At 36.4% G+C, this 72089-nt stretch overlaps 2 protein-coding genes across 2 annotated transcripts; both read left to right on the plus strand.

The window, feature by feature from the left end:
* The first annotated feature begins 13632 nt into the window (after positions 1-13632).
* LOC149840239 (uncharacterized) lies at positions 13633-30668 on the plus strand. The gene is given in 2 exon segments (XM_090005030.1): positions 13633-14173; positions 30283-30668. Coding segments are annotated over 2 exon segments (927 nt in total).
* A 1256-nt stretch (positions 30669-31924) lies between these two features.
* LOC149840240 (uncharacterized) lies at positions 31925-34339 on the plus strand. The gene is made up of 3 exons (XM_090005031.1): positions 31925-32010; positions 32221-32786; positions 34230-34339. Exons 1-3 carry the CDS (start codon positions 31925-31927, stop codon positions 34337-34339), a joined length of 762 nt encoding a protein of 253 aa, XP_089861157.1.
* Positions 34340-72089: the final 37750 nt, after the last annotated feature.

Consider the following 72089-nt stretch of genomic DNA (forward strand, 5'->3'; position numbering starts at 1 on the left):
TAATAATTTAATCAAACAGAAGGTAAAGGTTTGTTTTATCGTTAAAACATCTGATTATTAGTTCCCTTTTATGTAATCAGCTGGCATTTCTTTTGTGATTCAATTTCTGTTTAGATTTGTGTGCCTCGATTTCCTTGTTGAGTAGCCTACACTCTCATGCCATTCGTCATCCATCTCCCATGTAATGACCTATTAACCTGCAACAGAGTTAAATACAATTCGTGAAAAGGAGGGTCTGTACATCAATATCTTGCAAGGCCCCAATATTTGTAATAGTATGCTCATAGCATATTCCACCGTGCTGGATTGAATGTCTGAGTTTACAGAAGAGTCCCAATTTCGGTCGATTTTCATCAAGGATCTCGACCTACTGAAGGAATGTGTCGCCCTGTTATGAAATTGCCTGAGCACATTCAGACTCGAATCATCTAAGCAGAACTCCAGCCTCCTCTTTGCTGTTCGAAGTCAACAAAAAAAGAAGAGAGAGAGGATATAATGTTGTGTTCAGAGGTTATTTCCTGTCCAGAATTGATAATAAGGCTCTCCGAGAATATCAATGGGTAGTCAAATCAATGCTATATCACGGTGTTGGCATTTTGTGCAATTTTCGTAGGAGATATTTAAAAGTATATCAAACTTCTTTATTCTAATATGTTATGACTATTTGCTCCATCTGCACTTTCATGTCTCTGTTATCTGTTTTACCGACTTAATGTATTGCCTGTTTTCTTTTGGTTTCTTTATTATTATTATTATTTTTTTTTAATCATGATTTTGCCATCCGATATATCTCTGCCATTAGTATCCAGGTAATAAGCCATTAGACACCAACATCTACCCATCAGCTGCATTCCTCCACAACCCCCCGCACCTCGCACTCATGTGCTTCACACTATTCCATCTCCAGCCATGTTTTTGTCAATTCCCTGCACATGCATTATACACAGTATTGCTGCAATCACAGCGACATCATCATCTGTCAACTGATGCATGAATCCCATGATGATCCTAAGGATTTGGCAGCTTACCCTTCATTATGCATCTATCTCATAGCTGGTCATTTTCAGCAAACTCCCTTACAGTACATCCTGCACGCACACAGGGAATCATCTTCAGCCCTCATCAGCACCACTATTATAATATGCATGCATATCTAGTTCCAGTATTAGGCACAGCATATGCCTGTCAACTATTAGCCATCTCTTGCATTCGGTCTGATATTTTTCATTATTCCAATACATTGATTATTAGCAAGCCCATCATCATTTAGTGCATAAAAATACACTCTGGTTTGTGCTCTCCCACCAAGTCAAGACTTTGTATATATATATTTTAAATTATTTCCTAATCGAGTTTAAGGCATCACATCCACTTTCCCATGTATCCCTTATACACCTATTAGGAGTTTTCATTTTATGTTATTGATTATATGCTAACCATGCTCTCCCTTTTGCAAGAAACGTATAGAAATGCTCATTTCTAATTTAAAATTCTTGTGCTCTTAAAATTCAATTTCATGTATTGTAATAGTTAGATTTTAATGAGAATTTACATTTCCTGCTTTAGGTAGAATGAATGAGCATTGTAAATATCATGAATTACTTGTTTTCATGCATTTTTTCCTTTATTTCTCAAATTTTCACAATGGTGAAACACGAATGGCACGTGCACCATTTTGTAAGAGGTAATTGATACTAAGTTGATAATCCACATCAATGGCCATAGTCAGGGTGTGGACAAAACTTAGCATTTTTATCTTTTACAAAATAACACTAGATCCACACTCGATCCATTTTCAAAGTTCATCATATTTTTCTAAAATATTTTCTCCTTTTATTAGAATTTAACTTAAAATTAACTCAAAATATATACCAATGGCCATAGTCAGGGTATATTGAGGGTTAATTTCATTTTAAATTCTATAAAAGCACCAAAAGAGTATTTTATCCTTCATTTGAATTTAGATATGACTATTATATAATACATTCAATGACCATAGTCAGGAGTGTATTATATTATTAATCTTATTTAAATTCATTTGAAGAATGAAATATAATTTTCAAATTCAATTTCAACTTATTCAAATTCATTCATCATATAGGATAGAAATGCATCATATTTTTAAAATTTCCTTTTCAAAAATTCCAAGTGATTCTTCTTCTTCTTATTCAAATCCAATTCTATCTCATTTCAAGATTCAAAAATTCAATTTCAAAGTCCAATTTGACTTTGAAATTCCAAAATCATTTTATATTCAAACTTCAAATCTCCAACTCAATTCAAAATTCAATTTCAAAGTTCAATTTAACTTTGAAGTTATCTTTTGATTTTAAAATCAAGTTCACCTCCTTTATCTTCAATCAAGGTTTGGATTTGAATCTCAAAACTTAAATTTTGGGTTTCTAAAAACCCAGATTCATCTTTAAAGGTCCTATTTGGACTTTTCATGACCCAAATCCAAAGTTAAATTCTAGTCTCAAACTTGGATCCAGATTTCCAAGTATCAACTCAATTCCCCTTTTTGGATCTCAGATTTCAAGATCCAATTCTATCTTAGAATCCAGAATCCAACCTTATTTTGGATCTCAAATTTCAGATCCAAATACCATCTTGTATTCCAAGTCTTAAATCCAATTCCCTTCAAAAAAATTCCAAATCCAAAATTCCATTTAAATTCCAGTTCTTAAAGCCAATTCCATTTTATTCAAACCAAGTCCCTGTTTCGGATCCTAAAAATCAACTCAAAACTCTATCCAGAACTTGGATTCGGATTTCATCTTGAAAATCCAACTTTTACAAATCTCATTTCTCAATTCCTTTTTCCCATATTCCCTTCTAAAATCAAAACTTCAAAAGTGGAATTCAATTCCATTCCAAATATTCATCCAAGTTCAAACATCTAAATTCAAAGTCCATTTATGACTTTGAAAATTTCCTTCATTCTCTTTTATTTCAAGACTTCAAGATCAATTTCCAAATACCAGATTTATTTTCCCAAGCTCCTGATTATTCTAAAAACTTAGAACTTTAATCTTAAGTTCTAAGTTAGAAAACATTTTCTTCACTTTATCAGATGCACTTGGGATTTCTTTAAAACATTTTTTTCAAAAAGAGCATACATCTTTGCATTTGCACAAGCATGATTCATTGTGCATTTTAGACTTAGGATAAATACTTAGATAAATTCTTAGCAAAGCAAAAGGCATTAATTCGACCCTTGGTTCGATTACCCCTGGTAAAGGCGCCAGAAACGGTCGAACCTCGTACCGACGAGCGGATCCCGTCTCCCAATTTTCCCGCAAATATTTCAAAAACGGAGGCGAGTTATTTCAAAATATTTTCAAAATTAAGGTCAAGTGAGACCCGCAAAAGAGTTCCTCTTCTCTTCTCTTCTCTCTTTCTTTCCGTCTTTTATCTTTTTCCCTTTAAAAAGGAGGAAAATAAGAGGTTGGAAAGGAAAAGAGAAGGAAGAAAGAGAATATTACAAGAGAAAAATTTTTGCGATGATCACAACGGACTTAAACAAGCACCAAGAGCGTGGTATGAAAGAGTGTGAAATTTTCTAGAACAATCTGGTTTTTCCATTGGTCGGGTAGACTCCACTTTATTTATTAAAAATCTTAATTCAGATATTCTTAATGTGCAAATTTATGTTGATGACATAATATTTGGTTCTACTAATGATTTTCTTTGTAAAGAATTTGCTAAAGCTATGCAGGAAGAGTTTGAAATGAGCTTGATGGGCGAATTAAACTACTTCCTTGGACTTCAAATAAAGCAAACTGAAGAAGGAATCTTCATCAATCAGGCTAAGTATACAAAAGAACTTCTCAAGAGATTTGGGTTGGACTCATCGAAATCAAGAAGAAATCCTATGAGTACAACTACTTCTCTTGATAAAGATGAAAATGGTAAAAATGTAGATACTAAGCTCTACAGAGGTATGATCGGATCTCTATTATACTTAACTGCTAGTCGACCTAATATAATGTTTAGTGTTTGTATGTGTGCAAGATTTCAAGCTAATCCAAAAGAATCTCATTTAACTGCAGTAAAACAAATTCTTTGTTATTTGAAAGATACTTCAGATTTTGGTTTGTTTTACCCAAAATCATCTTCCTTTGATTTAGCTTCATATAGTGATGCAGATTTTGCAGGAAGTAAATCTGATCACAAGAGTACTAGCGGAACTTGTCATTTCTTAGGAAATTCCTTAGTCTCTTGGTTTAGTAAAAAGCAAAATTCAGTGTCACTCTCAACAACAAAAGCCAAATATATAGCGGCTAGTTTAGCGTGTTCACAAGTACTATGGATGAAACAAACCTTAAAAGATTTTGGTTTGAATTACTCTACAACAAATATTTATTGTGATAACACTAGTGTTATAAATCTTTCGAAAAATCATGTTCAACACTCAAGAACTAAGCATATTGAAGTTAGACATCATTTCTTAAGAGATCATGTGTTAAAAGGAGACATTTCGTTAAATTTTATTTCCACTAATGAACAACATGTTGATATCTTCACTAAACCACTTAAAAATGAAGATTTTATGAGAATTAGGAGAGAACTAGGCATTTGCTCATTTTTAGATTTTTAAAATGTTGATTTTTTGAACAAAAACTCAAAATCGCACCTTATTAGTCGACTGATGAAATTCTAGTCGACTGATGCTTTAAATTTTTTTTTTAGAATGAGTCACACCTTATTAGTCGACCGATAAAATTTTAGTCGACTATTTTTTTTTTTTAATTTCAACTGAAGGGACCCGATACCCCTTGGATTTTTTTTAACACCCGATTTTTTTTAAAAAAGGGCACCGTTTCATTTTTTTTTTTTACGCACCTTTTCGTTTTTCTTAAACGAAACCCTTTGAAAAATGAAACCCTGTCTCTCTCTCTCTCCCCTCTCTCTTCCGAAAAACCCTCGGAGTGTCGTTCAAACCTCTTCTCGTCGGGATCCTCTTGCCGTGACCAGTGCATCTTCAGTCCTCGCCGGAATTTGTGGCAGCCTCCTCTCACCTGCCGTAATCCACCACGGACTCCTCCTCGTCTCTTCCCTCTTGCCAAAAATCTGTGGCGAATCGACATCCCTTTTTCAGTGGGTTGTTACTGTTGATTATTTTGGCCACTACCAACGAATTTGAAGGCACATCGTTCACTTTGCACAAAGTGTTTTTGTTGCACGATGACGGATATCTTTCTCCCGCCAGACGTCATTTGGAAGCCGACATCAACACCATCTTCAACTGTTCTTCTCAACAACTGTGTTGATCAATCACTCTCTGCAACTATGAATTTTTAGGTGAATCTGTTTCAACCATGCCTCGTCAGAAGACTGCAGCCGCAAAAGGTTCTCCTCCTCCTACACCTCTAGCAAGACATGGATTTCCTGTCAGATTACTCTGAAATCCTCTTTTATATGATACTTTTGGATCAATTTCTGCACTTCCTATTTTACCAGGCCGAAATGTCCTCTTTCACATGTTTTCTCGTTACAAAATCAGAGAATTATTTCTAGGTATTTCACATCTTTTTGATGCCTGTGCAAACCCCCTTCATTATCCTTTTCTGATCCACTTGTTTTACACAAATTTACAAATTGATCATGAAACTGGAGTTCTTTCCTCTCTTGTTCACGATGTTGAAATTGAGTTTGATTCTAAACTGCTTGGACAAATCCTAGAAATTTCACCTTCAGATACTCTTTTCAATACTATTGAACTTAATGATGAAAGAATTTTTGAACAAATTCTTCTTCCCGGTGCACCTCATTGTCCTCCTTTTAAAAATACCAATCTTCAAACTCGTGCACGCATTGTTGGACGAATCCTTGCCCATAATGTATTACCTAAAACTAGTTCTTTTGATTACTATTCCACAGATCTATCTATGACTCTTTATGTCTTATTTGGAAATATTTCTGTAAATTGGGCCAACGTGTATTTTACTAATTTGTGGAAACAAAAACCATTTCTTCCTTATGGATGTCTTCTTACTCGTATTTTTAGACATTTCAAAGTTCCCTTAACTAATGAAAAATATATTGAGCAAAAGGAGTTTTTTGATCAAACTATTTTTAAACAAATGAAAATCAAATATCTGCCTCCTTTAAACTTTGATCAAACTAAACCATCTGAACCATCAATTTCTAAACCCTCACCATCTTCTGTGACATATTCATCTTAAGCAAAATGAAAGAAATTTTCTACTAGTCAAGACAATGATGAAGTTTTGCAGCGACTGGAAGCTTTGGAGCTGCATCAACACACTTTTCGTGAAGATGTGACTCAACAACTTTCTTCGATTCAGAAAGATATTACTGCAATCAAGGAGTTGCTCAACTCACTTTTCTGATCTTTGTTTTCTATCTTTACTGAACTTTGATACTTTATGGGTTGTAATATTTTGAACTTGAATTTAGATTTTGCTTATGCTATTTCTGCCCTTACTCTTTTTTATTATGACAAAGGGGGAGAAAAAGGAGAAAAAGATAGAATTTGGTAGACACATGCATGAAAATTGCAGGAGAAAAAGTTAGACCTTGCATGAGAAATGAGAAATTAAGAGAAAAAGATAGAAATTGAATATTGCATTATGACATGGAAATTACATCATGAGAAAGCATTGAAAATTGTATTTATGAAAAAGTTTTAAAAATGCATGAAGTAATGATGGAAATGCAAACCAATCAATATGTGATATATGTGCTTTGAATGTACTAACTTTTAATGTTGTGCAGCATATTGATAGGGGGAGTAAAATCTCCATCTATGCATCAAAATGCTTCATCTTTGATTAAGTTTGTCATCATCAAAAAGGGAGAGATTGTTACGACAATGAAGCCGTACATGATACTTAAAGTACAAAGTTTTGATGATGAGCAAGTGAATCAACTGCATTTCAGCTAAGGCAATGAAGAAATGTGACAAACATTGAAGAATTCGATGAAGAATCTTTGAAGACTAGTGTGCAAATGTTAAAATTCATTTAAAGTCTTAGATTCTTGTAAGAGCCCTACTTAGAGTGCATATTTCAGTTGCATTTTAGCTAAAAAGTCTTTAGAAAAACTTTTCTACAAGAACCCTTCATGAAAATGTTTTTAGAAAACTCTTTTCTTAAATTTTCGTGTTTATTAGTCAACCAATAGACTCACCAGTCGACTAACCCTTTCGCGCCATATTTTCTAAGCAAAATATCATTTTTATCAAAATTAGTCGACCGAAGGTTTTATTAGTCGACCGGACAGAATGTCTGTTTTCTGGAAATTTTAGCAGCAGTCGACTAATGACTTTATCAGTCGACTGGATAGAACATGTGTTTTCTAAGAATTTAGCAGCAGTTGACTAATGCTTTTATCAGTCGACTAACTTTTTCTCTAGTCAACTAAGTTTCAAAACTTTAGATTTTCAAACGGCTCGATTAACAGATCAGTCGACCGACGATAACTGTCAGTCTACTAATAGCTAATTATTAGTCGACTAACTACTGTTCCAGTGGACTAATTTTGCCGTTTTTCCTAAAACTTTGAAAAGGCGTGTCTTTTCATTTTTCAAACATTTTGATTATTCAAAATGGATTGTTTTGACACCCTTTCATACCCTCAACGTATGAAATGTTTCAACTATAAACATGAGTGCATTCTATACTCAAAATCACTGCAATTCAATCAATTTGAATCAATTACTCTTTGCTTCTCACTCATATTCATTTTCTCACTCACGTGATATTTTTCACTTCAGTTTTTCGCTCAAATTCCTTTGAGAGACAATGAATTCATGAGTTGAGTATTTCAACAACCTCAAAATCCAATTGCATCTCATTTGCATTCATAAGAAGGGCTCATAGGTTGTTTGTAAGTTGTTACTTATTTCATTTTTCTGTAAAAGGAAGGACTCCTTGGTTTAAAGGAGTTGTTTGCTTTCAGTAGGTTTGTTACTGAAAGTGGGACCGGATTTGGTCTGTATAATCTTGTAGTTACACAAGGTTGATAGTGGAAATCTCAAGTGGGTTTTGCTTGGGGACTGGATGTTGGTCGGGAAAGACCGAACCAGGATAAATTATTGTGTTCTTTGTGTGTTTGCTTTGCGCATTGCAAAATCTGTCAAAATTCCGCAGACAATTTTTCAAAGCACTATTCACCCCCCCTCCCTCTAGTGCTCATTGCCTCGATCCTACTGCACTTTCATATATTGTTGAACTTCCAGAAGCGACTCTACACTGCAGTTACCAACATCATCCCAGTAAACAGGCGATCTACATGGCCTTTTATAGAGTGCAAATGCTCGCATAATAATTATTGTTATATGCGAACTCAATGAGAATCACATGACTATCCTAATCGCCTCTCCAATCTAAAGTGCATGCCCGAAGCATATCCTCGAGGGTCTGAATGGTCCTCTCAGGCTGACCATGAGTCTGAGGGTGAAATGTTGTGCTAAACTTCAACCTCGTACCCAAAGTTTGCTGAAACTAACCCAAAAAACATGAGGTAAAACGAGTATCATGATCAGATATAATCAATATAGGCATGCTATGCAAACAAACTACATCCTTAATATATAGATCTGCAAGACTCTTAGGAGTTTGAGTCACACGAATAGGCAAGAAATGCACTGAATTGGTCAATCTATCAACGATTACCCAAATGGCATCGTATTGACGATGAGTCTTGGGTAGTTCCACAACAAAATCCATAGTGATCTTTTCTACTCACTTACTTCTGAGCCTTAAGAGATAGAACAACATGATATCCTAGAGAAGGTCTAAACACATGATAAACAATCTCGAGACAAACAGGTTGTGATAGGACCATTATTCCCTTACGACAACGAATAACAACATAGTACTCATAGAGCCAAACCATGCCCAGAATGACATCAAACACATTCATATCAAGTACAATAAGATTAACAAGCAGACTCTGCCCACTCAACTCAACTGACACATGAGGTAAATAATAAACACATATACAATCATCACCTAAAGGATTACTAACATCAAACACATGCTTCAAATATTCTATAGGCAACTGTAACTGACTAGAAAAATGAGCGACAATAAAAAAATGTGTAGCTCCACTATCGAATAATAGTAGAGCGACTCGACGCACAACCAAAATACTACCTTGGATCAAATTAATGTCCCGCTGGACATTCCCAGATTCTGCAAAGACACAACTTGTTGCCTTCTGTTGCTCTCCCTGATACTGAGGTTGCATCCCTTTCGCTACCTGCCCAGCTGCTCTCTTCTCATCGTTTTGCTTCTTAAAGCAGTTCTTAATAAAATGTTCACCCCTGCCACAGTAATGGCAAGTGGTTGAAGTTACGAGGCACGTCTTGCCCACATGAATATGAGAGAACCTACCACACCTCTCATCACTAACAAGATGCCTATGAGTCTGTTGATGCTAGTGATGTCCTTTAGCTCCCTCAAATGGCTTCTTTGCAGGTGGTGTGAATCTCAATTTACCATGAATTTTTTTCTTCTGATGAAACTGTCCACTTTTAGACTGATGCCCCACTGCTCTGTTCTGGACCTTTGAATTGGTAACCCAATCCTCCTAAGCACAGTAGCCACCTCAATGGCCTTAGCGGGGGTCTCAGATCCCCTGATAAGTACCTTGGTTCAAAGTGCAGACTTTAAACCTTGCGTAAACTTCGCTGCTCTCTCTTCATAGTGACGTATATGTGAGGGCAAAAAATGCTCTAACTCCCTAAATTTAGATATGTAATATGGCAAGGACATAGCTCCCTGTTGGAGCTTCAAAAATTCCTGCATCTTCTTGGCTTTCTCATGCTTTGGGAAGTAGGCCTCAAAAAATACTTCCATGAACTACACCCAAGTTACGGATTTGCTCTCGAACTTCACTTGGTGGACTGTCTGCCACCACTGCAAGGCTTGTTCCTTCAATCGATAGGTGGCAAAATCCACCTTTCGATCCTCGAGAACACGAAGAACATGGAAGATCCTTTCTATCTCCGTAATCTAGTTCTCAGTTGCAATAGGGTCTACCCTGCCTCTGAACTCTAGAGAATCCATGTGCATAAACTTTTTATATCCGACCTCTCCATCGGTACCCTCACAACGATCTGCCAAATTTTGTAAATTGGCCCCCATGGCATCCGTAGCTGTTGACTGCCTCTATACCACCCCAACCACGGTGGACAAAGTGTCCATGAGGTTGTTAACTCGCCCTTCTCAAGCCATCTCGACAGACAAACAACCATACACAACATAATAATGAGTCCTAGCATATTTCTAGGTTTTTCAGTAAACATCACATGTTTTCACAATATATATAACAACATAACATGGAAGTGCATCTCAACAACAATTACATAACAGATATCATACCTGCGAAGGTGGTTTTGCTCGCGACTTGAGCTCACTCTTACCCATGCTCTGATACCAACTGTAACATCCCTAAAAAATCTAGCCTTTTAAAACTTTTCCAAAACCCCAAATTTTTAGAAAAATTTAAATTTTTGTATTTATATAAATAATTCACATGGTTTCCAAAAGTAATATGCCAACAAGTTCATTTATGGCCACATTTCAACCATTCCAAATACTAGACGGCCCAACTGAGCATAAGCACGAGTGTATATTAGCCTCCCAGTATCAGATCTAGTACAAAATCATCCATAGACACAACTTGATTGAGACTATAACTCTAAGGGCTTCTCCCATGAGAAAAAGGAAATGCAGAAGACAAAATGTATAAAGATTTAAGATAATTGAGGAGTTACGTAAAAATTTAAAGTTCTAAATCATATGTAAGAACATAACAGAAATGAAATGACAAAATTTAAAAATATTCTCATTCTAAAGTATTACACTTCTTTAAATGTAAAGATTCAGATAAAAAGTAAAATTTACACAAGTTTTAACTGTCTCAAAACTTTTGCATGATCCCTCCAAGAATCGTACTAAGAGTAGAGCCTTCAGCCACACAACAACTCGCGCTTCGCTTTAATACTCCATAGGTTATATGTAAATATTGTGAAGCGTCAACCACATGCCCGTAGGAAATCAAAACTAAACTTAAAGAATGCAATTCAAGTTGAAATGATGCAATCAAGTGAAATTCCCATCATTTTAGAAATGAGAGTCAAGAGAATCCACATCATAATAAGAACATAATATTTAATCACATAAACCAATATTCATTGCATGGCATTCATAATCACACCACTTATGCATGAAAACTCAAAATCATTCTCATTTTAATTCATGGTATTCAATTTCATAATCATTCATATACATGATAATCATTTACATAAATGAATGAAGCTAACAGTTTATAGCATACTCTAAAGTAAAGTAAAATTCCAATTTATCATGCAATGACATTATTCACTTTCTTTTTGCTCAAAAGAAAATATGCTCATGTCCAACTTATGGCTAAGGCAAGCATTATTTCAATTATAAATTCACATGTCATTTATTAGAATATTTATGCACTTTGCAATTCAAATATCATAATAGAACATGTTCTATATTGACCCTTCTTGTATGCCTTGCACACACAAGCACCTCACGTGCATCAACCAAGCCATTGGCTTGTAACAACATGTCAAATCATGTGACCAAGCATAAACATGTTTTTTTCATTCACATGTGACAAAATTCATATGTAATAATTATGCAAACTTAAAAGTCTCTACATGATAATTATCCATATGGAAGCAGTTACCTAAAAATCTAATTAATTGTTTCTCTTGTTATTCAAACTCATCTAGTACAAAAGAGGGTATAGATATCCAAAAACAACCATAGGAGTATTCATTATTATATGTATTTTTTATTTCCCTCCTATGGCTTAACCGGGTCTTTCCTGAGCAATTCAACCCTGCAGTGCAGAAGTTGAGAGAAGGGACACATGGTCCTAGGTCTTAGCCTATGTAAAACCAAAATCATCGACAAAAAGTCGGGCATGCATCTGTAACTTTGCAAAACTGTGGTACTACCACATAGGACTCGCTGGTAGACCTGTCCCCTAACCTACGTGAGACGGAGACAGGAGACGCCTTTAGCCCACGAAGTACATGTCCCACGAGGCTTGTACCATCCTTCCCTCTCCCAAGAAGAGACGAGATCGGAACAGATCCAACCATCTTAGTGAGCTCAGCCTTTCTAGCACCTCAAATGGACCCATGGTCCAGAGTTATCTTCATTATTAAGTCATAAGTCAGAGCCAAGCATTATATACTCACAAGATAACCCTCGCATGCCCTCATGATTGAATTCAAAAGTCTATGCCACTTGCATAACTTAAACTTACAAGCTCTCATGCATGATATCAAAGTCTATGCCAATTGCATAATTCAAATTTATATGCTCTCATGCATGATATCAAAATCTATTCACTTTCATACATGACCCTATCATGCCATGATTTACTATACATGCTCACATGCATGATTCACTTTTTCGCATGATTGCATACATGGTTTAATCTCAATCATGCTTAACATAAAATGAATCACATGAACTATTATGTATGCATAGATAACTCAATATTTTCATGTGTAAAGCCATCACATCATGTTTGCACCTATTTCAAGGATGTTTAGAAAGAAGAAATCACATTTATAAACACGATACATTTATTTTAAGCATATTTCTATGATACAATTTCACATGGAAGGCATAATCAATTCAAAAATAACTTCATGCAAGCATGAATACAGTCACGTCAAACATGGCAATACATTCAATCATTCATTGCACAATAATGTTAAACATGTACCTGCAACAAACATACTCTAATATTCTGCTAACTACAACAATGACTAGCATGGTCTCCAAACTACAAAAATAAGAGCACTTCTATTCCCATACATTCAAATCATGCTCAACATGATCTCCAAACTCCAGTAAAACAGTCTTAGATATCCACAACTAAGTGAGTTCATGAGCAGGAGAGTGTTGCAATCAAGAAAGTAATTAACCTGTGGTGTGCTTGCACCACTTACTTACCACAGGTATTTACCCGAGTTGCATGCTTTTGCATTTGCATTCTTTCTTTTTTTCTTTTTCTTTTTTATGGGGGTATATCATCGGGGTGTCATCGGGTCTGGTTCAGGCCCGACCCCCAAAACATGAGAAAATTGAAAAAAAAAAGAACTTAGTAAAAAAAATGCAACAAAACTGATTTAAAAGTTTAAACTAGGACTTTTATGATAAAATGGGTCGAATAAGAAAAAAAATACGATAATAAAAGATTTAATTTAATTAAAGGTTAATAATCCAATTTTAAACAACATTTTGATTTTAAAGTTGATGTTCTATTAAATTACAACAATTTTTTTTTAAATTAACTTTTATGAATAAAGTACCTTTTTTACAAAATCATTCCAAGAACCATCAAAATGTATCTTGTTAAGTTTCACACACCTCAAAAATGCCTAAATGGTTTTGTAACTTCTTAAAATGATTAAATTGAATATTTTAATAATATTTTATTTACATAAATTTTTAAAATGACCATTTACCCTTCTTTGTCAGAAAGATAAAAATTAAGCATATAAACACACAAAATCGACAACAAAATATAAAAACACAAATTTTAACTCGAAATGAGTCAATTTATTTATTTATTTTCTTTTAAAAAGTTATAAGCTTTACAATGAAGGAGGTGGTGAAGATGGAGGCAGTCAAGTGGTTGGACATAGGGATCATTTATCCCATCTTCGATAGTCAGGTGGTGAGCCCCACCCAAGTTATCCTCAAGAAGTCTGGGCTCACCATTGTGCTGAATGAGATGAGAGAGAGCATCCCCTTGAGGACTACCATGGGGTGGAGAGTATGCATTGATTATAGAAAGTTTAACAATGCAATGTGGAAGGATCATTTTTCGCTGCCGTTCATCGACCAAATTTTGGAGAGACTCACATGCTAGCATTAATTTTGTTTCCTGGATAGTTATTTGGGATACAATCAGGTGGTTGTTCACCCTCAGGACCAAGAGAAGACGATGTTCACCTGCCCATATAGCACCTTTGCATTTAAGAGAATGTCGTTCTGGCTCTGCAATGCCCCCACAACATGTCAGCAGTGCATGATGGCGATCTTTCCTCATGTGATTGATGATGTCCATGAGATTTTCATGGATGACTATTATCATCACAAAATTTTTCCCTCTCTCTATGAGAGAGAGAAACGATTCTGCGAGTCAAACTCGACCAAAATTTTGAAAATGGTTTTTGAAAATTACTCACCTTTATTTTTGAAATTTGCGGGTAAATTCTGTAGAATGAGATCCGCCTGTCGGTACGAGATTCAATTGTTCCTGACGCCTTTACCAGGGGTAATTGAACCAAAGATCAAGAAGTATGCTTTGACTAAGTCCAATTATCTAAATTATGCCCTTTTTCTTAAAATGCACAGAGAATCAGGCATGTGCTATGAAGTTTTGAAAAGATGCACATTTTGAATAATATGATGTTTGCTTGGAATATTGACATATGCTTGAAAAAATGCTTGAAAAATACTTGGGAAAAGTGATGATTCTAGGAAAATCATGAATTTTATTGGAAATCAGAAATTGCATTGGAAAATAACTTTTGAAGGGAAAATTGATTCTCAAGGAAATTGGAACCATGAGAAAATCAATTTTTGAGATTTGAACTGCTTTTTCTGAGAAAATTGATTTCTAAAGAGGATTTGAGAATTCTGAGAAAACCAGTTTCAGAGATATTTCAAAGATTTTGAGAAAATCGATTTGTGAACTTTGAAAATAAAATTAAGAATGTTAAAACATTGAAAAATCATGATTTGAACTTGGGAAATGATTGAAATATCATTTGAAAACTCAGAATTTTTGAGAAAATCCTTTTCTGAAAAAGGCTTAGAAAATCTTAAGAAAATTGATTTCTCTTAAATGGAATTAGAAAATGAGTTGCAAATTGAATGAAATGAATGAATATAGATTTGAAAGACATTTTCTGAGGAATTGAGAAAACCATTTGAGTTTTTGAGAAATGCAGTGCATTTTTGAAGTTAGCCTAAGAGTGTAGGCTGAATGTGGCTAATACGAAGATTACAAATTTGGGTTTCATTTGTATTCTGACTATGGCCTTAAATACGAATTCCACTGAGTTTGTCAACTCCCTAAGAGCTTGTGCATGTGCCATTTGTGTCAACCATAGTGGATTTGAAAAATATGCATGAATCATATATCAGATATTAAAATTATGAAAGCAAACTATATGCAATGCATCCTATTCTAAGCAAAAAATGTAACTCTTATTCCAAATTTACAACTTGATATTACATTGAATTGAAATAAAAGAAAAATAAATGAAGTCTTCTTCCTGAATATCCCTGTAAAACTAGAAAATGGGGTTAGCACAAAAATGTAGGTTTATCTGGATTTATCCAAAAATATTGGAAAATTATCGGATATTATCCAGATGTAAACCCTGATTCATACCTCCCTAATATAAACATAAGAAATAAATGATGAAAATTCAAAGAATAAGACTTGGAAATTCAAAATTAGAGTCAAAATGACCAAAATGCCCCTGATAACAACACTATGACTTTGAAATCAGGGTTTTTTCATAAAGATATTTTGTAAAAATGAGATTTTGAAATTCAAATAATGATAAATCAAACACAAGATGATATGATATAAGACCCATGATATTTCAGAGATAATTTAAATTGAAATATGTTCCAGTGTTGGTAATTTCTTGTTTCATCGCGAGAATTTCTCGTAATTATGAATATATAGCTATACGAGGTGCTGAATCACATAATTTTGCTTTACGAAGCGATTAAGAACAAACCATAATGAATTAAGACCCGATATTCTTAGATTATATTTATTATATATCTAATTAGATACCCCGAATTTCGAACCTAAACAAGGAAAATACCTCGTTATTGCATGTAATTTGGCGAAAAAGGGTATATCGATAAAAAATGAGTCGTAACGAGGACAAAATTCGTTGGATTTTAAAATCTAAATAAATGATTTTAAAACTTAGGTCTTAATTCATGAAATGAAAGTTTAAAGTATAGCATTTAAACTATTAAAAACCTAACTTTTCAATAAGAAAGCAATTAGGGTTTTAATTAAGTAAATTGAAATTTTTACAAAACCCAAGTGGGGCATTTTCAAAAATTTCTAAAAGAAGCTTGTTTTGGGGAATTTTTGTAAAATGGTTAGCATGGTAACAACCTCAGCCCATGCTACCTTGATTTAAAATAAAATCAAATTTCAAAAAAATACCCCTTATAAAGGGTTTTTTGAAAAGTTTGGAAAAAATCCAACTTAAGGTTGGTTTTTGGAAAATAGAGAAGTTGTTGGCATAGGCCAACGACTTCTAGGCTGGCTTGGGTGCCCCTTAGGGGGTAGCCCATGCAGCATTTATTACTATTTCAAAAAAAAAATAATCAATTCAAAAAAATAAGAAAAGTCGATTTTGAGAGGGCTTGCTACTTTTGACAAGTCAAAAGACAACCCCCCCTAAATCAAGGAGTGATTTAGGGGAGGGTTGGTGGGGGTGGTTGGAGCCAGCCCTTGACCTAGGCTTGAGAGGTAGGGGGGGAGGAGGGGGGGAGATGGAGGATCCTCCATCTCTCCCTCCATGCTTCCCATCCCTCTTTGGTCCCTCTCTATAAAACCAAGAGAAAGAGAGGAGAGAGAAAGATCATATCTTTCTCCTCCCCTCTCTTTTTTCCCCCATCTTCCATCTTTCATCTTCTTTTCTTTCCTTGTGATGTGTGTGTGAGTGTTGCACAACCCCTAGCTGGAAGAGGAAGGACTTCATCCCTCAAGGTGAGTGACCTTTCCATTATTTTATTTTTTCTTTAAAAGCCTAAGTTGCAAGCATTGAGTTTCAAGATCGGTTTGCACTTGTAAGGTGCAAAATGATTCGTAATGGCTTCAAGCCATGGATGTGCTGAGTGGAAACTCTGTGTTTCCTTTCTTTTCCTTCGTTTTTGCTCCATGGATATTATATCATGATTTTTTTTATGCTGCTTATAAGTGCATGGCCATTTTTGCTACTCGTGGTGGAAACGCCCTTAGTCGGGCTGGTCTTGTTGGCAGCCAGGCTGAGCACCTTTGCAGCTAGCCCAGACCTGCATTTTTGCTTCGTTTTGGGCCCCATGGTCCTATTGGAGGTTGCTGCAACCTCTTCAGCAAGCCCCCGAACTGACCAAGGGTCGGTCAGTCTGGGACCCTCCATTCGCCTCCTTTTGCATTTTGAGCACGCCGCCACCGCAGCCCCAGCTGGGCTGCTGCTTGTAATCATCACAAAATTTTTGCTCTCTTGTATTTCTCTCTCTTCTTTCTCTTTTCCTTTCTAGCCTCTATTTTCCCTTTTTGAAGGGGAAAATAAAAGATAGAAAATAAGAGTGAAGAGAAAAGAAAAGAAAGAGAGAGAAGCTATTTTGCGAAGGTCTCACTTGACATTAATTTTTGAAAAGATTTAAAAGATTACTCGCCTCCATTTTGAAATATTTACGAGAAAATGGGAGACGGGGCTTGCTCGTCGGTACGAGGTTCGACCGTTGCTGGCGCCTTTACCAGAGGTAATCGAACCAAGGATCGAATTTATGCCTTTTTGCTTTGCCTTAATATTGTCTAAGAATTTATTTTGAATCCAGAGAATGCATAAAGAATCATGCTTGTGTAAATGCAAAAGATGTATGCTCTTTTGAGAAGAATTTTGAAAATTTTATTCAAGTGATTTTGAAATTATGAAGGATATGATGATGAAGAAAAAGGTTTTTGAAAGTTGAAGATGGACTTGGAAAAGTTAGATTCTTCTAACCTTAAGATTTAGAATAGATCTTGAGTTTTGAAATAATCAAAGCTGAGATGAACCTGAATTTGAAGAAGGGAGTTTAGGAAATAAGAATTGAAAGTTGAATATGAACTTCAAAATGGATCTAGAATTGAGAGTCAAGATGAAATTTAAAGATAGAGTGGACTTCTAGACTTAAAATTTGAAATCAGAGTGAAAGGTGGAAGAAATCTTGATGGGATTTGGAATTTAGAATTGGGTGTGAAAACTCGAATCCACAATGAAATTGGATTTAGAATCCAGGATGAGATTTGAAAAGTAAAATTTGAATCTAAAATCTAGAATCCTGGATGGAGTTGGATCCGAAGTCTGGAATCCAAGATGGAGTTGAATCTGGAATCTAGAATCCTAAAGGGGAGTTGGATCCGAATTATGGATTTTGAATATGCATTTGGATTTCAAGATCTAAATTGGATTTGAATTGGGATCTTTAAAATATCCAAGTTGAAAATATCAGATTTTGAGAAATCTGGAATTGAATTTGAGAATCCATATTGAATCTGAAGTAGATTTGAGAAATTTCCATGGAATTTGAAGATAGGATTGGATTTCGGAAATCTAGATGAAACCTGGAATTGGATCTGTGAGATCTAGATTGACTTTGAAATTTGAAAGGAAGGACAGAAAATGAAACTTGAATCAGGACATGAATCTGAAAATTGCAAAGTTAAATTGAATTTTGAAATTCTGATCTAAAATATTGAATTGCAATTGAATTTGAATTTTGAAGATGAATTTGGAATTTCAAAGTTTGAATTGAACTTTGAAATTCGACTTGAATGGGAAATTGAGCTTTTGAATGTAAAAATGAATTTGAAATTTCAAAGTCAAATTGGACTTTGAAATTGAAATTTGAATTTTTAAAATGAGATAGAATTGAGAAAAGGAATTTGAATTTATAAATAAGAATTGATTTAAGAAATGAAGAAGGTTTTTGAAGAATTATATCAAAATCACTTGAATTTTGAAAAAGAATTTTGAAAATATGATGAATTCTATCCTAAATAATGAAATGAATTAAAGAATTTTGAAATTAAATTTGAAAGGCATATTTCATTCTTTAAGTGAATTAAAATAAGACTATGGTCATTGAATGTATTATATAGTAATCATATTTAAATTCAAGTGAAGAATAAAACATATTTTTGTGCCTTTATAGGGTTTGAAATGAAATTAACTCTCAATATATCCTGACTATGGCCATTGATATATATTTTGAGTTAATTTTAGGTCAAACTCTGATGAAGGAGGAAAATATTTAGAAAGATATGATGATTTTGAAAGAGATCCAGTGTGGATCCAGTGTTATTCCATAAAATGTGAAAATCTTAAGCATTGTCTACATTTTGACTATGGCCATCAATGTGGGTCATTTGCTTAGGATTAATCACCTCCTATTAGGATAGAGCATATGCCATTCGTGTTCCCATTGGTGGATTTTTGAAATGAAAGAGGAGAATGATAGAAAACAGATAATTCATGGTATTTACATGCTCATCCATTCTAATCTAAGCTAGAAATATAAACTTCTCATTATCATCTAGCTATTATAATTTTGAGATTGAAATAAAAATTACAACTTCTAAGCTAAGGAAAGAAATAACATTTTCCCATACATTTCCTGCAAAAAGACAAAGTTAGCATAAAGCAAAATATCATCATGGAAGGATATTTAAAGGGTCAAATTGGAACTAAAATGAATATATTGATGAAAGGAGGTATATGTGACATACTCAACATATGTGGCAAAAATGAATTCAAAGTGTACATGAGATATATATGTGGCAAAATGAATTCAAAGTGTACATGAGATGTATTGGGTTAATGAGAGAAGGCATATTGCAAAGCACATGTGATGCCTAAGTGATATCATAACATCTTTATAACATGATGACTGAATTGGATATGTCAAGATGTTAATGAAGATACCTTATCAAATCCAAGATAGGTTGAATGATGTGGCAGGTTCGCAATATGGGGAATTTGTGCTGCTAAGCACAATCCTATAGTCTTCAATTAACTAAGTGGACGAGTGGGAACTAATGGAGAAGCCACCCAACCGATATCATGTGGGTAAATATTGCAAAAGATATACGCTGAGGGATGATTTTAGGTAGAGAAATTGTTGTAGAAAATGATGGCAGTGAAAGATAACTAACAAACAAATGCTGGACAACATAAGTGTTGTAAGTGAACAGTACCTCTGTGAATGCCTAAGAGTAAAATTATGGCAGTGCCTGAGTGTAGTGTTATGGAATCTGGAAACTACAAAGGTGCAATCACTGGGAAATGGTGACATCAGGGGTGGTTATAGGGAGGTGCGAGCCATGTTGGAGGTTTAAATGTTGTGCACAAGGGTGTAATGGCGTGGGTAATATGCTGCTACAGGGTGTAGTGGAGTATAGATGTTGTGTCAGTGTGCTGCAAGAGATATGCATCAGTTGTGCACAAGACATGGCCATGAGGTGAAGTGCAATAGAAGGGTTTAGTAGGTGGAAAAGTGTGACCGTAAAGAAAGAGTGATGCTAGGTGTTGTAGTGTGATGCCAATGGTTGATGATATGGGTACATTAACAGAAAATATGCTGTCAACAGGTGGTTCGAAAGAAGCTGAGATGGTCATGGCTGTGAATAGATATCACATGGGCCTACAGTGCTGGAAAGTACTGTGTAACAAAGGCTGAAAGAAAATGGTGATGAGGGTTCTGAGTGACAACAGTGGCAAGGGTTGGTGGCCTATAGTTATGCACATCATGCTACAGGTAAATATTGTGGCGTGGGAAGCAACATAGTAACTGGGTGGTTACTTATGTTGTGCAAGTAAGTGTGATGAACAGTGCGGTTTGTAAAAAAAGGTGTTAACAACAGGTACGTGGTGGCATATGCTTGTGAAGAGAATGAAGTGGGAGTGATTGAGTGTTAGGTAGCAGGTGGGAGGTGCTGAATATGGACATATAACAGTGCATAAGGTGCTACCTGTGGAAGATTGAATATAGTGTGCTGGATTTGGTGAAGGTGCTGAAATACAAAGGTATGGCTAATGTATAAGTGCAGTAAATGTGCAATGAACAGAAGTTTACAGGTGGTGATGTAATGCATATCAAATAAAAAAAGAAAAAAACCTAAGCAAAACATATTTTACAATGAAGCAGAACTTGGTTTTAATACCTCAATGTATCTAACAATAAAACCAGAAATTTGGGTTTTTTTTTTTTAGTTGGTATAGGCTTAGAAGGAGCTTGTTGCATAGTAGGAGAGGCGAAATTAACTTCTAAAGTACAAGTATAAGGTGGGTCAGCAACACTAGCATCAAATGGTTGATTGACACCCTCTTCTGTAGAACCTCCATTATCAACAACTTGCAGAGAGATTTCTGGATGCTATTAAGTCTGTGGATTCAATCAGTCTTGATAAACCATCCTCATATGTGTCTCTAGGGAAATTCAGCATCATTGAGCTAAGGCCATCAAGGCAAGCCCTTACATCTCTTCTATCCACCTTCATGCGAAGTAAATCACGAATCATAATTCAAAGAGAATTTGAAAACTCCATGAGCTCACTTTGGGAAACAAAAATGAACCATCTACAGCATTCGAAATTACTACTACATCATTAAGTCTTGGAGCATAGTAACTGATTCTGGTGAGCCGATTTTCTTTATAACCCCACAGAAGGTTTTAAGGAGATATCCCCATTTTATCTTCTATTGCCACAATTTCCTTCACCTGATATCGATGGTGGGGAAAGTATTCCCCTCATTCTCCAAATAGGTTCACGACATTGAAGAGTGGAGTGCCTTGAATATCCAAATGTAGGCTTACAGTTCGTAGCTGAGATGCTTGTACTGGAAACTGCTGTTGCAAATGATGAATCACCATGTACGAGGCTTGAGGGTGCTATACAGGGATAGTGCGGTGATGGAGGGAGCCGTAAATGGACGCAGGTGCTCAAGATAGGATTACAAGCACGTAGATGCCAAATCCCCAAGTGATATAACAATTTCACCATATTTTAATCACCAAAGTAAAGCCAGAAGAAAAGAAATACTCAAACGAGAATAGAAACACTTCATTCATATTACTGGATTACTACGGAGAGGGTTCTGAGATGAATCAAATAATGAAATAGATTGATGAACCATGCTTGATGCTTACTATTCAATGTTAATGAGCAATGCCCAGCAACAGTCTAATGGCCTTCATCGTGTTATACTTGCAGGGAAAACAAATAAACTAAAGGGGATGATGCAAATCAAAACAAAACAAACAACGAAGAAAAAAAAAAGGAGAAAGGAAACTGGCAAATTACAGACTCTAAGAAATGCCTGAGTTACAGAAAAAATAAATGCAATGCTGGGTTACTGATGGGTTAACATTACAAAACATAAATGGGAGGTAATAAGGGAAGCAAGAGCATAACTCGAAAGCAAATGAGTGAAAAATACAGAAATTAGCTGATAATCATGCGTCAACAGTCGTGGCCACAGGGTTCGCAAAGGGGCATTAGGTCTAAATAACATGAATTGAGATCTACATTGGCACAAACTGAAGAGAATTAATGAAATAAATTAGAAGAAGAGAAAAAAAAATGTTGGGATCTCTCATCCCGTTAATATTACATATCTGTAAATCGGTTTTGCTAATGAGCAAGCCGATGTTACAGTGGTGTTTTAGTGGAAATGACTGAAATAAAGGGGGGAAAGAAAAGAAGAACCGAGGAAACGAGATAAAGATGAAGAAGATCACGAAGGATTGAAAGAAATGTAATAAATGACAAAAAAAATAGAAGAGAAGGGGGAGAGCAAGCTACTTACCTTTGATTGTTATTAATGAGATCAAGACTCCTTCGATCGATGAGAAGAACCCAAGAGGAAAACGAAAAGAGAAGAAGGAGAGGTATAGAGATGAAGGGATAAAGATGTAGTTCGACGAGAAATCAGAAGATGGTGGGGTGAAGAGCAGGTGGTGAAGTGGAGTCCCCTGTGTGCCTTTTTAAAGAGGAAAAGGAAGATTCTAGAATAGGAGGCTGTTGGAGATGAGCGATTGTGAGAGATGAAGGCCTCGGCGGCTTCTCTCGCAACGGAAGTCCGTTGGGATTTTTCAAAAGGAAACCTCTAAGTTTTCAAAATTTTCAAAAAGTCTCTTAAAAGGTTTTCTCAAAAGAAAAAGAGGTTTTTAGTAAAAAGAGTTTTTGGTTAAAAAGGGTTCTTAAAAACTAAAATAAAATTCCGAGTTTTTGAAAGAAGAAACCCCGAAAACATGAGGATTTTAACAGATTGGACCAAATCGAGGTATTTTAAGTATTTTTGCAAAAAGAATTTTATTTTGAGATATAAGAATATTTAAAATGAGGTTTTTGATAAAAGTAGGGTTAATTGGGAAATTGGGTTTCAGGAATGGATCCGGATCCAAGAATTTTTGATCAAATATTTAGAATTCAGATAGCAATTTGAGATCGGACCCTGAGTTTTGAGACAAGCCTCTGAGAAAATATAAAGAAATCAATCTTTTTGATCTTTTGAACGATAAGAGATCCGGAATCAGAATTGGATTCAGATACCCGATTTGGATGAGAAATTGGGTCAGGGAGGGAAATTGAATCTGGATTCCAGCGAATCCGAGGAACGAATGAAAATTTTATCAAAAATTGACTTGTTTATTCAAAAGATGGACCCAGGGGCAAAAGAGGATTTTTTTTTAGATTTTTGGGAAAATTTGGGGTGTTCACACTGTTGTAGCATCCTTTTGGTAGTACGGAGGTCTGGGCCATTACGGGGTCACCATTGGGGACCTTTCCTTTTAGATGTTGTGTAGCAACACCAAACCGGGTGGACCCAGCACCCGGGTTTACGTTTTGGCGCACCCACTTTGTGGGTGGGGTTGGGACTATGGTTGCAACCCTAGTCCAATCCCCTACCAGGTTCGAACCAGGGAGCCTGCACAATCCCTTGACTTTTGACCTAGCAGGGTCTGGACCCACAGGGTCCACACCATGCTGCCAGGTCTGGCGCACCCCCCTTGGGCGCTCCTACTTGTGGGTGTAGGTTGCGGCCTGTAGCTCAGGTCTGGGCCTTCTCTGGGTCTGACCAGGCGCACAGGCATAGCACACACCCCTGTGTGCTACCCTGCCCCATTTGACCCAGCAGGGTCTGGAACTGTAGGGTCCAGACCATGCTGGTTGGCTTGACCCTCTGAATCTGGTCTTTGGGCTAGCCGCACCCCATTTGGTTGTTGGCTAGGCCTGCTACCCTGGTCCAAACCCCTTGGATTCAGACCAGGGGCTCCTCCAGAGACCCAGTTGGGTCTGGTCACCCCTGGACCAGACCCTGCTGGTATGGTCCTACCCCTGCCCACATGGGTGTTTGCCCCAGTCGAGCCTATTTTGGGAGCTCTATTCTTAGTCGGCTACTAGTGCACTTGGGTGAGCTAGGTTTTGGCCCCATGGCCAGTGCTGCAGCATGTCAACACTTGGTCTGCACGTAGGGTGCAGACCAAGGTAGACTTGGGCCTCGTGGCTAAGTCATGCAACAGGCCCCACTTGGCCCTTGATCGTTGCCTAGGTGCCACATTGGCACCGGGTGCTAAGGCACCCGACAACCTTGCTGCCACTAGTGCGGTTTTGGGATGGATTGCACCCAGTTCATAGCCCGTGGTCTGAGCCACTTTTTTGGGCTCAGACCTGGTTGCCTTGGCCTTGCTGAGCATCCTTTGGGAGCTCAATAGGTGGCTGCATGTAAACACCCCAAATTTTCACTCACCTCCATGACATTGCCCTCAATCACCCCATTTCGGTTCTCCGAAACCCATGAAGGGCAAAATGGTCATTTTCCAAGATTGAACCTTGCAAAAAGTCCTAAATTTCACTCTTGAGCCTCAAAATTTCTATATTTAGGTTCAGAGACATCTTCAAATTGCAAAATTTCAAAATCCTCTTTCTGGACAAAAAGTTAGAATTTCCAAGTCTAAGCTCAGAGTGACATTTCACTGAAACATGTCTTTGCATCGCATTGCATGAACACTTTGCATCATTTCACTGCACAGCATGTCATTTTGAGATCCAGAACTCCTGATTTTCAAAATTGTCAATCTAGATTTGATTTTTAAACTTTTCAAAATTGATTTTTAAAACCCTGGGATTTCAAAATTGCCAATCTTTCCCATTTTACCCCCAAGACTTTGAATTACAAATTTTTTTTTCAAGAAAAACAATCTGGATATTGATTTTAAAGATTTTATCTCAAAACTTTTTGCAAAAGATTTTAAATCTCTTTACAATTTTTTTTTTTTTTTTACATTTATCCAAATTTTTGCCCTGAAAACCCAATTTTTCCAAATTCTTGAAAAACAAATAATGTTTTATCTCGTATCTTCAAATAAATGGAGCGGGACCCGCCTTTGAACTAGCATCATACTCAGACTCTCAGGTAAGTTGTTTATTCTCAAGCGGGACCCACCCGAAGTTCATACCAATTTGCAAATTTTTCTTTATTTCTCAATATTTATTTATTTATTTATTTTTATTTAAATTTTTTTTGTTTAGCTAGTGATATGCAATGTAACAATCCAATGTAAACCTTGGAATAAGATTTACTTTTACTGCTTAGAGTAGGTCGCATCTCATATAGTTTGATTTCAGTAATATCCTGATTCTATGATGCATATATCTCAATTTTCCAAATTCACCTTGAATGAACACGAATGGCACGTGCACCAACTCTTAGAGAGTTGATGAACTCGGTGGAGTCCATATTTACGGCCCTAGTCGGAATATGGACGAGACCCAGATCCATCATCTTTCTACCAGTCACATTGGGCCTACACTCTTAGGCTATCTTGAAAACGCACCTCATATTTCCAATGTTTTCAAAATATTGTGAATTAACTCAAATAAACCCTGAATATATTCATGGCCACAGTCAGAATATGTGAAGGATTTACTTTGACTTAATCCACATTTTTTTTTTAATTTTTCAGAAATCTTTTCAAACTGCATTCATTCATTCAAATCATCTGCATCATTTGTTTTCTCATGATTTTCTCAAGAAATTTTCACTTCATGGAATCGATTTCTCAAGAAACTAAGATGATATTCGAAGTTGGATTTCCCAAATCAAAGTTTTCCCGTGATTTTCCTTAAAAAGTTATTTTCTTAAGATCCATTTTCAAAAGGGAATTTTCATCTTTTCAAAGTTGATTTTCAGACATTTCAAAGACAAGGTTCTCAGGATTTCAATTTCCTAAGTTCTAAATTTCCTTCTCCAATGAATTTTTCCTATAAATTTTCTATCCTTTTCTTAAGAAAATTCTCAAAGTCTGAGTTTTCCCAACAAGTGCTTTCTTTTTCAAATGTTCATCTTTTCTCAAGAATTCCTTCCATTTTCCCGAGATTCTCATTTCTTCATGGTTTTCCAAGTCTTTCCAAACTTTCTTAAAATTTTCCTGAGACTCTTATTTCCTCATGGTTTTCCAAGTCTGTCTAAGCTTTCTTAAAATTTTCCTGAGATTCTTATTTCCTCATGGTTTTCCAAGTCTTTCTAAGCTTTCTCAAAATTTTCCTGAGATTCTCATCTCTTCAAGATTTTCTAAGTCTTTATAAACTTTCTCGAGATTTTTAAACCTTCTTCGTCTGAGTTTCCTGAGAGATTGATTTCCATCTTTTTCCTGAGAAATGCTTTTCAATCCCAAATGTTTTCTAATCATACATCAATTTTCCAATTTTCATTTTCCAAAATTCTCATAGCACATGCCTGAATTCTCTGTGCATTTAGGATAGAACACAATTTCAATGATTTTACTAAGTCAAGCATAATTTTGGTCCTTGGTTCGATTACCCCTGTTAAAGGCGGCAGGAACGGTCGAACCTCGTACCGACAGGTCGAGCCCCATCCCATGGATTTTCTCGCAATTTTCAAAATGGAAGCGAGTATTTCAAAACAATTTCCAAAATCCGGTCAAGTTTGAATCGCGAAAGCATTTCCATTTATCTTCCGCAAGGAAGGGAAGACGGGAAAAAATTTTGCGACGATAACAGGTTTGGCGACCGTGATGGTAAAATCCCCTACAAAAACTGTATATACCTGTATTTTCTGGTTTTACCCATTATATGGAATTTCCATTAAACATATATATTTTCTCATTATATGTATATATATATCTATGTATATGTATATCTATTGTATATCTACCTATATGTATGCGTATATATGTATATATATATATGTATATATATATATATATGTCTATATATATATATATACATGTATATATACTTATATATATATATATCCCTTCATGTGCATTTGTTATCACATATATTTTTCTTTTCTTTTACTTTTTTTTGTAAATATATCTTCATTATCATATATATATTATCATAAATTCAAGTATTTCTATATCTACATGTATCTCTTCTTTGTATATATTATATATATGTTAATTTCCTTGGTTATCTAGTACTAACTCTCATTTTGCAGGAAAATATAGAAGATGCTGATTCCTTGGCCCCATTTCCTTTTTTTTTTTTTTTTTGAAATTCCAATACTGACTGAATTGTTGTCAATGCAGTTGAATGCAAATGAATATGAAAAAAAAAAATTGTAAAGAGATTTAAAATCTTTTGCAAAAAGTTTTGAGATAAAATCTTTAAAATCAATATCCAGATATCCAGATTGTTTTTCTTGAAAAAAAAAATTGTAATTCAAAGTCCTAGGGGTAAAATGGGAAAGATTGGAAATTTTGAAATCCTAGGGTTTTAAAAATCAATTTTGAAAAGTTTCAAAATCAAATCTGGATTGACAATTTTGAAAATCAGGAGTTCTGGATCTCAAAATGACATGTTGTGCAGTGAAATGATGCAAAGTGTTCATGCAATGCGATGCAAAGACATGTTTCAGTGAAATGTCACTCTGAGCTTAGACTTGGAAATTCTAACTTTTTGTCCAGAAAGGGGATTTTGAAATTTTGCAATTTGAAGATGTCTCTGAACCTAAATATAGAAATTTTAAGGCTCAAGAGTGAAATTTAGGACTTTCTGCAAGGTTCAATCTTGGAAAATGACCATTTTGCCCTTTATGGGTTCCGGAGAACCGAAATGGGGTGATTGAGGGCAATGTCATGTAGGTGAGTGAAAATTTGGGGTGTTTACACTGCAACATCTCCCTCGTTGCCACCAACCTGCAAGATGAAACCATTAACTATAAATCTAAACATTAGCTTGTGAGCAACGAGATCGTTGCGATCTTGGGCATCTAATGCCCGTGCCTCGCTGTCCCATCATGGCAGCGATGTGTTGAGCTTGTAACATGTGTCACGCTACACACGTATGGGTATTTCCCATCTTCATCGGACACTCCGGCAGTTGGCTTCGTTTGTGCCCCATTTATACGGGTAGAGTGCAGACACACTTTTGAAAATACTAACGTAATTCTCATACGAATGGGAATAAGTTAAGACTCATTCTCGACACTCGTGAGTGTTGATTTCATGAAGATCCTTCGTAGAAGGATTTGCTATGCGAGATTTGCCACAATACGACGTTTGGAATACGTGTATTTAGAAAAATATGTATTCAAAGCTTAGAACACTCTTTGCATGTACATTAGTGATTATATATGCATTTCGAGCCGCGTGCCACTCAAAAATAGTGAATTATGCCATTTTATATATATTGTTGTATCGTTGATCATTGCTTGATACTTGTGTAAATTTGAGACTTTGTGGTTTTCCTTATTTCACATATGCACATTGGCACATCCTGACACATATGTCACTGGTTTCGGGTTGTCGAGTGTTACTTGTTTTGGCTCACGTTCATATATTGATGAATATTACTATGCACCAGAGGTGTGCTTCACACTCGACGTGACATACACTGAAAAACTGAAACACTATGAGGGTATAACACAATTTACCTATTGAAGTTTGTGACTCGGTTGGAGTCCTCAGGCAATGGCCCCTTGTTCGTGAGAGAAAGCTCATGTATTGTGATACCCTAGGTATAAAATGAAAATGGTGTTGAAATCGTCTTCACAGTCGATGTGCTCTTTTGTAGTCGTGTGAGGCTGAGCACGTGAATGGGCAGGCTAAGTCCTCGTTAGCGTACCCTGCAGGGACCACAAGGCAGAACTACCTTGAGAGGAGGTATGACTTGATGAATGATCCTAAATAAGATAAACCTGTCACACCCCATTCACAAAGATGGTCACCCAGGGAGAGGGTGAATGGTACAACCCTGAGTGACATGTTGTTACTACGATACTTTCTTTTGAGGAGTTGTAGCATCCTTTGACCTCCAGTCACTCAGAGTTAGGAAGGTCGAGGTTGCCCTTTTCAAGGACCTCTATTATTGTAGTAGTATGGATTGCAATCCTTTGCCCCTACGAAAGGTTTCTCCTAGTTGTGTGCTGCCCGTAGGTGGTTGACTCGATTTGTAGCATCCCCGGTTATCATATTAGAAATTGAATAATAGACAATGGGTGCATGTCTCATAGAATGCGAAGTTTCCTTCGCGTACCCAAAGGAGTAATAAGAAAAACATAAGTACTAACCAAACCGACTGACATACTGTAGTGGTTTGCTTGCTTTAGCACTACTCGTACTTCTGTTATGTTTGTTTAACCTGTTGCTTAGTTCTCGTTTTGTTGCTATAGTTGTTGCACTTGTTACTTACTTCATTGTTGTACAGTCTTGTAGCACGTGCACCTACCTGACACGCACATGTACTTTAATTTAAATGTTTCTAACTATTCCATCATGATAGTTATAGCATGTTACTTGTAGTTGTAGCATATCTGTATCTTGCTCGTTATTGTATGCTTTTCCTTAAAAATGATAATATATAGATGGTTTATCTCACCAACTAGCAAGAGTACTGACCCCATTTTATGAGCATACAGGTGATGAGTAGACACAACAACGATGCGGCAGCGCACAGCGAGAGACTTGAGACCCACACTTAGCAGCAGATCTTGGCTCTTTCTGGTTTTGAGGTTTGAGGGGTTTTTCCTCTCATTTTGAGAGACTGTTTCGTTTGATGTACCCAGTCTCATTTTGTAATTTTGTAAACATCATGGTAATGGAATGTACTTTGATTTGACTTATGGTTTGTCTTCCTTACTGTGGCTCGCTCATACTTGCAGCCTTTGTTTTACCTTTGTTTCCTTTCTGTACTTTCGTTGGTTGTTTTCAAATTATATATCAAAAAAAAATTGCTTAAAAAAACCAAATGTTTTACAAGGTTCGGGTTTGGGGCGTCACGAAGATTGATATCAAAGTCACAGTGTTAAGTGTGGTCCAAGACTTTCGCGTGCATCGTCCATCACACTGTAAGTATGTTCTATGCAGTTAATTTTGTTAATTAGTGTTAATTCTGTTGTAATTAGTTCTGCTTGTATAATTAGATACGTAATTTGTTAGATGCCTGTGGATCCAAGACACGTAAAGATTCTTGGATCTCTGTAAGACTTGGTTTGGGGCATTGAGGCCCCCGACCGAGCAGTTCAGCAGATTGTGCAGAGTGCACAAGTGCTTGCACATCCGACACTTCCTTGTGGGAGATATGAGCAGCACCACGTGGGACAGATCTGTCCACGTGCTTTGAGCGATTGCCCCTATTGTGGCCTTAGGGAGCATATCGAGATCAAATGTCAACGTAAGTTGGGCGATGAACTCGCGATGGGTAATACTGAGACCATAGAGAACGAGGCTTCTGAGATCGGTCAGGCACAGACAACAGTTGACCTTATGGGAGATGCACATGCTTCATCGGTCTCTCCCGAGTACACGCCAACTTCCTACTCACGTTCTGTTTCTCCTTACTACATGCCAACTTCACCTCCGTTGTCTTAGGCCTGTGAGTACTCCTGAGTACACACCTTCTTCTCCTCCTCGTCCGAAGCGAAGATGGTGTGGAAACCAGAACATCTACCACAACCACTACACCCGTAGACAATGATGATGTTTGTTCGGATGCAAACATTTTGGGGTTGGAACACTCAGTCAGTGTCCATTTTGCTTTCTCACACGGATAGATATGTTTTGTAACCCTATTATTGAAGGGTATTTTTGGCTTGTACGGAATATATGTATGTCTCTTTTGATTCATATAATGAAAATATGTGTTGGACTTGCTTCTTTGCTTATACGAGTTTTCTTTTATTTAAGATGGCTTGGCGCGAACGCTGCAACAACATTATGGATACCCTCAATAACCTAGCCGAGGTTGTTGGCAGGCAGGCTGAATCCATGTGTGCTATGGGTGAGAATCTTAAAGTCACTCAAGGACGGGAGACTCCTACTCCTAATCCAGTTCTAGCGACGATGGTACCCTATAAGCAATTTATGAGTATGAACCCTCCATCCATCGACGGGAAGTCTACATCGAAAGCAGCAGAGGACTGGATACGAGAGATCGAGCGGATCTTTTACGTGTTGCAAGTTAGTGACGACTGAAAGGTGGACTTTGGATTATACAAACTTTGAAAGGATGCCGAAAGGTGGTGGGCGACCACCTTGGACATCAAGTTTGTCGGCGGAGCTGTTACATGGATCAGTTCATGAAAGTTTTCTATGCCGCCTACTTTTCGACCCATGAGTGCAGCAGGAAGATGCAGGAGTTCCTCGACTTTCAGCAAGGGAACTCTACCCTGGCTGACTATGTCATGAAGTTTCGAAGCCTAGAGCGCTTCTGTCTGAATGTTTATGTGACTGAGAAGGAACGAGCAATAAAGTTTGCTTGTGGACTGAAACCAACATTGTGTACGAGGATGTACACTCGTGCCCCTTCGACTCTTGAGGAAGCCCTAGAGACTGCTACTCTTTTGAAGCAGGACTGGAAAGAGTCGTAGAGAACGCAACATTTCAGAGGGAATCAATAATCAGGCCAAAAGAGTTGGCCTAAGAAGAGATCATTTCAGAAGAATCCTGGTGGAAAGAAATTCCCTCCACCAGCAAAGAAGAACTGATATCAGAACAACAATCGTCAACCCTAGCAGTACCAGCAGTAGAGATAGGTGGTGGCAACATCAGGTTGCCCAAAGTGTCGCACTGATCATCCCGGCAGACCATGTCCTCGCGACATTGGAGGATGTATCTATTGTTGCAAGATGGGCCACTACATCAGAGATTGTCGAAAGAAGCAGTCCGATGATCTGAAGAGGAATATGCCTGAAACATCTCAGCCGACCTACCAGTGACCGTCCCAGCAGCAGCAGTCTTACTCGTAGCAGCAATCCTCTCAATAGAAGATGGGTAACCAGAGAACAGTGGCAGGATGAGCCTACACAGCTACTGTGGAACAAGTGACCAAAAGAGAGTTAGTCCAAGGTACTATTCCAGTCGCTGGACACGCAACTTTCACTTTATTTGACTGTGGTGCTTCACATTCGTTTATTGCTACTAGATTTGCTAAAACTTTGCCTATATCTCCTGTATTGTTGAATTACCCATTGGAGGTTTGTACTCCGACTGGTGATCAATCTTTGTGTACTTCATATATTCTAAGCATTGAGGTGTCAATGGCAAGTCAGAACTTGCCAGCTGACGTGATCCTTCTAAACATGATGGAGTTTGATGTCATTCTAGGCATGGACTGGCTGTTTGAATATTACGCTCAAGTCTTGTGCAGAGAAGGCAAGGTAGTTTTGTACCCTCCTCATCATCCAATTTTGGAGATCAGCCTTGCTGGACCCATTCAAGACAGTCACTTGATTTTATCGTTTAAAGTTCAAAAGTATTTGGAGAATGGGGGTACTGCATTCTTGGTCAGTATCACCCCAGTTGAACCAGAGTTGACCCCTATCGAGGATCTAAACATATTTCAGAAGTTTCTTGATGTATTTCCTGAAGAACTACCTGGATTACCTTCGAAGCGTGAGATCGAGTTTTGTATCGAGTTGTTACCTAGAACAACTTTGATATCGAAAGCACCGTATCATATGGCTCAAGCAGAACTCGAAGAACTGAAGCGTCAGTTGGAAGAGTTGATGGAGCAAGGTTTGATCAGAAATTGTGCATCACCGTAGGGTGAACCTGTTTTGTTCGTGAAGAAGAAAGACGGATCCATGAGGTTGTGCATTGACTACAAAATGCTCAACCAAGTGACGATTAAGAACAAGTATCCGTTGTCGAGAATCGAAGATCTCTTTGACCAATTGCAGAGAGCAAAGATATTCTTGAAGATCGACCTTAGATCGGGTTATCATCAACTCTGGATCAGAGAGAAAGATGTCTTGAAGACAACATTTTGAACTAGATACGGGTTCTATGAGTTCATTGTGATGCCATTTGGGCTCACGAATGCACCAACAGTATTCATGGATTTGATGAATCGTATCTTCTGTCTGTATGTAGATACCTTTGTGATCGTATTCATCGATGACATCTTGATCTACTCAGAGACTCTTGAGCAACATTGAGAGCATCTGTATATCATTTTGGGAGTACCTCAGGAGCACAGATTCTTTACCAAGTTCTCCAAATGTGAGTTTTGGCTCCGACGAGTCATGTTTTTGGGTCACGTGATATCCAGTGATGGAGTGTCAATTGATCCTGCGAAAGTCGAAGCCATGTTAGATTGGAAACAACCTCAGTCAGTTACTGATATCCGTAGTTTTCTCAGTCTAGCTGGTTATTATCGACGTTTCATTCAGGATTTCTCTAGAATTGCACTTTTGTTGATGAAGCTTTTGCGTAAAGGAGTCAAGTTTGAGTGGACTAACTCTTGCGAAGAGAGCTTCAAGATCCTGAAGACGAAGCTGACTACCTATTCGGTGTTAGCTTTACCTTATGGTAGAGGTGGTTTTGTGGTGTACACGGACACCTTAGGAACAAGATTGGGATGCGTGCTGATGCAGCATGACTGAGTTATTGCATATGCATCACGACAACTGAAGATTGATGAGAGGAATTACCCAACTCACGACTTGGAGTTAGCAGCTATAGTGTTCACCTTGAAGTCATGGCGACATTATTTGTATGGAGATACATTCGATGTCTTTTCTGACCACAAGAGTCTCAAGTATTTATTTTCTCAAAGAAAATTGAATATGAGACAGTGTTGTTGACTCGAGTTTATCAAGGATTATGAGTTCACGTTGTCTTACCACCCTGGTAAGGCAAACATCGTAGCAGATGTGCTTAGCCATAAATCGAGCAGTGTTCTGACTAGTCTTGCATAGAGCCAGAAGTTGATTGAAAATTTCGTGGCTTGAAAGTCATTCTCGTTTGGAGGCAGAATGATCAGATTGTCTGGTTTGACCATTCGATCAGAATTTTTGCCTAAGGTTATTGAGGCATAGAAGCATAGCACTTAGTATAAGAAGTTCATGGATCAAACTCGAGAAGAGGGCTCAGTTTTTCGTATTGATAACGACGGGTGTATCTGTATGAAGCATTGACTTTGGGTACCAGATGACCCTTTGTTGAAGAAAGAGATTCTTGATGAGGCACATCTATCGAAGTATACCATTCATCCTGGTGGTACTAAGATGTTCAAAGAACTTCAACAAAAGTATTGGTGAAACAGAATGAAGTGTGAAGTCAAGCGTATGTATCGAGGTGTCTGACTTGTCAGCAAATCAAGATCGAGCACCAACATCCTGGAGGTTCCATGTAGTGGATCGAGATTCCTCAATAAAAATGAGAAAATATCATGATGGATTTCGTGGTAGGTTTACCGTGAACCAGACGAAAGCAGGATGCGATATGGGTAATAATGGACAGCCTCACCAAGTCTGCTCATTTCTTACCTGTCCGAATCAGTCAGCCACTTGAGAGCTTAGTCGACTTGTACATTCGAGAGATCGTATGGTTACATGGTGTACCTATATCTATCATTTTGGATCGTGATCTCAGATTCATGTTGCAACTGTGGGGACAGTTGCAGTCAGCTTTGGGGAACAAAGTTTAGTACTGCTTTTCACCCTCAGACTAATGGTCAGTCAGAAAGAACGATACAGACCTTAGAAGATATGTTGCGAGCCTGTATGCTCGATTGAAAGGGTGAATGAAATTCACACTTATGTTTGGTCGAGTTTGCCTACAATAACAGTTATCACACGAGTATCAGGATGGCTCCGTACAAAGCTTTGTACGTGAGACCTTGCTGATCATCGTTGTATTGGGACGATATCAGCGATAGATCCAGTAAATCACCGATTGTTCTTCAGCACTACACTCAGCAAGTGCATAAAATTCAAGAGCGTCTGAAGGCAGCTCAAAATAGACAGAAGAGTTACGCCGACAAGAGGCGGCGAGAACTTCATTTCGATGTTAACGACATGGTTTTCGTAAAAGTATCACCTACAAAGAGCGTCTTTCATTTTGGAAAGAAAGGACAGTTGAGTCCTAGATATGTTGGGCCGTTCAAGATTCTCGAGAGGATCGGAGAAACAACCTATCGGATTGAGCTACCGAAACAGTATGCTCGAATTCATAATGTTTTTCATGTGTCGATGTTGTGGAAGTACATTGCTGACCCATCACACGTCATTTGATACGAATATGTAGAAGTGCAAGAAGACTTGACCGTAGCCGAGAATCTTGTCGAGATCGTTGATCATCAAGATCAAGTTCTGCGTACTAAAACCATTCAGCTGGTTAAGGTACGATGAAAACACCATGGCATCGAAGAATGCACATGGGAGCCAGAAGCGAGCATGAGGGAGAAATACCCTGATGTTTTTATGGCCTAGTGTTCATGATATCGCGGACAAAATTCTCTTTTAGGAGGGAAGGATGTAAGACCCATGATGTTTCTGAGATAATTTAAATTGAAATATGTTTTAGTGTTGGTAATTTCTTGTTTCATTGCAAGAATTTCTTGTAATTATGCATATATAGCTATACGAGGTCCTCAATCACGTAAATTTGCTTTACGGAGCGATTAAGGACAAACCATAATGAATTATGATCCGATATTCCTAGATTAGATTTATTATATATCTAATTAAACATACCCCAAATTTGGAACCTAAAAGAGGAAAATACCTCGTTATTGCATGTAATTTGGCAAAAAAGGGTATATCAATAAAAAATGAGTCGTAACGAGGATAAAATTCATCGGATTTGAAAATCTAAATAAATGATTTTAAAACTTAGGTTTTAATTCATGAAATGAAAGTTTAAAGTATAACATTTAAATTATTAAAAAACTAACTTTTAAATAAGAAAGCAATTAGGGTTTTAATGATGTAAATTTAAATTTTTACAAAACCCAAGTAGGGCCTTTTCAAAAATTTCTAAAAGAAGCTTGTTTTGGGGAATTTTTGGAAAGTGGTTAGCATAGGACCCACCTCAGCCCATGCTACCTTGATTTAAAATAAAATCAAATTTCAAAAAAATACACTTTATAAAGGGATTTTTGAAAAGTTTGGAAAAAACTCAACTTAAGGTTGGTTTTTGGAAAATAGAGAAATTGTTGGCATAGACCAATGACTTCTAGGCTTGCTTGGGCACCCCTTAGGGGGTAACTGTTATCATCGCCAATTTTTTTTCCCTCTCTTGCGAGAGAGAAACAAATTTCGCGAGTCAAACTCGACCAAAGTTTTGAAATTGGTTTTGAAAATTACTCGCCTCCGTTTTAAAAATTTGCGGGAAAATTCTGTGGAATGGGATCAGCTTGTCGGTACGAGGTTCAACCGTTCTTGGTGCCTTTACCAGGGATAATTGAACCAAGGATCAATTATGTGCTTTAACTTGACTCAAATATCTAAATTATGCTATATTTTTCCTAGAATGCATAAAGAATCAGGCTTGTGCCATGAAATTTTGAAAATAATGCAAGTTTGAGAAAATATGATGTTTGCTTTGAAAAATTGAAATATACTTGAAAAATGATTGGAAAAGTGCCTGAAATTGGAATTCCTGAGAAAATCATTGAACTTCATTGAAAATCAAAAATTGGATTGGAAAATGATTTCTCAGGAAAACTTGAATCTTGGGAAAATCGATTTTGAGATTTGGAATTGCTTTTCTGAGAAAATGGATTTGAGAATCTTGAGAAATTCATTAGAAAATGATTATTGAAATGGAAAATGGATTCTCAGGAAAATGGGGACTTTGAGAAAATCGATTTCTGAAAACTTGGGATTTTGAAATTTGAGAATTTTTAAAACATTAGAAAATCTTCATTTAAATTTGGGAAATGCTTTGAAATCTCATTTGAAAATTCAAAATTCTGAGAAAATCCAATCTTGAGAAAACTTGGTAAATCCTTGAGAAAATTGATTTTCTGAAATTGAAATTGGAAAATGAATTTGAAAATAATGCAATTTGAATGAAATGAATGAATGAATATGAATTTGAAAAGAGAATTTCAATTGAGGAATTGGGAAATCCTTTTCAAACTTTGAGAAATGCAGTACATTTTTGAAGTTAGCCTAAGAGTGTAGGCTGAATGTGGCTAATATGAAGATCATAAATCTAGGTTTCATTCGTATTCTTACTATGGCCAAAAATACAAATTCCACCAAGTTTATAAACTCCATAAGAGCTTATGCACATGTCATTCGTGTCAACCATAGTGAATTTGAAATAAATGCACATGAATCATATATCAAATATTGGAATTTGCAGAAATTAAACTATATGCAATGCGGTCCTATTCTAAGCATAAAAGTAACTTTTATTCCAAATTATTACATTGCTTTTTACATTGAATTGAATAAAACAAATAAATAAAATAACTAAGCCTTCTTTTTTAATGTTCCTGCAAAACTGGAAAACAATGTTAGCACAGAAATGTAGGTTTTTCTGAATTTATCCGAAAATATGGGAAATTATCGTATATTATTCAGATATAAACCCAGAATCATACCCTATTTGATATAAACATAATAAATAATTAATTAATTTTGAAAATAAACTTAGAAATTCAAAATTGGGGTCAAAATAACCAAAATGTCCCTGATGACCTTGAAATCAGGGTTTTCTAAAAGAAATTTTGTAAATTTTGGAATTTTGAAAATCAAATGAAATAAATCAAACAAAATATGATGAAATATGATGATATGTATGAAAATTTATGAAATTAGAAATTGAAATTTCGAAGTTTAGGTCAAAATGACCAAAATACCCCTGATAACAAGACTATGGCCTTGAAACCAGGGTTTTCTGAAATAAATTTTGCAAAATAGAAAATGTGAAATGCAAATGACATTAAAATTAACCCTAATATGATTATACATGCTCATGTATATGATAAAAACCCTAAAATGGCAAAAATATCATAAAATATCAAATTTAACTTGATTTTCGCTTCTGAATTTAAAGATAAACTAACACATGGAGCAAATGAACTTATAATTAAGCCAAATTTGTCATGGACACCTAAAATAACCCTAAAAATAGAAAAGAGCTCAAAAATCTATTTTTTTTTGTATTTTTTTAATATGGAAAATAGTTAAAATCCTAAGAAAATCAAAATTTTGCCTAAAATGCTGATTCTAAAAGGGATTTCGGATATCAAACTTCCATAAAAATTTCCCAAATTTTATGGGGTGACATAGGACATTAAGGAAAGGATTTGTATCTTTTGCACTTTTTGGTTTTGACCTATGGTCGGAGCTGTACAACTCCGGCAAGTCGGATCGGAATCCGGTGACTAGGATTTGGGGGAAACAGACAGATTTCGGGAGAAAATGTAGGAAAAATAGCAGACAGATGGGAAAAATGCCAAAATTGTGGGAAAATGTTCCTGACAAACAGTGGAAAATTTGATCTTTTTTCATTATTGGTATTCGGGTTACGGTTTGGAAAAGGGTACACTGTTATCAGAGACCCGAATCTCTGAAATTTCTGGATATTGGAATCTGTCAGACAGAAAAAAAATTGAGAAAAATAATGAGACAATCCAAAAAATCCCCAAATTTTGGTAAATGACAAGAAAATATGTTAGGAACAACTTTTGTGTTGAAAGTTTTTGCAGACAGGCTATGGATTGAATGGACTCAGTGCATTAGGGTCTGTCTACACCCTGACAAAGGAAAATCAAGATTTTCCCAAAGGTCTGGGAAAACTGATTTTTAATAGAGGTCAAAACTACTTAAAAAAACTTCAAAATTTCCAAATCATTAGTATATTCAATTATAAATAGGCTGTGATTTTTGTAGTACAATTTGAATCCCCTACAAGGGCAAATCCGAAGGTTCTTGTTTGCTAAAGCATAAACTGGAAATTCAGAGAGATAGAAAACCCGATGTAGGGTTTGATCAGTTTAGATGGGTTCTGTAACCCGAATTGAATCAAATTTTTGACAGTGAGACAAAGACATATAAACCTAATTACTCTAAAATATATATAATTTATTGATGTAGAAACTCACATAAAATAACGTATAGACCTTGCACCTAAACGATAATTTACAAGTTCTAAAGTGAAAAATAATGAAACTCATATAAAATGAATGAAATGAACTACAAACTAATCTAGATGCATATTTTAACATGGAATAACATAAAAAAAATAAAAACCAATAAGGGTATGACCTACTTTGATATTGGCTCTCAAAACGAGAGATTCAATCCCATAGGTGGATGAATCTCGTCATTCATATAGCCTCAATATGCAAGATGAAAATCTTATCGTATTTATCGATTTAAAAACCGTGAGAAAGGCATTCATACCACTATAAATCCAATACTTGATTTAATTCCATAGCATCCACAAATAATAATAAAAAAAAAATGAAGCCTAAAGGCCTCAAATCAATGAGTAACAAGAGTGACCATCATAGGGGTTTTCATCAAAATAAAGAGCATGAATTTAGAGGATGATCAACTCACCTTGGGGGTCCCGTTTCAATAGGGAGGAATATAGCCTCAGCTAAATGGGACCGATAGTGTGGACTTGAAGAGGCGGCAGAAACCTTTCGCCTAGTTGGAGTTGCAGTGTCGGCTGGAGCAAAGTTTAAAGGAGGTGGTTCGGCTGGAGCACCAAGGAAGGAGATCGGCTAGAGGGTAGCGCTGCCAAGGAGACTGCCTTGCTGCAAAGAGGCATGGCTGGACTGCTTGAAGGCGTGGAAGGTAAAGGGGAGATTGAACTGCTGGGCGTGGAAGGGATGGCAGCTGCTTCCACTATTGAAGGTTGGCTGCTGCGAAGTGCACTTAGAGGAGGTGACGTCGGCTGGTGGCTAGAGCAGGGAGCTTGGAGGGTTGAAGGATGGAGGCTTCAAAGGGGCGCCGGCTGGTGGCTGTTGGCTGCAAGGAAGAAGATGGCTGAACTGTTCCCTCGTGGTGGCTGCAGCTGCTGGGTGTGGAGGAGATGGCTGGAAGTGCAGCTGAAGGTGACTGGACTAGGCGTCCCAGGAGGTGGCGCTGGCTGTAACTGTTGGGTGTGGATCTCTTGTGTGGTGGCTGTTGTGGCTGCAGTAGCCAAGGGGAGAGAAGGAGAGAGCTAAAAGAAGAGAGAGAGAGAGAGAGAGAAGGAGAGAGATAGATAGAGAGAGAGAGGTGAAGGGATGGGAGAGATGGGCGTTGAATGGCCCAGCCGTGTACCCTTTTGTTTTTGTTTTTTTGTTTTTTGATTTTTGGGTTGGTAACTTAGGAAAGATGAAATCTTTCCCTAAGTTTCTCTTGATTAATGAATAAGGGGCTGTAACGTGAATGGCTGCAGCCATACGGCTGTGGAGGGAAATAGCAAGGGAGCAAGGAAGAAAGGGGAAAGAAAGAAGGGAAGGAAGGAAGAAGGAAAAGGAAAGAAAGGGGAATAAAGAAGAGGGAAAGAGGAAGAAGGAGGGGCTGGCAAAATGTTGTACGTGAATGGAGGGAGAAGAAATGTTGTACGTGAATGGAGGGAGAAGAAAGAAAGGAGGAAAGAAAGAAAGAAAGAAAGAAAAGAAAAAGGAAGAAGAAAGGAAGAAAAGAAAGAAAGAAAGAAAGAAAGGAAGGAGAGAAAGGAAAAGAGAGAAGGAGAGAAAGGAAATGGAGAGGAAGGGTTAGGGTGGTCGACCCCTCCTTGTGGGTCCCACCTTAGGAAAAACCAAAAAATAAAATTAAAATAAAAAAAATGAGGAAAAAGGGTAATTTTTTTTTCTTTTTTTATAAATTAAAACAGAAAATGCAAATGGATGAACCATCTCAGAGCTGGTCCAAATTTCACTTTTGAAATTCATTTTGACGATTAGAAGGGTAAAATAGTCTTTTCAGAAAATTTTCAAACGAAATGAGCTATTTTTGGCAGTTTTTGAAACGAGCTCGGATTTTGAAGTTCAATACCCCGTTGCGAAGCAAATCCAGTGTAGAATTTGAAAATTTAATTTTGAAAGAAATCCAAATTGTTTTTCTCGAGAAAATATTTCCAAATTTAGATTGTCGGAGGTAAAAATGTCAATTTTGGAAACCCAGGGTTTGAAATTGATTTATGAAAACTTTTAAAACTCAATCTGGATTGAAATTTATAAAATTGGAGTTCTGGACTTCGAAAATGGAATGAAATGTGATGAAATGTTATGAAATGCTGAGAAATGATATGAAATGCTGAGAAATGACATGCGAAATGCAGACCCTGAATGAAGAATTTTAGATTTTAAACCCCGATTGGCAGTTGTACCAGTTCAAAAAGCATTAAAACTGATAAAATTTGCAAAATGATTCAAGAAATGGTTTTTGGACTCTACTGGGTTAGAGTGACACTGAAAATTGGGGTTCGAGCTGGATTGAACTAAGATGAGCTGGATTGAGCTGAGTTTTAGAGTTTTAGAACTCAAGTGAACTGACCAGACACTGACTCAACTGACCTTTCCGATTAAATTTTCAAGAAAAGCTGCCATTTTTAGATAAATGATACAGAATGGTCACTGGAGTGAAGTGAATTACGAACCTGAGCTGAGTTTGAGTTGAAGCTCGAACACTAGCTCAATTGACTGGATTCATCTCAATTTCAGTTGAATGAGCTGAAATGGGCTAAAATGGGCTATGTAAACACCCCAAATTTTCACTCACCTTCCTGACATCACCATCAATCAGCACATTTCGGTTCTCTAAAATCACTAAAGGGAAAAATTGTCATTTTCTGAGTTTAGACCTTGTAGAAAGTCCAAAATTTCATTCGTAAGTCTCAAAATTTCTATATTTAGGCTCAGAAATACCTTTAAACTGCAAAACTTTCAAAATTCTACTCTTGACCAAAAGCTAGAATTTTGCATTCTTGATTCAGAGTAGTATTTCTTGAAACATGTCTTTGCATAGCATTGCATGAGCATTTCATATCATTTCATTGCACAGCATATCACTTTGAGGTCCAGAAACTCTCGATTTCAAAATCCTTAATCCAGATTCGAGTTTTAACTCTTTTCAAAATTGATTTCAAAACCTTGGGTCTTCAAAATTGCCAATCTTTCCCATTTTACCCCCAGGACTCTGAATTACGAAAGTTTTTCTCAGGAAAACAATCTGGATATTTTGATATTGATTTTAAATTTAGAAGATTTTATCTCAAAACTTTTTGCAAAAAGACTTTAAATCTCTTTATAAAATTTTTGTTTTTTTTATATACATATTTTAGCCCTGAAAACCCATTTTCTTCCAAATTCTTGAAAAAAGACAAAGTTTTATCTTGTATTATAAAAATTCCAAAAAGAAATTATTTCTTTTGCTTTTTATTTTCAAATAAATGGTGTGGGACCCGCCTTGAACTAGCATCACACTCAGATTCTCAGGTATGTTTCTTATTTTCAAGCGGGGTCCACCCGGAGATGGCACCAATTTTGCAAATTCCTCTTTGTAATTTTTCAATGTTATTTATCTTATAAAATAGTTAGTGGGCCCACACACATGTGACACCCCACTTGAAAATAAGAGATTTGCCAAACAAAATAAAACTTTATTTTCAAAAGGATTTTAAAGTTGGTTGAGGTGGCATTTCCCTAAAAGCCTCCCATTTATTTCAGTATTCATTTTTTTCTTATAGAAGTAGCCTTAGATGGCGCCACAACAAAATTTTCCTAAAATGTTCATTTTACCTAAACTTTAGGTAAATGAACCAATTTTTTTTTTTAAATCATAAGATTTTGTCCCCTTATGAAAACGACAGATTTTTAAATCATTCAAATTTCAGTTTCAAAAGTTTTCAAAAGCTGTAATGGAACCCCTAAAGGAAGGTTGTGATTTTTTTGAAAAGAGGCTCAAAATCTTTAAAAAGGGGGCATTCGGATAAAAAAAGAGGAGGCGGTTTTGGGGGATCAGTTTTGGAGATTTCGGCTTCCCTATCCTTGAACACCATTTCCTCTTGGAGAGCTGCAAACCGTCCTTCAGCAGAACACTCAGAAGCCAACACAAGAGAAGGGGTGCTCCGATTTTTCTTTTCTTCCCACCTCTTGAACATGCCCAATTTCCTGCAATTTTGAGGACCTTCTTGTAAAAAAAAAAACCCAATCAGATATGCGACTTCATCACCTTCTTCTTCCCTCCCATATTTCCCCTGATTTCCTCCCCCTCATTGATCGACTGAAAATAACTTCTACAGCAGTAGCACTTCAGAAAGAACCCTTCCCTGCTCTCAGCTTCTGTCGAACCAAGGTAAGGATCAGGATTTTTTTCGATCAATATCTCATTTTTCCTTGAATCCTCAATTCCCTATTCATTAACGCACCATATGCAATATCAGTCTGCATATAGCAGCACTGATTAGCATTGTGCAATAGCGATTTCCACCGTTTTTGCTGGGTTACATCAAGAAATCACTTTACCCTTTTTTTTCTGCATTCTGTGTTTTCATTCCATCATGCATTAGTTGTAGGTGGATTTCCATGTTTCATTCTGCATCATCTTAGGTATAGTCATTCACGTCATCCAACACCATTTCACTCTACACTTTAACTTTCAGATGCTCTACACATATGCATTGGTCCTGTCCATCGCCTTACCTGCATGTTTCTGATTCATCACGCCATTCACAAAAAAAAAAAAAATTGTACGTCAATGCATTTTTGCATTTTTTTATTATCATTACAACATTCATTTTTTTTTCTTTGTTTGTTCTAAAAGCATCACCCAACTCATTGTTGTTTGTTGCTTTTGATTATACATTAGTTTTGAGCACCGATATACTTCCCTTTGAGCATTTTTTTTTCTTGAAACAGAAGGTGTTTATGTTTGATTTGTCATTAATTCATTTGTTACATGTACCCAGAAATGAGCATTTGTCGTGGGTTCCTTGAATTGCCAATACGGCTGTAGCAAAATCACTAAGCTGTATATATTTGCAGAAACAAACTGGCCGGCTGTTGCTCCTAACTCTTTAACTTCTCCCTTACCGAACCCCTGATATTCTCAATCCTAGTCCTAATTCTTTCATTTCCTTGAGGTAGTAGAGGATGATGGGAACAGATTTGAATGAAAAAAAAAAATATGTGCAGGGTCTTTGTATGAGGAAACGGTTATTCCAGTCTTTCAGGACTCTTTATGCTCTTCACTTCCATATTTATGCACGTTGATCTCTTGTGGAGAAGTCTTGTTCTTTGCCATTCCAATTTCTATTGGGATTTAATCCATAATGTGCTTTACATGTCCACTGCATATATTTATTGAATTTTTTCTCTTAGGCTAAGTTCTAATTTCTGTATGTATGTGTTTTCTGGTTAGTTTAGTTACATTTACCCAGCATGTTACTTTCGAGCATTTGTTATTTGTAACTTAACTTCACTCAGCAGCTGTTGGCTTTATCATTTGTAATGTTTAGGTAGATCTCATTCATTAGTATATCCTCTTTTTCCAGCAATCTCAATGCATTTTCTGTTTGCAGCATGTTCATTAAATCCTAACACACCTTCAGCATATTATTTAGTTCATCTGCAATATCCTGTATGTCCTACTTTCAGAATGTTTCTCTTGGGGCTTTAATTCTGAATAGTTTTTTCAAAACTTAAATGCTTGCCAAATATTTGAAAGCTATCATGCCCCAACAAGACTGAAATGTTTTCTTCCCACGATAGTATGGAAGTTTCTTTTATTGAAAAGGCACTTTGTTACTTTGTAAAGAGTACCACATAATTTGTAACAGAAAAGAGCAGAAGTGATCTCTTGCTAACTATGTTACAGTGATACTTCGTTTCAAGTCCTGTTCCTTACCCCTTTATATATCAATCATATTGAAAACTTCACAAACAAAAATGGCCATATTGGCCATATATCTTTATACACAGCCCATTTGCATATTTCCAATTACATGCATTCTTGCTTACATTTTGCCCATTATCTATGAGGATTCAATTATTACATATATTTTCTCATTATAAATCTATATATCTAAATATATGCATATAAATAAATATATATACATATATATATATGTGTGTGTGGATCTCTTCATATACATTAGTTTTTAGGCATAAGCATATAGGTAGACACTTTTTCCTGTAAATATACCTCTGTTATCACATGTCACTTAGCACAAATTTGAGCATTTAGATATATACATATATATCTTCGTTGTACATGTTATATATATACCCATTTCCTTGGGTATCTTGTATATCCATTCCTTGTACTAACCCACTTTTGCAGGAAAATCTGGAGGATGTGGATTCTTTCAACTCTGTATTTTTTTTTTTTTTATTTCATTTATTTTGCTTTATGTCGGAGATGTAATAATCCAATTTGGAATAATATTTACTTTTACTGCTTAGATTATGATGCATATCATATAGTTTGATTTCTGTAATACCCTCACTATGTGATCCATGCATTATATTTCAAAATCACTATGGATATACACGAATGGCACGGGCACCAACTCTTAGGGAGTTGATGAACTCGGTGGAGTCCATATTTACGGCCCTAGTCGGAATATGGACGAGACCCAGATTCATCATCTTTCAACTAGTCACACAGAGCCTACACTCTTAGGCTATCTTCCAAAATTTCACTGCATACCTTCAATTTTACAAAAATATTTCAGAATTAACTAAGTATATTATAAACATATTTACGACCATAGTCGGAATATATGATAATTCTACATAGTTTAATCCTAAAATTGCATATTTTCCTAAAAAGGTGTTTTCTCAAAAAGGCATTCATTTATTCAAATCATCTGCATCACGGTTTCATCTTCTTTCCTCATGAATTTCTCAAGAAAATTTCACCCCATGGAAATTGATTCCTCAAGAAACTCTGAAAAAATTCGAAGTTGGATTTCCCAAGTCAAGTTTTCCCGTGATTTTCCCTGGAAAATGTTATTTTTTTAAGATTCATTTTCAAAAAGGAATTTCTCATCTTTCTCAAGAATCAAAATCGTTTTTTAAATATTTCAAGGTCAATATTCTCAGGATTTTAGTTTCCCGAGTTTTGATTTTCCTTCTCCAAAGAGTTTTTCAATGAATTTTAGTCATTTTCCATAGAAAGTTTTCAAAGTTTGAATTTTCCTTGACACATAGTTCCTCTTCAAGTCTTTTCTCATGAATTCTCACCATTTTCTCCGAATTTTCTCACACCCTCATAAACTTTCTGGTGATTTCCAAATCCTTTCATCTGAGTTTCCTGAGAGATTAATTTTCATCTTTTTGCCTGAGAAATATTTTCCAACTCCAAACATTTTCCAAGCATACATCATGTTTTTCTCAACTAGCATTTTACAAAAACCTCATAACACATGTCTGAATTCTCTGTGCATTTAGGATAGAACACAATTTCGATGATTTACCTAAGTCAAGCACATTTTTGGTCCTTGGTTTGATTACCCCTGTTAAAGGCGGCAGGAACGGTCGAACCTCGTACCGACAGGTCGAGCCCCATCCCATGGATTTTCTCGCTATTTTCAAAACAGAGGCGAGTATTTCAAAACAATTTTCAAATTCTGGTCAAGTTTGACTCGCGAAAGCATTTTCCTCTCTCTCCCGCAGGGAAGGGAAGGAAAAAATATTTGTGATGATAACAGGTTTGGTGATCGTGATGGAACCTGTCCTTGTCTGATCAAAAGTGTGCTTGGCTTAGTTCAATTATCGAAACCGTGTTCTCAAAATATCAGCTCTTTTACTTTCTGATATCATGCAATCCTAGGAGCCTAGATTCTGACCTAGCTGACATTGACTGTATATAGACTAGGCATGGTTTGGTAGGACTATATTGAGGAGATACTTTCATGCTCACATAGACTTAGGTCTAAACACAACTCTCCTTAATTTAGGATCTGAATGCAAACAATGTATGCTTCTTCAAAGATTTTCAAAAGTCTATCTCTCTAGGACTTAGAGCCCTCTATTTCTTGCATGTGATCATTTTTTCAAACCTCCCTTACCTATCTTTACCCGGTCTTCACGTTGCTGGGCTCTCTTCCAGAACCCTAGTTCGGGATAGAGCCTCACAACTGGGTCACATATTTGGGTTAACGCCCCCCTACAACGTACCGCGGGCTACAGTCCGAAGTATATTGGTAGGCGCTCAACGATGTTGGAAAACCTTACCTTAGAACCAGAGTTGAAATTATATGCCACGTACCTCGGATTTCGGTTCGGGTATATCGGCATAACTGGATTGGACAAAGATGATCTGAACCTAGAGTTAGGATTAAGATCCTACAACTGTTTTCAAAATGATGCATTTAGAGTCAGCCTTTTAGGGAGTGTTGTGTGTGCATAAATGTTTGTGCAGGATGTGACTGTTTGTATGTTACCTTTATTTCTCTTATATTTTCCCCAAAAATATTTTTTCAAATATCCATATTCTCATCTTTTTCTTTTATTTTCTCAAACCCTGGATGATTTTCCCAAATATCCAATTTCTTTCAAAACTCCAGGTGATTTTCCTTTCTCCCATTCTACTGGATCTCGAATTTCCAGCTGCATTTTATATCCGGCCTGCGAATTTTCAAAATTTCCTACATTTTCCTAAGTCTGATTCTGAGTCTTTCTCTATTTTCAGTCCAATGGCATCCAGTCAAATCGATCATGTTTTTCCTGAAGGTCACATCTCCTACGAGGTGCGACAAGGTCGTCCTGAACATCGAGCCCTTAGCAGCGGAACTTTAATTCCCCGGTGGTACTATTCATGGCTTAAAAGCTTTTCTCGCATGTTCCCGGACCATTTGAGCAAGTGCGGATTAGAATTGGTGTCAGCAGTCAGAAAATAGACCATCAACGGTAACCTGATCCACGCAATGGCAGAGCGATGGAATCCACGGACATGCACCTTCTGGTTCCCGTGGGGAGAGATGACCATTTTAATGGATGCATTTTCAGAGATTATGAGATTACCAGAACCAGCCGGTCAACCAGGAGATCTTTTAGAGCATCAGTTCCTGATCAATGTCAAGGGTTTGGACCCCCGAGACTCTTTAGCTTGCATGACAGGCCGTCGATCTTGGCCTCTGATTCAGATGGATGGAAATGAATATGTCAATCTACTTGAGTTTTACCATCAATACGAGACCTTCGTTGAAGTCAGCTCACTATCAAGGATAGCTAGAGAAAGAATTCAAAATGCAATGGTTCTATGCACTATAGGATTAACCCTATTTTCAGACAGACAAAACTACATGGATATCAGAATAATCCAGCTCATGAGAAGATGGGGAAGTCGACAGACCAACAGTCTTTCCATAGCCATGGCAGCGCTCGCTTTTCTATATCAGGGTTTGACTCGTTTCTCACTTGGAGAATCCATCTTAGTTGAAGGATGTATTTACGCGCTTCAATCCTGGTTCTTCCAGCACATTCTAGATCGAGCAAATTCTTTCAGATACAATGGTCAATAACTTCTTCTAGTGGCACAGTACCGGTCCATGATTGACAACATTCAAGAAGATGACATAGTATGGGACTACTTTAATCGACAATTGTCTCCTCCCAGATATACCTATGCTTATGACAAGCGGTTCAAATTGTTGGGACTATTCTTCTGCACTTACTACCAACCGAAGCAATGTGTTCGGCAGTTTTTCCAGAGGCAGCAGTTCGTCGAAGCTCGATTATTATCAAGAGCTATGGCAGAATTCGATCTCACTTCTGCACAATGGTCTGGGGCATATCATTCTGCCCGCTACGGTTGGGATTCCTTTGTCACTCTCAAATTCTTTCCTGGTCCTAAAGTGTCTGCTGATTATCATGAATGGTGGCAAATTATCTGTCCTCCACCTCTCTATCAAGATAAAAAAAGAATTCAAATTTTCTCATTCCAATAAAATTTTCTCTCTTTCTATTGTGGTTTGATGACCTCGCCTAGGTAACAGGGCACATTTTCGTTGTTCATTTCTCTTGCAAAAGATGACAACACAATTGTCGTAACTCCTGCGATGACTCAATCCCTAGTAATGGGATACTTTTTCAAATTGTCTACCATATTTCCAGCAATATTTCTTCCAAAAACCAATTCCCTCAGAATCTAATCAGGTTTTTGCCCTGCAGAGAGCATCCGCAACATTTAATGGTTCAGACAAGATCCGGCAGAAAAACAACATCTTCTCAGTACTCATCAGCTTCAGAAGAAGAGATGGGCTCCCCGCGATCCGTCAGAAGTCAAGATCAACAACAAGAGGATGATGGCATACATCCGCAAATGTGTACCATGTTCCAGAAAATGATGAACAAAATGATGAGTGAACAAGTCAGGACCAGTTCAGAGAAGAATCCATTTAGACAAAAGTTCCACGACCACCAGGCTAAGAAATCCATAAAGACTTCCAAGAAACATGTTCAGCCAGAGGAAATTTCAGTTGAAACAGAATCAACGGAAGACACCGATTAAGAATATGAAGTGCCTCCAGTCTGTCGGAAATGTGACCGGGAACCAAGGAAGAGCCGCAAATCAAAAAGTCAGGTCATAGAAGATCCCTTGCAAGCACAATTTAGGGAAATGGCTAAAGTTGTTAAAGATCTGCAAGCCCGCGACAAGGGCAAGAAAGTCTTCACTAGCGAAGACTTCTATAATGGCTTGGAAGGGGATGATGATCTTGAAAACCTTCCCCGAAAGTTCATCAAGTTCGACGGTTCTGGCGACCCAAAGGCTCATCTTGTCACGTTGTTTGCTGAGTGCTCAAGGTTCAAGAGAGATAACAAAGCATTATTTCTATGTTTTCCCCGCAGTTTGGAAGGAGTTGCAGCCAAATAGTATGCTGAGCATATCAATCCCATCGAGCTCAAGGAGTTCGATAAAGTGGTGAATTTGTTTATTGAACGCTTCCTGTTCAACACAGAAGCACTCCCGACACTAAGCCATCTCTGCAATCTAAGGCAAAATAAAAATGAAAAAGCATGGGATTTCATTCTTAGATGGAGATCAGCCTGCAACAAAATGAGGGATCCTATATCAGAAAGGCATGCTCTATCACTGATCCTCAACAACTTTTTGCAACCTCTGAGAGGATTAATCTCCACCGCACCATCCCGGACCTTCATTGAGCTAACTGAACGAGCCGAATGGCTCGAGCTAAGCGTGGATAATGGAGTCTACGAAGGATTTACATTTCCCAAGAATAACCCCCAAGGTGAACAGAAAAAGAAAACTCACTTCACCTACTCTGCCAACAACAACAATAGCCGAAATCATTACAAAGGGCAGAAGAAAGACTACTGTTACGACGCAGGAAATTCAAACAGTAAAAGTGATAAAAAAGTGAAGCCTGCTCCTCAATATAACAAGCCTCCTAAGCAAGATCAAGGTCCGAAACTGCGTGAAAAGGCTAAGCATGAAGGATGGAGCTATGACAGAAAGTTCACTCCTCTCGACCAATCACTTAAAGATGTGCTCGAGTATATGCTGTCGAAAGAAATAATCAAATTGCCTAGACTGGCCGATCCCCCAGTGCCCATGGGGAAATGGAAAGACCAATTCTGCAAGTTCCACAGGACAGTGGGACACAATACCGAGAACTGCTTCATTCTCAAGAACATTGTGCAGGATCTTATTGACAAGAATCTTTTGGTGGAAGGAGATGAAGAAGAAAAAATTTACATTCTTAATCAGCGATTTCCTCCGCACACCACAACCGTAATATCTGAACAGCCATTCCAGACTCAAGAACACATCAAACCATGTTCCGTTCAAGATCTTCAAGTTCAGCATCAGGTATTAGTACTGCGACAAGCAGCACCAGCCACCAAAAAGATGGACCTAATCTCAGCATTTGGCAAGCTGAAAGTGTCTGAAGAACCTGCAAGATCGTCCCCCAAATTAAAAGAAATCCTGAAATTCCTTAATCAGTTCATCAAGCCCATGCCGGAAAAGGGAACGCAAAAACCACTGACTGCTTTGTCCAATGTTTCAATTTTGGACTTAGCCAAGAGTTCTTGCAAGCATCAACAAGTACTGGACGATTTGCTCAGAAAAATTAAAGTCAAACCCAGTACCACGCTTGAAGACATGGCTCAAATTGTGAATTCAGCCATGACAAATGCGTCAATCACCTTCTCGGATGAGGACCTTCCAAAGCCTCACTCATTTCATAACAATGCCTTGTACATCGTCGTTCGAGTAAGATAAATGACAGTACCCCATGTGCTGGTTGATGGAGGCAACAACCTCAACATTTGTCCTGAAATGACAACAAAGACACTAGGCATTAAGGAAGAAGAGTACATTCCAGATCCTATCACTATATATGGATTTGACAATCATGGTCAAACGGCTAAAGGCAAGATATTTTTGAAAGTGTTCATCAACTACTCAGTGCATTTCATCCTTTTTCATGTGGTCAATGTGCCACCCACCTACAATCTGCTGCTCGGAAGGACGTGGATCTATAATGCAAATGCAGTACCTTCCACCCTCCATCAATGTGTAAAATGGTCCAAAGGTGGAATGATTACAACTGTACTAGGAGAAGACCTAGAAGAAAGGCTCCCGCAGCCCATGATCCCTCGACCGTCATTCACAACAGATATCCCTAGCATCAGGGAAAGTGAAGAAATCAATATCGGAGAAAGTCTGGAAATACTCCAGACAACCTCAGAATTATCTCTGCACACCATAGCCATGACCCGATGGAGAGGTCCCAAATTCTTTAAGATTGGAGGTCGGATTAATTACAACACTCTCAAAGATCATCCGTTGTTTCCACAGTTCATGAGAGCAAGAAAGAGATTTGATTTACTTCTGAAGCATGGTTATCAACCCTTCAAAGGACTAGGCAAAAATGAAGATGGCCACATCGAGCCAATGATTCAAAAGCATCGTCCCCACAGAGCAGGATTAGGATTCTCCAGCGAAAGCCAACAAAAGAAGACTATTTTGGTTAAAGGGGCACATTAAGAAAGCATTATTGCATTTCCTTTCTATTCCTTTCAAAATAAATGTTTTCATGTCTTTGATCAAGTCAAATCAATAAAATGTCAAGTTTCTTTGTCTATCTGGATGCCATCCATTTTCTTTCTCTCTATCTCCTAATTTTTGTAATTTCAATGCAATTTTATTCATGATTCTTTTCAAATACTATTTGTATTATGATGAGCGATTTTACCTGAACCAAATTTCTTATCCAAAATTTCAGAATGACTTCCCGAGCAATCAAGAAGCTCGTTTTCAATCCAAAGGCTTTCCAGAAACCGACAGCGATTCACCGAGTCAAAGCGAGCATAGAAGATGGCAAGGTTGCAAAGCAGTCAGATGATTATGCAGAATTTGATCAGTCTCTTCAGGAATTACCAAAATTCACCTCAGTTCAGAAGTAGGAAGAACCATCAGCTATAGTCCAAGACCCGACTAAGGATGTCAATATCGGTTCAGAAGACGATCCCAAAATTCTCAAAATTGGCACCAGTTTGAATTTGAAGGAGAAGGAAAGGCTTATAAGTTTTCTCAAGCAACATGAAGAAGTGTTCGCATGGACATATGAAGATATGCCAGGTTTAGACCCAAAATTGGTCGAACACCGCCTCGTTTTGAAGCCATATGCTAAGCCAATTTAGCAGAAGCTGAGGAAAATGGATCCCAGAATAGAACAACAAGTCAAAGAAGGACTCAAAGAACTGCTCAAAGCAGGATTTATTCAAACTATTGACTACCCAGATTGGTTAGCCAATATTGTTGTTGTTCTAAAGAAAAGCGACAAAGTAAGGATTTTCATAGACTTCAGAGACCTCAATAAAGCGACTCTGAAAGATGACTATTCACTTCCAAGCATTGATCTTCTAATTGACAGCATGGCAGGACATGACATGTTCTCTTTTATGGATGGATATTCCGGCTACAATCAGTTTAAGTTGGCCGCCTGCGACCAATCAAAAACTTTCTTCACTACACCTTGGGGCATTTTTTGCTATATAATTATGCCTTTTGGGCTCAAGAATGCTGGAGCAACGTATCAACGGGCAATGGCCGTCATCTTTCACAATCAGATTCGCAAAATCATGGATGTGTATGTTGATGATATCCTCGTGAAATCCAAAGAGGAAGAAAATCACCTCAAAGCCCTTGATCAAGTGTTTAAACGACTCATTCTTTATACGTTAAGACTTAACCCCCAAAAGTGTGTTTTTGGAATCGAATCAGGCAAACTGTTGGGTTTTCGGGTTAGCAAAAAGGGAATTGAGGTTGACCCAACCAAAGCAAAGGCTATCATTGATATGCCACCCTCGACAAATCTCAAGAAATTGCATAGCCTTCAAGGATGCATGCAATCAATTCAGCGATTTATTTCCAACTTGGCAATGAGATGCAAGCCTTTCAATCACTTGCTCAGAAAAAGAGTGAAGTTCGAATGGAGACCAGAAAGTCAGCAATCGTTTGATCGGATCAAGAAGTATCTTCTCAATCCTCCTATCCTGAAGCCGCCAGAATTGGGAAAACCCTTTTGCTATATATCTCAGTCAATCAAATCGCATGCGGCGGATTCTTGGCGCAATATAAAGAAGGCAGCTTGATAGAACATGCCATTTATTAGGTGAGTAAGACTTTCATAGACTATGAAAAGAAATACTCTCAAATAGAGAAAACCTGCCTAGCTCTGGTATGGATGTGTCAGAAGTTAAGACACTACCTGCTAGCATCTGAAGTCAAAATTTTGTCTAAACTCAATCCTCTCAAGTACATTTTGGAGCAACCTTTTCTCAGTGGACGAGTCGCCAAATCGCAAGTTTTGCTAATGCAGTATGACTTAGAATATGTCTCTCAGCACTCAATCAAAGGTCAATAAATTGCAGATCAATTGGCAGATTTTCCTTTAGCAGAAGAAGTGAAAGCTGAAGATGAATTCCCGGATGAGCAAATATGCAATATTCAGCAATATCCAATCTGGAATTGATTTTTCGATGGTTCCAAGAATATGGCTGGAATAGGCATTAGGATATTATTAATCACTCCTAAGAAAGAGATGATTCCATTTTCTCTCAAGTTGGATTTTCAATGCACTCATAATATGGCTGAGTATGAAGCCCTGATTCAAGGTTTAAAGATTCTACTAGACTTCAATGTCAAGAGAGTGCATGCTTACGGCGACTCTTTACTCATTGTCAATCATGTCTGAGCCAAATGGCAAGTGAAAGATCAGAAGCTGTTTCCTTATCAGAAAATCGTTTCAGCTCTTGCCAACAATTTTGAAGAATTTCAGCTCTTCCATATCAAGAGAGATTTTAATCAAATGGCTGATAGTCTAGCCAGCCTAGGCTCCATTATGGCATTCAAAAATGAAGAATCTTGTCGCTCCTTTGAAATTGGCAGACTTGACCAACCTTCCTTCCTTCCAACAGAACAAGTAAACCAAGCTGAGCAAAAGAAGAAGCCTTGGTATTACAATATCAAAACTTTCATAGAAACTGGTAAATTTCCTCCAGAACTCTCAAAGAAAGAGCAGCGAGCAATCCAGCATATGTCTACTCGATATTTCATTTTTGCCAATGTCCTTTATTGTCGCAGATTCAGTTCAGAATATTTCAGATACTTAGACGAAGACGAGGCCAAAGAGGTCATGCGAGAAGCACACGAAGGCATTTGTGGTGGCCACGTCGGCTACCAAACCCTTGTTAAGCAGATCATCAGAGCATGTTACTATTGGAAGACTATGCAGCAAGACTGTTACCATTTTGTGAAGAAATGTGTCCAATGTCAGATACATACATCTTCTATTCATGCTCCCGCAACATATTTACAATTTGTTGCCTCTCCATGGCCATTCTCTATGTGGTCCTTTGATGTCGTAGGTCCCATCACTCCTTCTGCTTCAAATGGCCACAAATACTTCCTTGTCGCAACAGAATATTTTACCAAGTGGGTAGAAGCCATCACCCTTCGCACAGTAGAAGGACGACGCATGGTCTCTTTCATTCACAAGAGCATCCTTTGCCGTTACGGTATCCCACATGACATCATGTCAGATAATGGCAGTCACTTCAAGAATGAAAAGATAAAGACATTCTGCTCAAAGTTCAAAATCTATCATCATTTCTCCGCTCCCTACTATCCTCAAGGGAATGGTCAGGTAGAAGCTACCAGCAAGATTTTAATTCGTATCTTGAAGCAAACTGTAGAAACAGGTCGTGACTGGCATGAGAAGATCCACGATGCACTATAGGCCTACCGGACCACCATTCGCACTCCAACAAATGCTACTACATCAGAATTGGTCTATGGAACATAAGTGGTATTGCCTATGCATGTTCAGAAGCCCGCTTTGAAATTTGCACCACTTCTAGAATTACCGCTTGATTAATACCAGCAGCAGCGACTGGTACAGCTAGACTTGCTCGACGAGAGAAGGCTAAAAGCAACAAAGCATGCTCAATCCTATCATCAGAGAATAGCCAGACAGTACGCGAAGTCTGTCATGAAAAGGAGATTCAAAGTCAATGATTTAGTACATCGATCCACAACTTATCTCAAACATCATCCCGGTGGCAAATGGTCGCCAAATTGGGAAGGTCCCTATATAGTCAAAGAAGCATTACCCCACAACTCATATCGGCTCATCAATGCTGATGGGGTAGAACTACCAGATCCCATTAATGCTCGACACTTGAAAAAGTTCTATACTTGAAGCATCTATCCTTTTCGTGTAATCTTCCTATTTTTAAGAATCAAACTTTTTTTTCCCAGTTACACTGGGGCATTTTTAAAATTTTGTTTTGTATGCAGGCAAGATAAACAAATCTCTCATTTCACACACTTGTGCATTCATGTGCATCAATTTGCATTCATTGGGATTCATTTGCATTCAACTGCATTAACATCAATTTGGTCAGTATTGGGATTTCAACAGACAGTCCCATCACAATTCTTAATTGTTATCCAAAATCAAAGAACAATCATTAATACTGAACCAAAATCTAGTGCTTGAATTGGTATTATTTCAAAATCCAGTGCTCGAACTGGTACATTTCAAAATCCAAATTTCAAATTGGTCTATATTTTCCTTTGAAAAACCGAGTTTCGACTCGGGTTTTCTCTTAAATCATTTTTCCTTTGAAGATCTGGGTTCCGACTCGGGTTTTCCTTTAAATCATTTTCCATTTGAAAAACCGAGTTCTGACTCGGGTTTTCCTTTAAATTATTTTTCTTTGAAGATCCGAGTTCCGACTTGGGTTTTCCTTTAAATTATTTTTTTTCTTTGATGATCCGAGTTCCGACTTGGCTTTTCCTTTAAATTATTTTTTTCTTTGAAGATTCGAGTTCCGACTTGGGTTTTCCTTTAAATTATTTCCCCTTTGAAGATCCGAGTTCCGACTCGGGTTTTTCTTTAAATTATTTTTCCTTTGAAGATCTGAGTTCCAACTCGGGTTTTCCCTTAAAATATTTTTCCTTTGAAAAACCGAGTTCCAACTCGGGTTTTCCTTCAAATTATTTTTTTCTTTGTAGATCTGAGTTCCGACTCAGGTTTTCCTTTAAATCATTTTTCCCTTGAGGATCTGAGTTCCGACTCAGGTTTTCCCTTAAATTATTTTCTTTTGAAGATCCGAGTTCCGACTCGGGTTTTCCGTTAAATTATTTTCCCTTGAAGATCCGAGTTTCGACTCGGGTTTTCCTTCAAATCATCATTTTCCTTTGTTAATCCGAGTTCCAACTCGTGATCTCTTTACCTTATTCGAGCTCTGATTCGAGCTTTTCATTTTCCTTTGTTGATTCGGGTTCTGACTCATGATCTCTTTACCTTATTCGAGCTCTGGTTCAAGCTCCTCATTTTTCTTTGTTGATCCGAGTTCCGACTCGTGATCTCTTTACTTTGTTCGAGCTCTAATTCGAGCTTTTTATCTCCATTGTTGATCCGGGTTCCGACTCATGATCTCTTTACCTTATTCGAGCTCTGATTCGAGCTCTTCATTTTTCTTTGTTGATCCGAGTTCCAACTCATGATCTCTTTACTTTGTTCGAGCTCTAACCCGAGCTCTTTATCCTCCTTTGTTGATTCGGGTTCCGACTCGTGATCTCTTTACCTTATTCAAGCTCTGACCCGAGCCATTTATTCTCCTATGTTGATCCAAGTCACTTTGATCTTCAGGGTCAGTCAATTTCTCGAATTTGACCTTTTGCCCACCAATTTCCAATTTAAATCTTCGGATCATTCAAATTTCCAATTTCAACCCTTGGGTCATTCAATTCTCCAATTTTGACCTTCGGGTCACCCAATTTCCAATTTTTCAAATTCAATTTCCAATTTCGACCTTCGGGTCACCCAATTCTCAATTTCGACCTTTGGGTCACACAATTTCGACCTTTTGGTCAACCAATTCTTAATTTCGACCCTTGGGTCATCCAATTTCCAATTCTCAATTTCGACCTCCGGGTCACCCAATTTCCTACAATCAATTTCACAATTTCCAATTTTGACCTTTGGGTCAATCAATCCCAATATCCAATTTCAATCATTTTCTCTTATGAGAGACCCTTTTTATATGGAGAGTTCGAGGGAGCTTGTTTGTTTCGCATGCTATCCAATTCGTTCAGTTAGCCCCTTTTTAGGGAGAGTTTGAAGGGACTCGCGTATTCGTGAACCGTTTGCAAAACAATTTCCAATTTCACACAAGGAACCCTTTTATAGGGAGAGACTCGACGGAGACTCGCTTTCCTTGTGGCCACCCCAATTTTCCTACTAGGTCATTTTTCGTCATTGAGGACCCTCTTTTCAAGGAGAGTGTGATGGACTCGTTCCTTCATGACCCAATTTTTTGACCTCACTACTATCGGCCCCCTTTCCATAAGAGAAGCCTAATATTAGGGAGCTTTGACGAAAGCTTAATGTCTCTTCGAAAGTTCATTTTGCAAACACCTCCTCTTCAGGGTAGAGAGGAGTATTTTCCATTTCCCATTCAGGTAAGGGCTAAACCTGAGTCTCTCTTTTTGGGGAAAAAGAGAGGAGAATTTTCGTCACGGATGTGTTGAGCCGGACCTCAAATGCTCTCTTTCACCAAGGATTTCAAGAAAATTTTGTCAATTTGTCGATCAATTACTTGTTGATTTCAAAACTTTATTACACAAATTTTTACCTCAGTTTACCTTCAGCATTACTTCCAAAAGAGTGAAGCTTTTGAGAAAAAAAGATTCAAAATTCAAATTCTTTTCATTGGCCAACCAAAAGGATGAAGGATAAATCCTCGATATGGCCAAAAAAGAAGATTCAATGTTATTGCAAAGCCACAAATGATTGATATTGATCGCAATTATGGCATATCTCTAAAGATTATTCTTGTAAAGATGAGGCAGTGGAAATATCCTGAGCGCTAGAAAAAGAGAGAATTCACCCAAGCCCGGTCTCCTCAAAATCACCTAAGCTGCAGTTAAATATCCGCAAAAGGGATCTCTCAATTGTCGTCAAGATGAAGGCGAATTAAGCGAGTAGACCCCCGAAGCCAAAGAAGATTTGAAACAACTCCAAGATGACGGAGTTTGTGACGAATCCTTCCAGGGAAAGTCCAAAGCACTGTCAAGATGAAGGCAGATGCGATGAATCTCCCGACAATCCCTACAAGATATTTAATTTCTGCTATCATCCAAAGATCTCCAATCAATGAGCCAATCTCATCAAGATAACCCTGAGGCAAAGAAGGATCGAAACATCTCCAAGTTGAAGGAGTTTGTGACGTATCCTTTCAAAAGAGAGCAAGAGAGAAAAAAGAAAGAAAGAAAAGTCAAGACATCTTCAAAATGAAGAAGAATGTAACTGAAACCCAAGAAAGCCAAAAGAGTGCAGAAAGATTATCATGAGAGAAGCTCCTAGGATATCAAACTGCCAAATCTATCAAGAATCTTCTTTAAATTTGTGAAATTCTATTATCAATATCTTTTCATCAATTGCTTTCATATTATCAAATTCTCTTTCCTATTCATATCAAGGAAATTGATAGCTTCCTTGAAGAAGGTCAATCACAAGTAATTTGGATTCTTAATCTTGAATTCTACGAAGTGAATCTCGTTTGGAGGTAATGCTTTAGGTAGAAAAGAAGGAATATCTTTACAAACAATGTGTATCATTTTCAAATACTTTGAATCAACAACAAAATTCTCAACATTTTGACAATATTTTCTAATTATCCTGACATGAAGTGAGAGTTTGATGTCCGTCTTTGATACATCCAGACACCAATTTTAAATCCCTCTTAAGGACTTGATTCCTTCCCTTCTTTGAGAGCGTGAGCTCTCAGATCCGCATACTTCCCTGTGTCCCCACTGTCCTACCATAAACAGTCCAATTTCGGTTTGAGGTCAAACCACCAATCATTTTCTCGCAAAAGGCCAGTTCAAAAGCTAATTTAGTCTCAGCAATGAGACGCCCAAAATCAATCCCTTTTCAATCTTTAGGGACCCCATTTTCCTTCCTTTTGCAAAACCCCTGTCGGATTTATTATGCAAAATCCGAAGGTTCTATCATGGTTTCTTCTTTCGAGGATTTCGTCTATTTTCCACCCAATCAGGATAAGGGTATAAACCTGAGTTTAATTCAAAGAGGTATTTCATTTTCCGCCCAATCAGGATAAGGGTATAAACCTGAGCCTGATTCAAAGAGGTATGTCATTTTCCGCCCAATCAGGATTGTTACGACAATGAAGCTGTACATGATACTTCAAGTGCAAGGTTTTGATGATGAACAAGTAAATCAACTGCATTTCAGCTAAGGCAATGAAGAAAGATGACAAGCATTGATGAATTCGATGAAGAATCTTTGAAGACTTGTGTGCAAATGTAAAATTCATTTAAAGTCTTAGATTCTTGTAAGAGCCTTACTTAGAGTGCATATTTCGATTGCATTTTACTTAAAAAGTCTTTAGAAAAACTTCTCTAAAAGAACCTTTCATGAAAATCTTTTTAGAAAACTCTTTTCTTAAATTTTCGTGTTTATTAGTCGACCAATAGACTCACCAGTCGACTAACCCTTTCGCGCCATATTTTCTAAAAAGTCATTTTTATCAAATTAGTCGACCGAAGGTTTTATTAGTCGACCGGACAAAATGGTTGTTTTCTGAAAATTTTAGCAACAGTCGACTAATGACTTTATCAGTCGACTGGACAAAACATGTGTTTTCTGGAAATTTAGCAGCAGTCGACCAATGCTTTTATCAGTCGACCGGACAAAACTTGTTTTTTTACTGATGATATTATCAGTCGACTAACTTTTCTCTGGTCGACTAAGTTTCAAAAGTTTAGATTTTCAAACAGCTCGATTAACAGATCAGTCGACCGACGATAACTGTCAGTCTACTAATAACTAATTATTAGTCGACTAACTATTGTTTCAGTCGACTAATTTTGCCATTTTTCCTGAAACTTTTAAAAGGCGTGTCTTTTCATTTTTTAAACGTTTTGATCGTTCAAAATAGATTGTTTTGATACCCTTTCATACCCTCAACGTATGAAATGTTTCGATTATAAATATGAGTGCATTTTACACTCAAAAGCACTACAATTCAATCAATTTGAATCAATTACTCTTTGCTTTTCACTCATTCATTTTCTTACTCACGTGATATTTTTCACTTCAGTTTTTCACTCAAATTCCTTTGAGAGATAGTGAATTCGTGAGTAGAGTATTTCAACAACCTTAAAAGTCAATTGTATCTCATTTGCATTCAAAAGAAGGGCTCATAGGTTGTATTGTAAGTTGTTACTTGTTTTAATTTTCTGTAAAAGGAAGGACTCCTTGGTTTAAAGGAGTTGTTTGCTTTCAGTAGGTGTGTTACTGGAAGTGGGACCGGATTTGGTTTGTATGATCTTGTAGATACACAAGATTGATAGTAGAAATCTCAAGCGGATTTTGCTTGGGGACTGGATGTAGGTCGGGAAAGACCGAATCAGGATAAATTATTGTATTCTTTGTGTGTTTGCTTTGTGAATTGCAAAATCCGCCAAAATTCTGCAGACAATTTTTAAAAGCACTATTCACCCCCCCCCCCTCTAGTGCTCGTTGCCTCGATCCTACTGCACTTTCATTTGATATCAGAGCAGGTTTGCTATTATTTTGAGTTAACCATCATCTAGCATGGCAACTACAACATCTCAGCACAAAGAAGGATGCTCCTTTGTTCGTGCTCCTCTCTTCGACGGGACAAACTATGAATACTGGAAAGTGAGAATGACAATATTCTTACAATCCATAGATCTCGAAATTTGGAGAGTCGTTTCAGAAAAGTACCAAATGCCATCAACTAATTTCAGTCAATGGACTGATGAAGAAAAGAAGACTGCTTCACTTAATGCCAAGGCTATGAATACATTGTATTGTGCCTTACAGCAAATGAAATCTGGCATACTCTTCTCGTGACTCACAAAGGTATGTCAAAGGTAAAGGAATCTAAAATTGCTTCTTTAGTTCATAAATTTGAATTGTTTAAAATGAAGCAAAATGAATCTATATCGAACATGGTAACAAGAATGACCGATATTACTAACACTCTGAAATCCCTTGGAAAAGAATATTCACAGGTGGATTCAGTCAAAAAGATCCTAAGGTGTTTAACTCCTGAATGGGAGAGAAAACCCATAGCTATTGAGGAAGCAAATGATTTAAACACTCTCACTCTTAAAGATTTGGTTGGTAACTTAATGGCATATGAAGTTCAACTTCAATACAGACAAGAAGAAGAACTCAAGAAGAAATCTCTTGCTTTTAAGGCTACTTCTGACTCTAAAAATTCAGAAGAAGATGAAGATATTGCCCTCATCATAAGATAATTCAGAAGATTGATCAAAAAGGGAAGATTTCAAAGAAAGGTAAAGAAAGCGGATTCTTTCAATCCAAATGAAGTCAAGTGCTTTAACTGCAAAAAGGCAGGACATATCAAGAAAGATTGTCCTCTTCTCAAAATCAAGCCCAAGGACCAATTCAAGAAGAAAAAGGCATTTCAAGCATGTTGGGATGATAGTGACTCCTCTTTCGATAAAGAATCAAATGAAGAAGTCGCCAACATGTGCTTTGTAGCACAAGAAGACTCGGTAAGTCAATTTGACTATGATGATTTATTAGAAGCATTCAATAATTTATATGCTAAGTTTAAGAGTCTAAGTTCTAAAAACAAAGAGTTAAAAACTGAGAATTCAACTCTTGACTCTCAAAATACAGTGTTACTTCAAGAGATAAAAGATCTCAAGAAGGAAAACTCTTGCCAAGCTTTTGAGATAAAAGAAATTGGAATTAGAACCAATCTCTTACAAAAAGAAATAACTAGTCTAAAAGAAAAATCAAATGATCTTCTTTCTATAGTGACCAAATTCACAAATGGTCAAGAGAATCTAGAAAGACTTCTTGGTTCTCAAAGATGCTCGGTTAATAAAACTGGTTTGGGATATAGCTTCTTTGATACTCAAAATAGACCAAACTATGTGGTGAAGAATCAAAGAAAATATTTTCAATCATTTGTTCATAGAACTAAATTTTCCAGTTCTAATAGAAATGCATTTAATCATGGAACTTATAATGTTATAAGCCTAGACATGATTACTCTATAAATGCTAAATCTTTTTATAGAAAGAATATTTATTATCAAAGGAAACCAAAATCCAAATGGATATGGATTCCTAAGACTAACTCTCATGGACCCAAAAATAGAAAGGGGTCAAATGCTTTGTCTTCTAATTTTGTTGCAGGTACACAAAAAAAGGAGCAAATGGATATTGGACAGCGGTTGTTCCAAACATATTACTGGAAGGCCGGAGTTATTTTCCACCCTCCAAAATAAGGATGGAGGAACCGTCACCTTTTGTGATAATAACAAGGAAAAAGTAATAGGTATTGGTAATATTGTTAATCCAAAATTTCTCTTGATAGAAAATGTTCTTTTAGTAGATGGTTTAATGCATAATTTATTATCTATTAGTCAATTATGTGATAAAGGTTTTCATGTTTCTTTTGAACATGATTTATGCTTAATTTATGATTTTCAATCTAAAAAGATCATTTTTAAAGGTATAAGAAGGAACAATGTGTATGAACTTTATCTAGATGAGTTACCCACTTTTAATGAAAAATGTCTTATTGTTTCAAATGAAATTCAGTGGTTATGGCACAAGAGACTTGGACATGTTAACTTTAAAATTATTTCCAAGTTATCCAAGAATGATCTTGTTAGAGGCCTACCTAGAATACCATATAAGAAGGATCACTTTTGTGATGCTTGCCAAAGGGGTAAACAAATCAAGAGTTCTTTTAAAGCAAAAGATATAGTTTCAACAAAACGTCCTCTTGAACTTTTACATTTAGATCTATTTGGATCATCTAGAATTCAAAGTTTAAATGGTAGCAAGTATGCTTTTGTTATAGTAGATGATTATTCTTGATTTACATGAGTGATTTTTCTAAAAAGCAAAAATAATGTTTTTTCTGAATTTTCCAAACTTTGTAGAAGAATTACAAATGAAAAATCTACATCTATTATTAAAATTCGTAGTGATCATGGTGGTGAATTTGAAAATGAATCTTTTCTAAAGTATTGTGATTTACATGGTATATCTCACAACTTTGCTTTTCCTAGAGCAGCTCCACAAAATGGAGTTGTTGAAAGAAAGAATAGAACTTTGCAAGAATGTGCTAGAACCATGCTTCAAGATAAACATTTACCAAAATACTTTTGGGCTGAAGCAATAAATACAACATGTTATGTTTTAAACCGTGTTCTTATTCGACCAATCTTACATAAAACATGTTTTGAATTATATTATAATCGTATACCAAAGATCTCATATTTCAAAAATTTTGGTAGTAAATGTTTCTTGTTAAATACCAAAGATAATCTTGATAAGTTTGATTCAAAATCAGATGAATCAATATTTCTTGGATATTCTTCTAGAAGTAAAGCTTATCGTGTTTTTAATAAAAGAACATCTTGCATTGAAGAATCTTTACATGTTTCATTTGATGAGAATTGTGAGCAGGTTATACCTCTAAGCGAAGGAGAAGAAGTAATACTTCAAGAAGAACCTTTGATAGAGAGTACTTCTCAAGATAATGTTCCTCTTCAACCTGTTTGGAAAGAAGTTCCCAATCATCCACATGAACAAGTTATTGGAGAAATAAAGAGTGGTGTCCAAAAAAGAAGGCAATTAGAAAAATATATTGCAAATATTGCTTTCATATCTAAAATAGAAAAAAAAATATCAATGAGGCTTGTGATGATGAGTTTTGGCTTTTGGCCATGTCTGAAGAACTTAACCAATTTACTAGGAATGATGTTTGGGATCTAGTTGATAGACCAAAGGATCATCCAGTAATTGGAACAAGTTGGGTCTTCCGAAATAAGCTGGACGAAAATGGCGAAGTCATTCGAAACAAAGCAAGGCTAGTAGCACAAGGCTATAATCAAGAAGAAGGCATAGATTTTGATGAAACCTATCCACCAGTGGCTTGATTAGAGTCAATTCGAATGATGCTTGCTTTTGCTAGTTACATGAACTTCAAGTTATATCAAATTGATGTTAAGAGTGCATTTTTAAATGGACACATCAATAAAGAAGTTTATGTAGAGCAACCTCCAGGCTTTGAAAATGAGAAATATCCAGAAAAAGTCTACAAATTCAAAAGAGCTTTGTACAGACTTAAACAAGCACCAAGAGTGTGGTATGAAAGACTAGGAAATTTTCTAGAACAATCTGTTTTTTCCATTGGTCGGGTAGACTCCACTTTATTTATTAAAAATCTTAATTCAGATATTCTTATTGTGCAAATTTATGTTGATGACATAATATTTGGTTCTACTAATGGTTCTCTTTGTAAAGAATTTGCTAAAGCTATGCAGGAAGAGTTTGAAATGAGTTTGATGGGCAAATTAAACTACTTCCTTGGACTTCAAATAAAGTAAACTGAAGAAGGAATCTTCATCAATCAGGCTAAGTATACAAAAGAACTTCTCAAGAGATTTGGAAAGGACTCATCGAAATCAAGAAGGAATCCTATGAGTACAACTACTTCTCTTGATAAAGATGAGTACAACTACTTCTCTTGATAAAGATAAAAATGGTAAAAATGTAGATACTAAGCTCTACAGAGGTATGATCAGATCTCTATTATACTTAACTGCTAGTTGACCTGATATAATGTTTAGTGTTTGTATGTGTGTAAGATTTCAAGCTAATCCAAAGGAATCTCATTTAACTGCAGTAAAACAAATTCTTCGTTATTTGAAAGATACTTCAGATTTCAGTTTGTTTTACTTAAAATCATCTTCCTTTGATTTAGTTTCATATAGTGATGCAGATTTTGCAGGAAGTAAATCTGATCGCAAGAGTACTAGTGGAACTTGTCATTTCTTAGGAAATTCCTTAATGTCTTGGTTTGGTAAAAAGCAAAATTCAGTGTCACTTTCAACAACTGAAGCAGAATATATAGTGGCTAGTTTAGCGTGTTCACAAGTACTATGGATGAAACAGACCTTAAAAGATTTTGGTTTGAATTACTCCACAACAACCATTTATTGTGATAACACTAGTGCTATAAATCTTTCGAAAAATCCTGTTCAACACTCAAGAACTACGCATATTAAAGTTAGACATCATTTCTTAAGAGATCATGTGTTAAAAGGAGACATTTCGTTAAATTTTATTTCCACTAGTAAACAACATGTCGATATCTTCACTAAACCACTTAAAAATGAAGATTTTATGAGAATTAGGAGAGAACTAGGCATTTGCTCATTTTTGGATTTATAAAATGCTGATTTTTTGAACAAAACCTCAAAATCGCACCATATTAGTCGACCGATAAATTTCTAGTCGATTGATGCTTTAAATTTTTTTTTAAGTCGCACCTTATTAGTCGACCGATAAAATTTTAGTCGACTATAAATTTTTTTTAACTGAAGGGACCCGATACCCCTTGGATTTTTTTTAAACACCCGATTTTTTTTTAAGGGCATCGTTTCATTATTTTTTTTGCACCTTTTCATTTTTCTTAAAAACAAAACCCTTTGAAAAACGAAACCCTCTCTCTCCTCTCTCTCTTCCAAAAAACCCTCGGAGTGCCGTTCGGACCTCTCCTCGCCGGAACATTCTGGCCGTGACAGGGAGTCGCCAGAATCCTCTTGTAGTGACCGGCGCATCTTCAGTTCTTGCCGGAATCCTCTTGACGTGCTCAGTGCATCTTCAGTTTTTGGAATCCCCTTGTGGCAACCTTCTCACTCGCCGTCAGCCACCGTATCCTCCTCTATTTCTGTTGCACGACGCATGACAGCATCTTCCTCCCGCTGAATGCCATTTGGAAGCCGACATCAATTGTTCTTCTCAACGACTACATTCTCTGCAACTGAAAATTTTTTGGGTAAATTTGTTTCAACCATGCCTCGTCAAAAGTCTGCATCCGCAAAAGGTTCTCCTCCTCCTACACCTTTAGCAAAATATAGATTTTCTCTCAGATTACTCCGAAATCGTCTTTTGTATGATACTTTTGGATCGGTTTCTGCACTTCCTATTTTACCAGAATGAAATGTCCACTTTCACATGTTTTCTCGTTACAAAATCAGAGAATTATTTCCAGGAATTTCACATCTTTTTGATGCCTGTGCAGACACCCTTAATTATCCTTTTTTGATCCACTTATTTTATACAAATTTACAAATTGATCATGAAACTGGAGTTCTTTTCTCTCTTGTTCGTGATGTTGAAATTGAGTTTAATTCTAAACTACTTGGACAAATCCTAGAAATTCCACCTTCAAACACTCTTTTCAATACTATTGAACTTAGTGATGAAAGAATTTTTGAACAAATTCTTCTTCCCGGTGAACCTCATTGCCCTCCTTTCAAAAATACTAATCTTCAAACTCGTGCACGCATTGCTGGACGAATCCTTGCCCACAATGTTCTACCTAAAACTTGTTCTTTTGATTATTATTCCACAGATCTTTCTACAGCTCTTTATGTATTATTTGGAAATATTTCTGTAAATTGGGCCAACGTATATTTTACAAATTTATGAAAACAAAAACCATTTCTTCCTTATGGATGTCTTCTAACTCGTATTTTCAGACATTTCAAAGTTCCCTTAACAAATAAAAAATATATTGAGCAAAAGGAGTTCTTTGATTAAACTATTTTTAAATGAATGAAAATCAAATATTTGCCTCCTTTAAATGTTGATCAAAGTGAACCATCTGATCCTACTGAACCGTCAATTTTTTAACCCTCACCATCTTCTGCGACACCTTCATCTCAAGCAAAAAGAAAGAAATTTTCTACAAGTCAAGACCATGATGAAGTTTTGCAGTGACTGGAAGCTTTGGAGCTACATCAACACACTTTTCGTGAAGATGTGACTCAACAACTTTCTTCGATTCATAAAGATATTACTGCAATCAAGGACTTGCTTAACTCACTTTTCTGATATTTGTTTTCTGTCTTTACTGAACTTTGATACTTTAAGGGTTGTAATATTTTGAACTTGAATTTACATTTTGTTTATACTATTTCTGCCCTTACTCTTTTTTATTATGACAAAGGGGGAGAAAAAGATATCTTGGTGTCTCTTGGTAGACACATGATGAAAATTGCAGGAGTAAAAGATAGACCTTCCATGAGAAAAGCTTGCATGAGAAAAGCGAAATTAAGAGAAAGAGATAGAAGTTGAATATTGCATTATGACATGGAAATTACATCATGAGAAAGCATTGACAATTGCATTCTTGAAAAAGTTTTAAAAATGCATGAAGTAATGATAGAAATGCAAACCAATCAATATGTGATATATATGCTTTAAATGTACTAACTTTTAATGTTTTGCAGCATATTGATAGGGGGAGTAAAATCTCCATCTATGCATCTAAATGCTTCATCTTTGATTAAGTTTGTAATCATCAAAAAAGGGGAGATTGTTATGACAATGAAGCCGTACATGATACTTCAAGTACAAGGTTTTGATGATGAACATGTAAATCAACTGCATTTCTGCTAAGGCAATGAAGAAAGATGACAAGAATCTTTGAAGACTTGTGTACAAATGTAAAATTCATTTAAAGTCTTAGATTCTTGTAAGAGCCTTACTTAGAGTGCATATTTCGATTGCATTTCACCTAAAAAGTCTTTAGAAAAACTTCTCTAAAAGAACCCTTCATGAAAATCTTTTTAGAAAACTCTTTTCTTAAATTTTTGTGTTTATTAGTCGACCAATAGACTCACTATTCGACTAACCCTTTCACGCAATATTTTCTAAAAAGTCATTTTTATCAAATTAGTCGACCGAAGGTTTTATTAGTCGACCGGACAAAATGGTTGTTTTCTGGAAATTTTAGCAACAGTCAACTAATGACTTTATCAGTCGACTGGACAGAACATGTGTTTTCTGGAAATTTAGCAGCAGTCGACTAATGCTTTTATCAGTCGACCGGACAAAACTTATTTTTTTACTGATCATATTATCAGTCGACTAACTTTTCTCTAGTCGACTAAGTTTCAAAAGTTCAGATTTTCAAACGGCTCGATTAACAGATCAGTCGACCGACGATAACTGTCAGTCTACTAATAACTAATTATTAGTCGACTATTATCATCGCAAAATTTTTACTTTTGTGAGTCAAACTGACCTTTGAAAAAGATTTTGAAAATAACTCGCCTCCGTTTTAAAATGCAGGAAAATTCCGAGTAATGGGACTCGCCTGTCGGTACGAGGTTCAACCGTTCTTGGCGCCTTTACCAGGGGTAATTGAACCAAGGATCAATTGTGTGCTTAGCTTTGCTCAACTTGTCTAAACCATATTATAATTCCTAAATGCACAAAGAATCAGGCATGTGCTATGAATTTCTGAAAATGCATATTTGAAAATATGATGTTTGCTTCAAAGATTGGAAAATGAACTCTTTGAAAATCGTGAATCATGATTGAGATACTATATTTGAGAAAGTGAAAATCGATTTCTGAAGAAATATAAGGATTTTGTGAAAATCGATTTTGAGAAATGTAAAATAACTTTGGAGAACTTGATTTCTTTGAATTCAAACTTTGAAATTGAAAATATAACTTAGAAAAATCGAATTTGGAACTTGGGAAATACTTGAAAAATCATTGGCAAATCCATATTTTGAGAAAATCGATTTTTGAATAAGACTTAGAAAAATTTTGAGAAAATTTATTTTTCTGAATTGAAATTGGAATTTGCAAATGCATGAATTGAATGAATATGGATTTGAAATACTTGATTTTGAGGAATTAAGGAAATCCTTTTTTGTATTTTTGAGAAATGCAGTGCATTTTGAAGTTAGCCTAAGAGTGTAGGTTGAATGTGGCTAATACGAAGATTACAAATCTGGGTCTCATTCGTATTCTGACTATGGCCATAAATACAAATTCCACCAAGTTTGTCAACTCCATAAGAGCTAGTGCACGTGCCATTCGTGTAGACCATAGTGAATTGATAAAAATGTGCATGAATGATACATTCATCAGACATTTAATATTTGCAGAATTAAACTATATGCAATACAATCTTAGTCTAAGCTGAAATTTAAATTCTTGTTTAAAATTTAATTTAATTTACATCACTATTGAATTTAAATGACTGAAAATAAAGTCTTCAATGTCTCTGCAAAACTAGAAAAACTGGTTAATGAAAATATGTTGGCTTTTCTACGTTTATCCAGTAATATCTAGAAATTACTGGATTTTGCTAGATATAAGCCCTTTTGCTATGATTCCCTTAAATCAAAATGATGAAATATGAAATAAAATTAAATAAATAAAGAAGATAAGATATAAAATTTCGAAATTGGGGTTAAAATGACCAAAATACCCCTGATATCAAGACTATGGCCTTGAAATCAGGGTTTTCAGAAAAATATTTTTGTAAAATGCAAGTTTTGAAATTAAAATGAAGATAAATCAAACTAAATATGATATTACATGATTAAAAATATGAAAATTAGGGTTAGGGATTTCAAAATTTAGGTCAAATGACCAAAATGCCTCTGATAGCAAGACTATGGCCTTGAAATCAGGGTTTTTTGAAATAGATTTTGGTAAAAACTTGAGATTTATAATGAAAATAAACATAAAATCAAACATCAAACACCCTAATATGATTCTAAACATGAACAAACCCTAAAACTATGAAATTTCACACGAAAATCAAGAAATATCCCAAATATCATGATTTTGGCAGTGTTTTTGGATCTTTCAGGAACCCTGTTTTGCAATTTGATCAATTCAGGCATCAAATGAATTTTAAATTTCATGAAAATTGACACAAACACTTATTATAACCCTAAACTCGGATTGGAATTGTAAAAATAATTTTTTGACATTAATTTAATCCGAAAATTGCATTTACAACCTAAAATAAGCTATTTTTAACCTAGGTCACCAACCAGTTTCAAAGTTAGACCCGAATCAGGGGTCAATCCTCCATGAAAACTTTTGAATTTTTAGATAAATAAACTAAGAAAAAAAACAAAGATTTCTCAATTTACAGATCGGAAAAAGCATCTCCGGTTAGGGAGAAACCTTTCCGGCAATCTGAACTAGAATGTAACAAACCTAACAGGGGTTAAAACAGCTACTTCAGATTGAAAATACAGCCATAAATAGCAAACTTAATAAAAAAATTCTTAAATTTTAACAGTAAATAATAGACAGAAAAATAATAATACTCACTTTTTACAGATCATGAATCGGATCTGTGGTTTGGGATTTATGAACAACACAAGTCTGATTAGGGTTTTGGTAAACCCTAACGAGTTTTAAATTGAAAATCAGGTTTTCTGTCAAAGGAAAAATACTAAACAGATATAAAAAAATCTCAAAAATTCACAGTAGATAGATCTAATCAATATAAATCCATGTCACTTTACAGATCTCAAATCAGATATAAGATGAGAAAAATATGATCACAGCAAGTTACCTTTCTGATTTTAACAACGATTTTAAAGCTTTAAAAACCCGATTTGAAGTCTGATTTTTATGACAGGGTTCCCGAATCCCAAAAAATCTGATTTTTTTACAGTAGTTCATTTACATATGCATGTATCACATATAAACAAATCAAAAATTAACAGTGAATATTTTAATCCGAAACAACATGCTCTTTTCTGTTCTAAACTAAAAACACACAGAAATCTAATAAACTTGAGAAAACATGCATTAACTAATAAAAAACAATAAAATAAACACTAAAACAGTAAAATAAAAATTATTTCTATGCTGGAAAACATGTAATAAACATGGATAAACAAATAAATAAATAAAATACAGGGAATCAATGGTTGAAATTTGATGTTACCTTTAAAAGCATGGATTTAACCCATTAAAAGGGTAAATCACATGTTTTATTGGTTAATAATATAAAAAATAATGCAATAAATGATTCTAATGGATTATAATCATAAAAAACAGCATGGAATAGAGTTAGATCATCTTCTTGAGTTGATTTTGGGGTTCTTGGATGAAATCCATGGTTAAATCCATGAACACAAGAGTTTCCATGGTGAAATCTATTGAAAAATAAAAAAAAAATAATAAAAAAATAAAAAAATAATATTAAATAACTCACCTTGGGGCTGCAGCTGCAATGGAGGAAGGTGGAGGTGCTGGAGAGGAGAGAGAAGCCACGAAAATTTGAGAGAAAAAGAGCTCCCTTTTGACCTCTTGAAGTCCCCTATTTATAGGTTTTCAAAACCTCCTTAATTAGGGTTAATTAAGGAGTTTTATTTTTTTAGAACTCTTTCTAATAAATCCAATAAAGGGGGCAACGATTTTTTAGAGAATTATAGTCTAGGTGGGACTTTAATTAATCCCTAATTAACACCTAATTAAACCCTATAAAGTCCAAATGTGGCACCACCTAGTATGGACCCACATTTGGTTTTTAAAACTTGAATTTAAAACCTTTAAAAACCAATGGTTTAAAACTTAAATAAAATGGATTTTTAAAATTGATTTTGACTCTTCTAAACCCCTAACCTAACTAGGACATTCACTAATCCTAGTCTAACCTTGACTTCTTCAAATGTGGTGC

The sequence above is a fragment of the Nuphar pumila genome, chromosome 4, assembly GCF_984573655.1.
Source record: "Nuphar pumila chromosome 4, dmNupPumi1.hap1.1, whole genome shotgun sequence".
Lineage (NCBI taxonomy): Eukaryota > Viridiplantae > Streptophyta > Magnoliopsida > Nymphaeales > Nymphaeaceae > Nuphar > Nuphar pumila.

What these genes read in the sequence shown, in the direction of transcription:
- LOC149840240 (XM_090005031.1), top strand. Translation starts at nt 31,925, where the DNA reads ATGGGCCACTACATCAGAGATTGTCGAAAGAAGCAGTCCGATGATCTG. An exon ending in ACATCTCAGCCGACCTACCA is followed by an intron (nt 32,011 to 32,220) that starts GTGACCGTCCCA and finishes TATTGCTACTAG; the next exon opens with ATTTGCTAAAACTTTGCCTA. An exon ending in AGAACTCGAAGAACTGAAGC is followed by an intron (nt 32,787 to 34,229) that starts GTCAGTTGGAAG and finishes TTTGGGTACCAG; the next exon opens with ATGACCCTTTGTTGAAGAAA.